This window comes from Centruroides sculpturatus, unplaced genomic scaffold (assembly GCF_000671375.1).
Source record: "Centruroides sculpturatus isolate CEXI.00-Female unplaced genomic scaffold, Cexi_2.0 scaffold484, whole genome shotgun sequence".
Lineage (NCBI taxonomy): Eukaryota > Metazoa > Arthropoda > Arachnida > Scorpiones > Buthidae > Centruroides > Centruroides sculpturatus.
This window is the reverse complement of record NW_019384726.1, coordinates 96,230-164,220: the sequence shown is the minus strand read 5'-3', so window position 1 is coordinate 164,220 and position 67,991 is coordinate 96,230. Positions and strand designations below refer to the sequence as shown.

Here is a 67,991-nt window from a genome sequence, read left to right as displayed (position 1 = left end):
GCTTCGCGTTGAATTTTCGTCGATGTTAAGCCTAACGAAGACTATTGTATCGTTAAAAATTATTTTTTTATTTTGTACAAACAAAATAAATATATTGAAAAATATAAAAACAATAAAAAATTATACTTCAGAAGTTAATTTAGTATCAAAAACGTCAAATATTTGAGTAGCCGAAGACATAGCCAAAGATTACAGCGCCACAGCACTGGCAAAAATTTAAATTTGTCCACTGGAATTCCTTCGGATAACCGACGTTTCGGATAACCGACCTTCGGATAAACGACGCTCTACTGTATTATAAATACAAAAATACTATAAAAAATAATATTCACGTTGCACAGAATAACGAAAATCTATCGCTGGTGGTAGTAGTTCGAGTAAAGCCTGGACTCCACATTACCTGAAAACAGAAACTCAGAAACAGAACTGAAACATATAGAGTTTTCGTTTCAGTTATGTTTTCGTTTTAACTTGACTCCACTAGAAATGCGCCATCTGTTGATCAGTTCTGTAATTGTTGTAGAGTCAAACATGGACGACGCTACGGATTTTGTCATGCTTTCTCTGCATTTATTAGCAATGAAATTGTTAATAATCTTTGAATTATTTACATTTTTTGTCGTACAGACATGTGTATTTTCTAACTTCTTCGATGAAGAATTCAAAATTTATTTGTTTCCTCGTTGTTTTCGCTACACTTTCCGCCATTACGACAATCAAACAGCACGTGACTAATGCACGTGACTACGCGTCACAAATCCTTGCGTTTTTATTGGTTGCAGTACGACAGAAACGCGGAACGAAAATGGAAAAGTTAAATAATTTTTAACTCTGCTTTCAGTCTTGTTTTTGTCCAACTGAACGTTACAAAACTGAAAGTTTCGTCAGTTTGGCTTTCAGTTTTACGATTACGTCGCGGATTACGGTAATATGGAGTCCAGGCTTAAGACAGTTTGCAGAATGGCTCACAGGGCGCATTTGTAACACATTAACAATGCATTTCTAGAAAAACAATACGTACAAGTATACATTTGATAAAATAATTTTTCATATTGTATATGACAGTTTTCTATGAATTTACTGTATTAGTTCATCCACGTAACAATTTTGGAATTTTGGCGCACAATTATCTCGGTGCCCCGGGCACATTTTCCTTCTGCCCCTGCCTTTCCATGGACCTGGCCATATCACTACAGATGGCTACTACTATATTATTTTTTTTTGCTTCATACATATTTTGAAATTATATAAATAAATATATAATTTGATATTTCTCTGACTTAAAAACTAGTTGTTTCTATTATTTGACAAGACTTTTCTTTAATAAACTTATACTGTAGTTTCTTTGAAGAAAGCCATACACCAATTAAATTATATACTTTTATTCTGGAAAATGTATTTTAGGCACCTTTTTTGCCTCTCTACAGTTCCTTTTTACAAATTCCTTTTTATCAGTTTTCTTTGTTTGTGTGTATTACATTCAGTATAATTTTTGTTTTAAATATTTAATTTTTCTTCTTTGTTTCTTTCTTTTCATATTACTAAAAACTGAACCGCTTCAAAGAAACTTCAGAATAAGTTTAATAACCAATACAAAAGAAAAGAAATGAGTGAGAAATACAGAATAATGCGAATTTTTCCGTTTTCTTTTATTCATATTTGATTTGAAACACACATTTTATCAAAATCGTTAACTGATTAATATCATTTAACGTTTGTAATTTTATTTTTATTGAAGTTAGGATAAATTTTAAGATTTCTTGTTGTGGATTTGAAGATAATATCGACTTTATTAGTGTTGAAAGAGATAGAGAATAAAATTTTCTTATTTGTTTTATAATGATATGCTTTGGGACTAACGCTTCTAAGAAAAATATTATTTGTAATATCTTCAGCTTTCCAACTATTTTTCTTATGTAGATTTTTGTGCTGTTATTTAACCAGAAGAATATATAGATTCAAATATTTTTGTAATATTTCTAAATGCAATTTTATTTTTCCTCGTCTGATTTAAAACAGTTATATTCTTTGCAATTTTTCAGTTTCTTACATCAATTTATGATCTTCTTCAAGAAAATCAAGTTTAATTTGTGATCTTAGTTTCATATATAGTTAAGTTTAAAATGCATAAATTTTATTCCAAATAATATAAATAAGTCAACTTTTATACAGTATTTGTTATACTGTTGACATTCGATATGATAGATTAATAAAGGAAACGATGGCCTAATAATAATGGCAGTTGTATACGAAGATGTCATACAGCAAAGTAAAGCACACAGTAAAGCAAAATCTATCTGTGATATGATAAGAGACACAGTTTATGATTTGGGAAATTCGAGAAAAACAAACACTACACTTTTAAGAAGAGACAAGCAATGAGCTTAGTAGGTGACTTCCTGTTTAGCAGACATTCCTAATATAACAGCCGTAGTGTGATATTCTCAAATATACTCGAACTTCGATTTAGCGCTACAATTTATTCGCCTGTGAACTTGATAATAATTTAAGTGTGTTATTGAAGATTCACACAAAAATTTGAATTTGAAAGTTTGAAACTAATGTAATTTGGTAAAAACACTATGGTTTGGAATTCAAAATCAAATATTTAATGATTCCCAGATACTAAAAGATTATCTATTTATTATTTTATTTGCAACTTAAATTTTGTAAGTTGTTAAGAAATGTATGCATATACTTTTGTTTAAAAATTTCGATTTTATAGGATTTAATACATATATTAATGTGATAAAGGATTGAAAATGTTGCTAATGTTTAAAGAAAAGTAAATTAATTAGTATGATATTAAATTTATCGCGAAAATATTCTCCTCAAAATAAAAATAATGAGAATAGCTTTTACTTTTTACATACCTTTTTTTATTAGCTTTATTAATATGAAACTTCTCAAATTATTTTTAAAAAACTTATTTTTAAGTAAACTTTAAGAACAGAATATTATATAAAGTTTTATGTAAATTAAAATTTAAAATATTAAATTTATAATATTAAAAAATGTCAGGCGTTTTTCTAAAACAAATAAAATGAACGTTACTTATAGTTTAAGAAATATTATAAATATTTACCAAATTTAATTTAGTTTTGTCGTTTTCTTCTACCTAATTTTACAGATAAAATTTTATATTTTTTATTTAAATCTTTAGATTTTGACGAATTGTTACATTTATATATCACAATACAAGGTGTTTTTATCATTAACTTATGTAGTTTCAATAGTTGTCAATTCTGAAATTAATATTAATTTTTTATTAAATTTACAAAATCAAAATTTATGTATTATAAATTCTATTAAAATAATTAAAAAAAAGTTTATTTGTTTAAAATTGAGAGAAGCACTCCCACTGTCAATATAATATCATTTTTGCAACTGAATTTGAGGACAGATACCATCTCCACTAGAAGTAAAAATAGAAAACATATCCTCTACTTTATCTGATCATATTTCTTTAAGAAATTCTATTGTCAAATGTAGACACAGATTTTCGGAGAATCACTATATTATTTTAATATATTTTTCCTATATCTTCTCTCTCACTTGCTTATCGTACTAAATAAAATCTTGAAATTTTGAAAAGCACACCTTTCTTTTTGTCAGAAATTGGTATCAATTTCTTGTATAAAAGCTATTTTCTGTTATTCTGCAGAGCATATCTACAAGTTAATCCATTTGTTAGATCCCACTCAAAATAAAGTTTAATTATAATTCATTCCATACATTGATATCGTTTTTAATACTTTCTAGAAAATTTCATTATTAATTTCAAATAGTCATACTCAATAGTATATTATGCAATTAGTATATAGGCGATTATGGCATGAATGGAAGTTTAGCAAATGACTGGAGTGTACTATTTCCATGAATGCCATAATCGCTAATTATAAAAGAATTGTCATACGGTATTTTGTGGTTAGACTACACATATAACACAATACTTATGAAACTCAAAATCATGTATAAACAGTGTTTATGGCACCCGTGTCATAAACATTGTTTATACATTGATTTTGAGTTCCATAAGTATAGTGTTATATGTGTAGTCAACCACAAAATAATTTTTAGAACGATATCCATTTGTTAACTCTTGAATAACTGAGGAATGTAATTCTCAAATATTTTTTTAAGTATTATCCTAAAAGGAACTTTTGTGTCTTTTCACGGCAGAATTAATAAAACTGTAGCGTATTTTTTATTTATTTTACCAAATGAAATACAATATTCATTATCTTTTCAATCGCACTTGGGTGTCAATTCTATGCTTTCCTTTCACATCTGGAAGTTTCAACCTATTTTGTTTTTCATGTTTTAAGTCAATATATTATTAGAGCGATAAATTTATTTTGAAATAGTAATTATCACTGTACTTGCCAGTTTAATATTATATTAAATATTATCTTTATTCTAAATCGTATCCAGAACTTCATTATTTTTCATAAATAATTATGAATTATGACTAAGTTTAGGGTCAGTCTCATTGAGAATTTAAGTCTCTTGTAATGAATAAACCAGAAGTATGCTATTGCTGGCACTTCTCCTTGACAAATTTTACTTTAAAACGAGTGAACAGTGAAAACATTTCAAGATGAGATTTTGATTATAATTATAATTATTCAAGATATTGAATAATAATAATTTCTGTTGCGTGCATAGTAAATATTACAAGACATGATTGTCATGACAGACTAATAAAGAATCCCGAATGATTGTCATCTCAAAAGATCATCTCTTAAAAATTTGTATAAGTAATACGTTTGTAAAACATAATTATTGTTTTTTAAATAAGCAATATAAATGAAAGGATACCATTTCAAAGTTAAGTATATTTTGTTTAATTTTGTTGAAATTTATTTCTTCAATAAAAACTTCTTCGATTATTTTTACATGAGTAAACGTGTATCACGTTTATACTTTGTTGTACCGGTACACAAATAAGTTATATAAACAATTTTAAAGCATCAGACTGTAGTATGAGTACTGAAATTATGATCTGATATTTTAGAATGGCTTTAAATAATCTACTTTGATGAATCGTTTTTATGAATTATGAAAGAATATACAAGATTATATAAAAATTATTTTATATATTTTCAGTTATTTTTTTTTAATTCTGAAGGAAAAACGTAAGTAATATCACTTTAAATGTAACTTATGTTTTTAATAATAGTTAACAATAAAAGATAAAGACTGATAGTATCTCAATATTGTTAGAATTATTGTAAGTTTTATCCGTTATGTCAGCTTTAATAATCAGATATATTAATACAAGGTAAATCAGAAAGGTGGTTGCATGTTTGATCTTATGGTGTTTGGACACTATTTGATTTATCGGAATGGAATACTGTCATTTGCAAGCCAAGTATTAAAAATGATATTGAAATCATGTTTCGCCAGTCTCACAGCCTCCTGTCCGTTTGTGTAAGCAATTGTCCATGCTACAATTGTAACTTGCTGCTACAAGCTTATTGCCATCTTAGATGCTGACGTAGGCATTATTGGCGTATTCTGGCATGTGACTTTTTGGAAAGGCGACTTTAAGATGACTTCTTCAAATGCAACTCACCGGTTCTCGGTAAATCATATAGTATCAGCATACCATGAGAGTAAGCGTGTAGCCACCCTTTTGACTCACTCTGCACACTGAATTATAAAAATATATAGGCCTATATAATTGTGAAATTAATTATTCAAAATACGTTATGCAGTTTTAACAAATTATATATTGTCACTAATTTCCATTATAAAATTTCAATGTTATATAGTATGTTGGTAAATACAATAATAATATTTTATTATTCTTGATATTGTANCAAGCCACGATCTGGCCACGTGAATAAGTTGAAGTTACATCCTTCTAACAGGAAAAGTAACTTTCGTTATCATGGAATTATAACAAAACCTGCCAATTCAATATAAATGGAAAAAAAATATTATATGGAATTGGACGAAAATGAAAATTTGCTTGATAATTCAACTACGCTTGTTGGAGAACAATAAAAACACTACTATCAACAAGCTACCAATGAAACTCAACTGCCTAACCTATAATCAAAGTTTTTTTTTAATTTGTTTTTTAAAAAAAGCGCTTGACAAACTTGCCCCGCATGCCGAAGTTGCCCCGATCTCCCCTATTGCTTGTGATTTATTCTCATTATTACTTATGTTTTGTTTATATTCATTAACTCAAAATGGAATATATGAATTTATTAAAGTTTTAAAAATACTTCTTTGAATAGCTCCAACAGAATGGAAAACTAAATATTTATGAACATAACCATCACTTTAATTATTGTTACAGCATGAACTTTTAAGAATAATTTTAAATTTCAGCATAAACATTTAAATCCTTTCTTACTGGCAACTTGAAGGGAATTTGCTTTGAAAAATTAATTTATGTGGAAGTTATAAATAGATCTTAGAATTTACAATTGTCTATCAACGAGTAATCGACATTTTATCGCTAATGTTGTAAAATGGATTAACGATAAACGGAACGTATCATCTATCGAATGAATGAATTGTATCATCTAGGTTAATGTAAACGATTGTAATGTATATAATATATAATATAATTTATTTATTAATCTTAACTGTATTACTATTAACTACTTGTCAGAGTGTCAACATAATTCGCTCTTCAAGTGAAATAGGTTTCCGAAAAACGTACAAACTGGTTATAGGTATAATTTCTTTATTTAACGCTCCTATATTAAAATCTAATAAACAGTTTTTAACGAAATTTGAAAGATATGTTTTCAGATAGTCGGTAACAAATCTTATTAAAAAAAAAAAAAATTAATTCAAACATCGGGCTGTATAGATGACTGGCATTGTCAATTCTGTTTTCAGTAATTTCTGCAGGAATAAACATTGTTTAATATATTTTAATCTAGCCAGTTACATATTAGAAGCATGATAGACATAGAGATGATTTGCTGTAGTGCATTGGCTGAGTACGTAGCATTCTCTGATGACGATCAGAAATCGCTTTGCTCTCATTCGATGCGATAATTTACATTTGGTGTATCAAGGGAACAGTAATTTCGAATCATCATGCTATCATCGTAGTTTTAATACAGCTATCTAAAACCCGGTGTTAAAAGATGATTATATATATATTAGAATTATGAATATTATTAATTCATAATTTTTAAAAGAATAAAAAAAAGACAATTTTATCTAATTTATTCTTCAACTCCATGTAGAATAATTTTTTATTTTTTTATTGTATTATATGAAATATCATTTATAACATGAAGAGCTTTACCTTATACTAAAAATTTATGTTTTATGACAAAAAGTTCATATATTTCTTTCATCCAATATAGAATGCATTTTATATTTTTATTGATCAAACAAAATAGCATTAACATTATATATAACAACAAAAAATTTATATTTTATGACGGGAAAAATATGTAAATTTATAGATATCTACTACTACAAATAGGATATTTATATTTACATTTTCATGCAAAAACAATATAAACTTTTAATCTTATAAAAATTTATTTTCTTCGAACAAGGTTAAACTTGTTTTGTAGTTTTCAAAATTTATGCTTTAATATAATTCCTGCTTATATAATTTTTTTTACATATTTATTGGATTTTTTAAATATAAATTATCATATTTATCTTTAAACTTGTATGCGATTTATCTAGCTAAATATATTAAGCTTACTTTAGTAATTTTATCTATAAACAATCATCATAAACAATTATAATTTTACTCTTAGGACCTATTCCGTTTAATCTCGACACATTTATCCTTAAGTCCAAAAAAGGAGGATCTCTCTCTTCCCTTACTTTTTAAAATTGTTTATATTCCTCTTTCCATAATATTTTTTTTATTCAAAGTCAATTTTGGTAAAAGGTTGTTTGGAAATCAATAATGGTATTCTAATGATATGATCCTTTCGCCATATATGATATAATTTCGTATTATACGCTAATGCAGTTTACTTTTATTTTTCTTCTAATATCCAAATTTTATTGCTGATTTAATTAACAAGACTTTGATTAAATTACGCTTAATTAAACAATATTATCTTACGGCTATTCAATAAGGTCTGCTTTAAAAGAGACATTCAAAAAATGAAAGTTGTTCATAACATGTAAGATTTTCGAGACCACGTCGAATTTTTCCATTCCGTAACATTTCTTGCGAGAAACAGGTGCCATTTAAAAGACTGGCTAAACAGTTTCTTTATTATTTCTGTTTATGACAAATTTTGCTGCAGAATGCTTTCTTAGAATACTCCATTTCATCTATACATGAAATCTAATACAGTGTTTTTCAATCTTTTTCTCATCCCGGACCGGTAAAATTACATATAATTTTGCCAGTAATTATATGCGACTATGGATTATGCTTATTCCTTGCGCTCATATATATTTATCTGTAGAATTACTGTACGTACTTTTCTAGATACAATAACTCTAGATTACTGTTTAAATGTCACCCGTAATCAACTGCGCCTGCACAAATACAGTTAAATATTTTTCTGCGGACCGGTGAAATTTTTTTCTGGACCGGTCCACGTACCGACGGTTGGTATACACTGATCTCATGGAATTAGAGATTTATTAACAGTACTAGTAGACGAATATAAGAAAAGAATACACTAAACATTTTGAGTTATATCATATACTAAAATATATTGTATCTATAACTTACATGAAATGCAGTTATTATAGATATACTGGTTGTGTTAATCGTCATTTTATTTTTTAAATAGGAATTAACGTTTTTTTATTTTTATTTTATTAATTCTCAAAGATTCAATTATGTGGCTCAATTCATTAATTAAAGGAATATGATTTCCTTTATGTCGGTCATATTTACTTTTAGAGTCAAACAAATCATACTCATTAATTAATAATTTGATTATTTATGTTATCTGTCAACTTACATTATTGATACAGCTTTTAATTCCGTATCATTCAATTGTTTTATTTACAGAATTATCATTACAAAATATTTGAACAGTATTTATCGTTTTTTTTTATCGTTCTGTGCCTTTTACTTATAAGTGGTATCAAAATAAGTTTATGGGCTAATTTTAAATCATTTTTGCTAAAAAGTAATAATAGAAGTTTAAAGTACAGCCTGACAACTATGATATCATTAATAACAAAGCCTTGATCAAACGAATTTCTAATTTNTTTTCTCGAATAAAACATTTATTTTTAACAAATGTTTAAAATATTAAATAAATAAAAATTATACAATGACCAAAATTTTAAATTTTTCTACTTTTTCGTTTATTACTTTTTCGGCTCTGTTCTTTATAGTGGAAAGTGTGTCGATCGGTCAAAAAATGACCCCTTCAAGGGAATCGTGAAACGTCGAGAAATTCAAAAACAAAAAAAAAATTCTGGGGTTCTTTCTGTACATATAGATATTAGTATGTGTAAGGGGGCACAATTTTGTTTAACCTCTGAAACTTATTAATTTCTGTGCTGTTTGTCGAAAATCTCTGATATGTTGCAGGAAGGTTTGTATATTAGGGGGATTGATTCTATTAAATTTTTCTGGTTAAAGGTCGAGGAAATGGAGAGATAGAGGGGAGTCATGTGTCATATTTCAAGTAGGTTCGAACTTAATGGTTTTACTCGTTATTAGCATTTATAATTTTTTTTAAAATAAAACTCATCCCTAATTTCAAAATTAAGTTTTTTACCGTTTTATAATAATTAATAATATAATAGTTCTTTTTTAATGAACTATCATAACAGATAGCGCCACGCGCAGTTTTAAATGTTGCTGCCAGGAAAGTTAAACAACTCGTTGTTGGATTTTTTTTACATTTTATATCTGATAGAAATCCCTCATGAAAATGGAGTTCGTTACTACATTAGTATGTTTTAAGGTATTGTATGATTTGTTAGTACAAAATACTAACAAAGCAGTATATTTCCTACCTCTTAATTATAAATTAATTTAATAATAAAACTTTAAAGTTAATACTTTTCCTGAATTATTTAGAAGATATTATACATTTGAAAACATTATTAATTGTAGAAATAAACGTTAATAAGAAAATATAGAAAAATAAAATGAAAAAAAAGACTTAATCTAGACTATTTTCTGCGTGATTAAAATAAAGAAACTGTTAAAAGAACTTAACATTCTTTAATAAAAAAATACTTGATTACGTAAATGTCTCGAGATAATTTCAAGTGGATTTAATTATAATGATAGTGTAAATATACTTTTTAAAATTAATTGTTTTGTCTTTAAAAAAATATTTAATGAGCATTCGCTAAAATCTAGAATAGTTTCCAGCATTTTATTCTCGAAAATCTCCTACATAAAGGTCTACAAATTTTGACAGTTTTTTCTTAAATTTCTTTCTTTCGTATTTTCTTCGCTATTAGAGAGGTTGCGGCCGACGTTTTCATCGCGAAAACACGAACGTCGGACGTTCAGCGCCGCCTTCCTGTAAGCCTAGAAGTTTGACAATGGCGTTTGGAACGTCAGTGGAATCATTTTCCACGTTCCAAACGCCATTGTCAAACTTCTAGGCTTACAGGAAGGCGGCGCTGAACGTCCGACGTTCGTGTTTTCGCGATGAAAACGTCGGCCGCAACCTCTCTAATAGCGAAGAAAATACGAAAGAAAGAAATTTAAGAAAAAACTGTCAAAATTTGTAGACCTTTATGTAGGAGATTTTCGAGAATAAAATGCTGGAAACTATTCTAGATTTTAGCGAATGCTCATTAAATATTTTTTTAAAGACAAAACAATTAATTTTAAAAAGTATATTTACACTATCATTATAATTAAATCCACTTGAAATTATCTCGAGACATTTACGTAATCAAGTATTTTTTTTATTAAAGAATGTTAAGTTCTTTTAACAGTTTCTTTATTTTAATCACGCAGAAAATAGTCTAGATTAAGTCTTTTTTTTCATTTTATTTTTCTATATTTTCTTATTAACGTTTATTTCTACAATTAATAATGTTTTCAAATGTATAATATCTTCTAAATAATTCAGGAAAAGTATTAACTTTAAAGTTTTATTATTAAATTAATTTATAATTAAGAGGTAGGAAATATACTGCTTTGTTAGTATTTTGTACTAACAAATCATACAATACCNTAGTTATTTTCCTTCATGTTATTATTTTTTATAGATGTAATCATAATAATTATTAAATTCTATTGTTAAGTAAAAAAAAAGTATGATAGAATAGAAAAAAAGATGAAAAACAAATTTAGCAATACACAATATTATAGTATACAAAAAATGCATTTAGGGTGAATGATCCTGAAATTAATTGTACAATCAAGTGGTTTAATACGACTAATTTAATTTGTATATAAAATATTTCAAATGTAGTGAGATGTAAAACACCTTGATAATTAATTGTACAGGCTGATCAAAAAAAATCGTGCGCATCAAAATATTAGTTTGTAAAAATTGTGTCGTGGTATTTTTATTATGTCTCCCGCCACAAAATGACATAGTATAGTAAGTTCTGACTATTAATACAAATTCTGACTTTTGTGCGAAAGTCATAAAATTGTTCATTGAAGAGAATAAGATGGAAATTTTTATGAATAACGGATTTTTATTGTTGAGCATTATTTCGCCAATCGTTCTTATGTATGTGTTACAGATGAGTTTCGTCAGAAATATCCGGATTCTACAGTTCTTGCGAGAATTCTTTAGCCATCCTAATATTTCTAAAGGTTTGCGACCGCCACGATAGCCAGATTTGTCACCCCGATTTTTTCCTCTGGAGTATCTTAAAAGAGTCCTGTATAAAAATAATCCATACACAATAGATGAACTAAGAAGGAATATTATACGGCAAATTACAACGGAATATTATATAACGGCGATTGACAGCATCAGTTTTCAGGTGCTTCACAAGATGACATCAAACATGGTAAAAACAGCTCGCACCTGCACTCATGAACGAGACCATTTCGAACACGTTATGATAAGATAATTTAATTTTGTTTTTCTTAAAGATCAGATTATAAACTTTGTTTTTACTTTCTTCTGTATTTTTGTACATTAACCTCAGAAAATAAAATTAATCCCTAATACACGTGTGTGTGATTTTTCGATCATCCTGTAGAAGTAAAATAAAAATAGATATTTTTTCTTCTGTACATTGAATATTTTATTGCCAGTATATAATATTAATATCTGTAAAAAGTAAAAACACATAACTTAAATTTTTGAAAGTTTTTATTGAAATTTGTTATCATATTATATTGCTAACAAATTTTCTATTTATGTCATCACGTACACTTGTACGAGAGTTCATTAATAAATAAGGTCTCCTACCGCAACATTCCGCAACATACGGGAATATAAACATGTGACCATATTCCTCTTTTTGTATAAAGCAGTGATCAATTATTGAATTTTTAGCATTGGAAGGTTAAGAAACAATTAATTCGTTGAAGTATTTTGAAATACTACGAGCACTTAACAGACGTGTTTATAAAATAAAGCCGGAAAAAGCTCTTTTTCATTTAATAAAATAGAAAACTGTTCGCGCCTCGCCCGGACTGGCTGGGCACGTGAAGTTTTTCTGGTTTTTCGGGTTTTTCCCACGTTTGCAATGCCTAAATAGGGGCTAGTTACCCTTTGAAAGACCTTCGGAAGGCATCCCCCAAGTTGCCCAGGTATCGCGTTGCTGTAAGGTTACAAACTAACAATCTAAACTTTCCTATCATATTTCTCTATAATCCTTTAAATGGAAAGCACAAGTCATTCTATAAAACCACCAACCGGAAACTCAGAAAACGTAAGTAAGCATAATTTTTTTCACCACACATACAACACAAATTTAACAGAACCACTAAAATTATAAACCGAAATGGTATAGATTAACTATATGAGCCCATTCTGGGACAAGTTTACACTCTTCTATATACAAGGTACGCTCTTGTAATAATTCTCTTAGTGCTCTTCGAGCGGAAAGAAAGTGCCCTATTAACTGCCAACCTTTCACAAAAAATAAAAAAACATAAAAAACTTCCCTGCAGTAAGATGACGACAAAGACACTTTTTTTTCAAATTCTTTCAACCTTATTGGCACTAAGAAGGCCTTTTATCAGGCTCATCGTAGGTTCGGCTTAACTCACAATGAGACAGATAGGTAATGAAAAAAGGGCCAGCATGTCCGGGATAGACCACTCCTTAAAATTTCCTCTGGTGTTTAACTTCCCGAATTCAATAACGTGTCCCCAGAGCAGCACGCTGATCTCTTAACTGTCTCGTCCATCTTGCCTAGTAATGACACTGAACCTGAATTTATTCAACTTTCTTTGCAGCCCAGATCTGTCAATATTAGACTTTCGGATGTTCTTAAAATTAAAAAAGGTATTGAAAGATCAATGCTTGTAATCGGATTCCGAAGTTCAAGCTATTTTGCGAAAGTTAATCAAAAAAAGTATTTTCATATACGGAATGCATAGAAATGGAATAAACGTTTCACTCTAAATGACAATTATGTTGAAAAAAAGAACTCTTGTGATTAAGACGAGTGAATCTATTACTAAAATTAGTCACATTAGTCTGTCTTTTTCTATACTAATTTTATAAAAATGAGGCTTCTATTTATCAACGAAGCATCGTAGTATTTCTATGGTGATTATTGCCGAATAATAGAATGAATCTTATTCTAATGAACTAAAGCAATAGTACTTTTCTGTTTAATCGAAATAGGGCAACAACGTTAAATGCAAAGTACAACAAAATAAGTGTTTGCTTTTATGCATTCCAAAATATTAAACAAAATGTTGAAATAGGCTTGCAAATCATGTTTCATGAGATGAGAAATGACATCAGAAATAATTGCAATCATTTTGAGTATGCAAATTAAAATACACGCTGTACATATATAAGTGATTATTATTATTTTAGTTTTATTTTTATTGTGTTTGCTGTCTTATTTTTCTGTTACTATATATCAATTTGTGTAAGATTATATCATATATAGAAAGCTTCTTCCGGGGCTCTGTTTGATATTTCAAACGCAGTAAAAACTAAATTCATTCATTTTATCATACTTTGCAATTGACACTGCTGCTCTATTTTTATTAAGGACTGAAATATTACCTTTTCCTTCAACATGATTATTAGGATAGTTGCATTAATATTTAGTGCATTTCTAACTTAGTCATACTAACATAAAATCCACAATATATCTACGCGATAATCGATTGGAGAAAGCTTTTTACAATCTCATAGCCTATAAGACTTTTATAAACAGCGAATTTATTGAAAAAATTGATATTTCATAAAATAGCCATTCTATTCAAATAATTTCTGTTTGAATAAAATGTATGACGAAATTGAAATATTTCTCCATATAAACACTGTATATAAGTTATTATATAAATATATTATACCAGTGAAATATTAACTGGAATAGTAATAATTCCATTTCTTAGCAACATATTTTTCATTTAGTTTCTAATAATACAATAAAAGCAAATAAAATTGACGTAACTATCTTACTCCGCTACCGTACGATAAAAATATTTAACATACTGATTTGAAATAAAACTTATCAGCATGTAAGTATAAACATGTGTAGAGGACTATAATAAAAAGTAATGTCAAAAATACATTTTTATAAATTTTGATTTTCTTATTCAGAAGATTTAACAACATAAAATCTGATTTAATAAAATAAGGATTACTGAAAATTTGGTAACTTGCAGGAAGAAATACACAAGAAAATTAAATTAACTCACATTAGTCAAATTATTGTTTATCATCTTCAAACCATTAATCAAAAGCAGTATTTGTATAATTATTTAAATCTAAAATGTTTTCCAACATGATAATAAGCAGTATATAGGTAAGTTCAGTTATAGAGCATTTTTAGGACAGATAGAAATTTATTTCTTCTTTTTAATTCAGAATATAAAAAGAAAATAAGATATATCAACAAGTGGTTGTTTGCATATTTGGTAAGTTGTGTTTAAATTAATAAAGGAAAGTTTAATATTCAAACTCAGATGTAATTATATCTATTCAATGTTCGATATTTTATGTAAATAATTAAGAATTAAATTGAAAATAAGGATTTAATATGTTAAAGATAATCAGGTACTTAAGAATAGACAGAAGATTTCTTGATTCTACATCCCTGTTTAGAGATATGTTATTAGTAAGATTCTCGATGTCCTTATTAAATGAAAATATTTTTCTTCATTATTGATTAATCAATTTTCAGAAAAATCAGTAAAATTAAGAGAAATTTTAAATTAAACTTCGAAATCAATCCTGATTTCAGTAAATAATTAAATATTCATGCCCGAGAGTTTAAAGAATAATCTCTGAAGAATTATAACTTACTGTAAGGTATTTTATAGAAATAAATAGATGTACTTTTGATCCATTTGGAAGTAAATTAATCATTTACTTCGGTATTATATAGCTATATATAAATATTTGATTTATTTATGTACTCATTGAAAAAAAAAATACACACCAAAAATGATATGCTGAAATAAAATGAAAATTTATTAGTAAAAACAAGATAGTGAAAGACAAATTTAGATTTTTGATTAATTAATGATTTAATTATATTGAGAAGTAGCAGCTGTGAACCGATTCGAAGATAATTCGATGGAAAAGTAATTAAAATCCACATAGGGTGCTATCGTCTAAAATCTGAAAACGAATTGCCAAATCGCAAGCTCTATTAAAAGTGTAACATCGTGCTTACGATTCTCAATACAAGACAAGGATATCGTTAGTTCTTATGTTCTTTTCGTCAAGTAAAAAATGACTTTGTTAAGAGCTTCTAATAACATAACAAACGGACAGTTTTCTGTGCAACAACTGCAAAAGTTAAAGAAATGTTTGATATTTAAAAACGTAAAAATAGCGAAAACTCATACAAAAATGTCTTTTGAAGTCTCCCAAACGTCTATTCACGAAATCATTCGTAATTGACACCAGACTCTCGATGGTGTGGACCAGTAGCCAAATGGATAAAACTACTGAACACTAGTAATTAGTCGCGGGTTTGCTCCTGATCCGCGTCCACGGGCTGACCACGCAAACTTTTCCCAGTTTTCTTCACTTGTGTAACACCTAAATAGGACCCAATATTTTTTTAATAGAAAGTCTTCCAAAGAAATAATCCTCTTGGAAAATAGCCCAAACGTTGCGTTGCCTTATCCTATCAATCTATCCTATCTTGATGGGGTCGTCCAGAGATAGCACCAAACAAACGGCCATTAGAGGTGATAGTTTGGGCAATCGCCGTGTATGTCTAACTCATGTATTCACTGTCCCAACACCTTTTCAACAATCCAGACGGGGAGCAATTCGGCGAAACAGCCATCCTGCTATTAGTTGAATGATGCAACCTTTCTCAAACTCGTCAATTGTACAGTACATAATATCTTTTACTGCGTTGTACAGGCTAATCTGCCGTTCGAAGACCTGTAAATAACCCGTACCCGAACTCATCGTATATGTACTGATTTTGGACATGATAAGGAACAGTCCTTTTTTCAAGTCTAGAGATGGGCTGAAAGGAACTTCAAGTTACAGATCCAAGATATACATGAATAAAAACATGACGTAATTGCAACCACGCGTTTCAGATGTAACTCACCCCTCATCGGTTTTTGTAATCTATAAGCAGCACGGATTATAATTTTTATACATTTTTAAAGTTCGCGAAAATCATCAATTGACACGAACTTTACCTACTTTTGTAAATATTGCAATTCAATGTTTACCTGCTTTTGTAAATATATTTGTTTTAAAATTCTAGATTCGTATTTTCTTACCGAGAAATTTAAAATTATGCGACATATTTTTCTCCTCTATCTCTAATTAAAATCAAATTTTAAACGTAAATTATTTAATTAAAACGGTCATACTGATAATTAAAAAATTATTTTTACCTTTAAATCATTTATTCCATTAGTATACATAGATTCAGCACCACGACCCAATCAGAATACCGAATGACATCCCATGACAATACTCTCAGGTATATTCACCTCTTTCGCAATAGATCCGCTTTACAAATCCAATTTGCAAGACATTTAAATTAATTAAAAATTTATGAAAATCACCTGGAATGCATGATTGTAATTACGTCACATTTTTACCTATGTAGGCTAAATCTTTTATCTCTAATTGGCAAATGGTGAATATAGACTGGAAAAAAAGACTGTTCTCATTGTGATCACTTTATATGCGGTGAATACTTCTCACAGTCTGAAGGCATAAGAGGTACGTACTGTACAGCAGTGGCGCGCTGTCCTTGGAAGCGGTGGAAGCGCCGCTTCCCTTGTATTTTCTAAAATATAAATACATATTGCGTGATTATTTTCATATTTTAACATACTTTGAATTAATTTAAATTAATATTTTATTATAACCGCATTATTGTATCCTATTACAAATTTCTATACTACATGTGAAAAAAACGATAAGATTGCTATTGTATATTCGAATATCAGTGGCAGAATGGAAGCGCTGTATTGTCGAAACCGGGTCAGCTTCCAAGCAGCCAGATTATACGCATTCGCTAGTGGAAGTTATACACCATAACGCTTCCAATGATTCTATCCAGGACCGGTTCTGGGCTGTTAGCAGTCCACCTGCTAAATATTTGGCTACCCTCTCTCGATTATATGAATCAGAGTAGATTTATTTCTTAACCCAACCGATAGGAATTTACTGGTATGTTTTTATGATAGTTCTGTATAGTTGACAGGAGTTAAAAAAAGTCCATTAAAATATTTGATATATTTATTCTGCTGTTCCATCTTTTATTACTTACGGATTTCAATGTTAAACTAGTGATATTACGATTTAGTATGTTTCATCTGTAAGGGAATGCAGAAAAAAATGTTAAAAAAATTAACTGTTACTTTGGCAGCATCATTTACAACTAAATTTAATGAATGAGATGCACAAGGTACAGAAAAAGAAATCCCTAGAATTCATATTCCTTAAATTTAAGATTTATGTAACGTTGATAAAAATTTGTCTTTCCACTTCTTTCCCAAGACTACAAATATTCAAATACAAAGTAACCGGTTTCAACTTATTTCTACTTAAGAAATAGTTAAATAATTAAGAGATTAGGTAATTGGAATTAGGGACATAAATAAAACCCTACTGAAAGAGCCAGAATTTTACTTAAACAAAAACTTAACCGAACCAATCTCTAGCCGAGTACAGTGGGGACTGATTTCTTCGTAATATTAGATGTAATAAAGACAGAAATTTTTCCAGTTCAAGGAGAGTGGCCGAAAAGTAGTAAATTTTGGAAATTTCCGTGGACACCTGGCCCTAAAACGAATTAGTTAGAAAACAAATGACGATCTATTAAGTTTAACATATGTAGATTTTTACAGCTATGGTGAGAAACGTTTAAAATTTACAACAACCGTGTTGCGTCCTTTGAGGTATATTATTGATCCGACTAAAAAAGGCATTTGACATTGACTGGTATCGGCACCCTCGGGATTTGGCAGCCTGCGTGCATGCACGCACTGCACATCTACCAGGACGTCTCTTATTCCATTCATTAGCTACTCGTAGGAGCTATTTCACTAAGTGGATTGTTTTAAGATTTAAAAAGTAAAGAATATTTTGTTATTTTTATGTACGTTTCTTTACAAAGTTATATTTAATTATAATTTTCTTTAAAAGTATATTCATACAAATGAAAAATATTTTGTACCAGGTATATATATCCACCACACATTTTATTTCACCAAGTAAGTTTTTATAATTTTATTTTTAATTTTAGCCCTTATATCGTGTCTAGTGATTCAAAATGTAATTGTGATATTGAACATTTATTTTAAAAAGTTTTGGCTCAAGACCATATAATGAAAAAGAAAACATTATTAAAAGAGAAAGACCAATGCCTAAATTAAATATAAATATTGTACTTCAATAAAAAAAAAACTGTTCAACATTTTCACGATAAAATTTATGAAGACATAAAATGGCTTTGTTGATGCATAGAAATGCAAAAATTGTTTTGTTGGCCTCACTTACTATTTTCAAATAAAATTAGTATGTTGAATAAGAATGGCTTTAACGATTTAAATCATTTGAGTAAAGCTGGCAAAAGACACGAAAATCTTAACGTCACATCGATTCTTTCGTAAAATTGAAGCAATTTGGAAATCAAAGCAGAATAAAATTTAATGTTAGTAGACAATATAAAATAAATATTGAAAATTATAACAAGATAATTACAGCTAACAGATATATCTAAATTAATAGATGTTATATTTTTTTCTCAAAGCAAAAATTGGCATTTAGAAGGCATAGGGAATCTATTGAATCTAATAACAGACATAATTATATTGAACTTGTTTATTTATTAAGTACGTCAGATAATCTATTAAAATACATTTAAAGAAGTGTATCGAACAAACGAATACGAATGGACCCTGACACGCAATTAACTGATTGCCCCTGGAAGTCGGCTTCTTACAGAAACACAACATCCCTATCATCAAATGTCACGGCACGCCACTGCTGTACAGTGAAAATTCTGAACACAGTAAACCTGTACCAGCCTTTTTACAGGATACTGGGGAAACGATTTTAAAGCCTCCTGGCGGCATTACTTGCCATGCAATCGGACCATAATTGTAATTATTTACAAACCTGTCTGAAGTATAAGCTTAAGCCAAATTTTTTTAATTTTTATTTTTTATTATCCAATGAAAAGCTATTTGTATTATAATCGTAATTTGAAAATATATTTTTGAAAGGTTACTTTTAAAACCAAACGTCAAGCTTTACAGGAAATGAAAATCATTTTATGTGTTAGTAGAAAATGTGAATTGCATTGCTATTGAAATTTATTTATTATAATAAATATTTAAAATTACTGTTCTTTTAGCTTTATGTAAGATTTTAGATAGTTTTTAGGTTTAATAAGAATTTTATAAATAATCTATTTAAAAAAAATAAAAAGGCAATCATCTGCTATAATGATTGTTTTGTTCTTTAATGGCTTATTATTTATAAAACTGTTATTAAATTGTTGTTCACTGATCTTCCTGCATAAATCTAAGGATTAAATGACTGGTCTTTACATATTAGTATACCTAAGGTGTTAATTTTTAAATATAAAAGTCTTGAGCTTCATTTATTGGATATTTAAAAGCAAATTTATATGCTAGGATTGCATGTATCTAGCCTCATAAAATTTAATACAATTAATATTAATGACATGATTCTAAAAGTGAATATTAAATTTATTTTAAAAATAAATTGAAACTAATATAATTTTTATGAATTATATATTGATTAATTAAAACAATTTGTATTCAAATTATAATATGTTAGGCAATATTTATTTTAGTGAATTTATCTTAAATTTTTATGCTTATTTTACTATTATTTTGTGATTTAAACCTTTTATTTGTTGATTATTCTTGAAAGATTGTCAATTTATTGAATCGAAGCAATAAGATTGTTTCTATAATACACATAATGTTATTATTTCAATTCAATAAATAAATACCGATAAATTTCAATATTATTTTTCAATTAAATTTCTTTCGAAAGATTATTTAGTTTCAAATTACTGAGTTATATATTCTTAAACGATTACTTTTAATTTTTAAATCTTGTAATTTTTAAATGCAGGATTATTCAATATTAAAATCGAATTATTTTTTATATAAATTAAAACTATTTTTAAGTTGTTCCTTGTAATTTATTATAAAATACTTAATTGCATTTATATAAAAATAATACTTTAATGTATCGAACTTTATAATTATTGTAAAACATGAGAACAAATAATAGTTTATTTTATTTTTATCGTCTAGTTATCATCATTCACGTATATCTATTATTTTTTCTAACAGAATATAAGTAAAAATATTCAGAGCATAAACTTATGTTGAATTAGAAGAAATAATTTAGTTTTTAATAAAGTCTAATTTTAAAAATAACAAATCTAGTTTTTCTATGTTAAGAATATTTTAAATTATTTCAGGTTGCAATTGTTAACACTTGAGTATAGCTACACTTTGCAGTATTTTCATCTTTAAGAGAATAAGGATAGACAGATTCTTTTAGATGAAAGTAATCTTTCACACCTCGTTTCCCTTTAACTGAAAAAAGATTTCAAAGAACTTTGTCATGTTTTTGTGAAAACATACCACACACATCTAAAATGCTTGAAAGTAGTGCCTGAGTTATTTTAGTAGTAGTTTCTGTAAAAAATATAAAATTCTGAACTTTATTGAAACAAAATTTAAATTTTTTTGAATTAACTCTACTCGAACAGTTATTAAAATGTTTATTTATATATTATATAAAGCATAAGTTCTTTTTAATGAGATTCTTGCTTGAAAATATTCTCTATTTTATTAAATTATCTTTAAGTTTACAACTATGAATTTGTCATTTAACGTTTTTCATTATTTTACTTAATATTTGCAGTCTTCTAAGCTAACATTCCAATTAAGTTTGCTTAAAATTTATTAGGTCTCTACAGTTTATATTATCAAATTAGTTAATTAAATAAGCTGTCAGCATTATTTTAACATTTTCAGATGATATGTAACAGCAATAAATTTTTATAAATAATTACTTTTTAAGAAACGAGAAAATATACTAATGTAAACTATACAAATTTCTACTTATTATGTTTGTAATAACCATAAATTTATCTAAAAGTAAAAAAAAATAAACATTTATATTAATTAAAAGAAGGTAAAATGAAAATTTCAAGGCAGAAACTTTTTAAATAGCCGACAAAATTATCTTTAAAATTTTATTAATTTGATACTAAAACGATTTAATTACTTTCTTATTAAAGGGTGTAAACACGATTATTAGGGAATTATGTTACGTTTAACAGAACTTTTGTTAAAAAAATATGTTAATAAACAAATTTTTAAAATATCGTGTGTTGTTAACTAAATATTTACGTTAGAGAACTTGTTACAAGCTTATTTAACATTGACTTGAAACGAAAACATGCCTTTAATTAATTATAGAAACTGCCAAGTACACAAACTTCTAACCAGGGAAAAGTGCAAGTAATATTCTATGCAGCATAAAAGTTGCCGACCACAACAAAGTCGATATAACCACGAATAAAATTTTAAACTTTGTTGTATATGAACAAAGTTTATCACATTAATTTCTGCCTTTGAATTCCGTAATGCCTTTATCGTACTCGTTGCTTTTATCTGCTGTTACTGTCAGCCAGTTTTTTATGGGATATAGATCTGCGAGATAACTTTAAATTTTTAAAGATTCTTATCTTCTTTTAATGTATTTTGTATGATCGTTTTGTAAATTTTTATGCTACCGATGAAGTAGAGAATAAACGATGTTTATAACCGACAGTGATTTAAAATTTTAAATGTTGTTGCTCAACTTCATTGTGTAAACTATTTACTTAAATCGTTGTTAATTTATTTTATTACTAACATTAAGTTAGGGAACACACACTCAACTATTCAACATTTTACAAATTATATTATAAATATATACAAAGAAAAATATATGATTTATATTTTAGAAAACAATAGTATCATTTATCATGTTTTATTTTGTTTTATAATATATATCAGAGTGCAGTAACCTATTTTAATAACAGAATATGCCATTTTGTAGAAGAGATATAAGGAAATAAAATAAAACCGTCAAGAACAGCAACTCTTAGAACTTTCGAGTGAAATAAATTATTATTCGAAGCAGAAAATTTGAAAATCGACTTTCCATTTTCAACTAATGCCAATATTATTTTTTACGCTTTTCGGTTCTTGTCTATATTCATATTTATACTTTTTCCTATATTTATATTATCTTTATTTTTCTCTAAAATAATCTATGTTTAAAATATTTAAAACAATTGATCGTAAATTGTGTAATGAGTGCTTAAATTATATGTATGTAACGTTTAAATTAACAAAAGTAAAATAATTTTTAGACTAAATTAATCAAATTTTAATTAATTCTGTAATAAAAGAATTATTATTTTTGTATAAAATTGTTTATAAAATATATTTATTGTTAAATATATTTTTAATTTGATAGAAAATTACATTAAAATAAAGTGAAAAGTTAAAAAATTTTAAGAAAAGCAACTAAATTATTTATTAATTAATATTTAAAAATTTTTAGCATAAAATTCTTGGATTTAATACTGATGTTCAGTCGATAACGAGTTATCGATTATTAAAATGAAAAAACTAAAATTTTTAGAACTTTTTCAAAAATGCTAAGTCATTAATGAAAAGAACGGATTGGATTTAAGAAGTTCTGCATAAAATATTTTTTACAGAAAATAAATATCTACAGTTAAAATGATATATTAAGGATTAAACATTCTATTATTATTAAATGCTTAAAGTGCTATATGTTTCTGTTCTATTTATAATAATAATTATTTCTTTCTTATAAATATCCTATAAATAATATTATTCTATTTATATGAGAATATAATTTCAGAATTGAAAAAGAAAACAATATATAAACGTGTGAAAAATTTTAGCATTTTTTTTCTAGAATTTACTGTAAAAAAAGTGTATAATTATCCCGCTATAAGAGAAACTGTGAAATATTTATGAATATTTAATATTTATGAATATTTCACAGTTTCTCTTATAGCTTCTCTAGTGCAATAAAAATACTTAAAAGTTGTAGGAAGAATTTTCTTACATTTTGTAGTAAAAAACTGCATTCTCATAAATTCTTACAATGCGCTACATTTTTTGTAGTTATATAACATTTTGTTTTATTAAAAGTAAACTGAAACTTATCAGAAATAGTATTTAATTACATTCATCTTAGTTTACTAAAACTGGAAAGTATGGCTATAATTTTTGGATAAATCATTTTCATGCACATCAATTCGAAATTAGTTTGTTATCATCGAAAATATAACTACTGTATATTAATTGTTTTGCTGAAATGCATGTAATAGTTAATTGATTAGTAATAAAGATAAGAAGAATAACGAAGTCACAAAGATCTTTTCTAAATCTTTGAATTTCATGCGTGTTCATTTTAAATATAAAGATCTTATTAACAAATTATTGTTATCATACAATGACTAAAATTAAAGTAAATACCTAGAATAGAAACTAATTCACTTTTATTGAATATTTAAGAATTTGTTTTTTTTTAAATAGATTAAATATACATAAGATTATAAATGAAGCTTAATTGTAAATTATTTTTTGGCCCATTGTTTTCTGTTTATAATAATAATTATATGGAGAAGTGAAGGATTTCACTTGTAAAATGTTTTCTCTAAATTTTCGTATAAGTTATAAGTAAAATCGTTATAAGTAAAATCAAAAGCAATCATAAATAAAATTTCCGGATGAATATTATTTAAAAAATGTAAAAATTAAAGACCAATATAAATGAAAACTATCAAGTATCTTTTTTAATCGTCCTTCGATAACAATAGGAACATCATTAAGCCCTTCATTAGAATCAAACTTTCTATCAAAGCCGCATATACCACCTTTAAAATTTCTAAAGAATAATAGAAAAGCATCTGAAAGTAGCAATCTTAAAGTAAAATCTGAAATAGTGTTTTATATAGTTAGTTCACAAAGACTTTTGTTTATTTTAAACTGGCTAATAAACTCTTATTGTAAATATGAAAATGTAATTTAAGTGCATTTGATTTAAAAAATTACGTATTATTCAAAATAAGATTTGAATCTATTTAAAGTTTCTTTTCGTACATATTTCTACAAAGACCTTCTTAAAAATATGTTTTTTTTAATGATTTTTACAATTTAAATTTAATATAGATTCTTTTTTAATAAATTATTCTGAAGATAACCTCTGAAATTTTCAATTTAATTTAGATGTCTTTGGTTATCTATTCTTTCTCTTCCTTTTTTTTTTTTTTATTTTGTAGTCTATCGAGTGAATAAAACGGAGATTTTTAAAACTTTTTAAGATAACCAACCAAACTAAACAGATAAAGTCTGTTTTATCAATAGAGAGAAAAGTATGTTTTTCATTCACATTACTAACGATATTTTTTATTTTCCAAGCTACTTCTTTAAACAAACATTTTAAAATCGATCACCTATCTGAGTTCTTGGCAAAAGTTAATTTCTTCTATCTTTTATATATTGAAGAAACAAAATGAAATAAATCAGTTGCTACTATTTCTTTTATTTTCTTTTATAAATTATTAATAATTATGATTCTATTATAATAACTTGATTTACAAGATCATTTCTTTTAACAAATTATTAATTAATATAAATCACGTATACAACTTCAACTAAAATATTTATTGTTATATGATAACTTTGAAAAATTTTCTGAAAGAAATTACGGAAATAAATTTTATTTTATTTGTTTTATTATAAACTAGTTTTGAACATTTTTTTCTTAATTGATATGAACTCATATTAGGAAATACTTTCAAATAGCTTGGAAATTAACTAAATATAGGGTTTTCTATAGCCTACTTCTACAACATTAATTATATAATAATAATTTAAATTTTAATATATCAAATGTAGTTGCATTTAAGAAATTTAATTTAAGAAATTAAACGTGAAGAATATCTGCATTAAAGAAATTGCTATAAATGACGTAGAGTCCTCTTGTTGTGAACACTCGCCTACACTGATGACAATAGTTGATAACATTAATTGGGATAAATAAATAGTAAAAATTCTAGCTTTATTGATTTTGACATTAGAATAACTTCTACATTTTAAAAATTGTTTTAATAACTTGAAGATATGTTAATCAATTATAATTATTAATTAACAGTTATTCATCTTTTGTTGTTTTCTTGTTTATTGTGTTTTTTCTGGTACCCCTTTTAATTTAATAACAGTTAGAATATAATCGAAATAAGAAATGCCAGAAGGTTAAACTATAGAATCAACAGCAAATAACAATTAAAATAATGTTTAACTGGTGAAGAGTGATAACAATCGCAAATTATCAGTCATATGAGACAAAAATAACTTTAAAAATTAAGATAATGAAAACTATAACCGAAATTCTCATTACAATAAGTGAAGTTTTTATAAATGTATGTTAATTTGTATCGGAACGTATTAATTCTGATAGTATTAAACGTCTGATAACAATATTTGCAATAAGTGGAATTTATTTTAGGTCTACTCGTAATGTATGCTCTATCAAAATAAATACATAATGTAAATTTTTATCTTCAAGAAATTTATATGAATATTTAAAATTTGTCTACTGTAAGCTGTTCACAGTGTGTTTATATCTCAATAAAACTAAACTTTCAAAATTTGTAAAATCTAATTACATGAAATTATTTTGTTATATGTATATTACGGGTTTACGTTTTATTATTCTAGTTATTATAGTGTTAATGCATTCCATTTTAAGGCATAATATATTTGTAATATGATACGAATAAATAAACATATTAAAAATTTTAAGTGACATTTATTCACATCATATGATTTGTAGTAATAGAAATGGGCGAATATCACTTTTCTCGAACTCAAATATTAATCAATTCTCGAATATTCTAATGCCCCGAATACTTATTGAACTTAATTAATTACCTTATGTAACTTATTTAGGTAATAATTTATTAAAAATTTATTATTTAACTTGTTTTATTTATTTTAATATACTGTATTAATAAATTAATAAAGTAAAAGAAAAAGTAGAAAAGATAAACAATTTAGTAAATTTTAAGAAATGAAACTTCAAACTTTTAATTTTGACTTTGAGTTTAAATTAGCTGTTTTTAGGTTCTTTTATCTTAACTACAATTAGATTAACAATTATTTGTTAATCTATTGTAAATACATTTTAATTTACTGGTATTTGTTTGAACTTAATTACGTTGTTTTTAAAAACATCTATTATACCAAATTTGGTTTATTGGAATAACTGCAATACAGTCGTTGTTCACTTGTTAATAAAAGATACTTATTAATTATTTATATATTTTTAATTTTGAGTTTGCCTCTTTAGGTACTTCTAGATCTGCCACTGTAAATGCACATTACAGTGGTACCTCAGGATACGAACGCCCCAGCATACGAAATTTTCAGGATACGACATGAAATTCCAACATATTTTTGCTCCACGATACGAACAAAAACTCACCATACGACTTACGTTAGTTTGCAGCGCCATTTTTTATTCACTTCTGTTCATTGGTCTCAGTCCACGTGTTTGCTTCGTCGTGGAAGGATCTCGCTCGATAAAGGAAATCTTGAGGTATTATCAGAAAGTGACTGATTTTATTGAAAAGAAACATCCCGAAAAGGTTCACACTGGCCGTATTGCTGCTCGGAGTAATGACATTTGCCTAAGTCATTTTAGAAACATTTTAAAAAGTAGGCAAAGCCAAACCTCTTTGGATAGATATTTTACCAAGCGACCTCTATCCAGTGAAAGTGCTGGTGGAAGTGAAGGAAAGAAAGCAAAAAGCAGTGAATAAAAAATTTAAAAAATATATATATAAAACAACACTAATTTTTTAAATCTTTTCTAAGTTATTTTTAAGTTATTGTTACATTATGTTATGTAAGTTAAGTTTTAGTATCATTTCCCTTCTCCTTCTCTTCCGCCACCAATTTACACCTCCACCGTCGTCTATCCTCAAAGGTAAAGTGCAAATAAAACTACATTTCTTTTATCAATTCTTATTCTATTACGATTATTTATACACTTACAACTACAAAACTCATTTTCAGTGTTTTCCTTACTATAGTTATTATTATTATTATTATTAATTTTTAATGTATTACTTAGCTTTAATTTGAGTATGTTTTTCGTGTTGGAACGAATTATTTGGTTTTACATGTAATCGTATGGGGAAAAATGATTCACCTTACGACATTTTCATGATACGATCTCAGTGTTGGAACGGATTAATTTCGTATCCTGAGGTACCACTGTATATTGGCGATATTTGTAACACTCGAATATCAAGTATTCGAGTATTCACGGATACTATTCTTTCATCTCTGGTAGGAAATAGAAAATATAAATTTTTTATTATGATATTTCGTATCGTAATATTTGAAAATTTTCAGCCTAATACAAGTTAATTTTTTTTTTGAAGAGACAGGTTTTTGTTTTATTTCAGGATACAGTAGAGCGTCGTTTATACGAATCAATTGGGTACTGGGGTTGTTCGGATAACTTATTTTTCGGATAACCGATTACGTACGAAAAAATATATTAACGTCTCTCGTGTTGAAATTTTTCTCCGTTGCGTGTCGCTTCACGTTGAATTTTCGTCGATGTTAAGACTAACGTAAATTTTTTACAATAATAACCGTGGCTATTGTATCGTTAAAAATTATTTCTTTATTTTGTACAAACAAAATAAACATATTGAAAAATATAAAAACCAAAAAAATATATACTTTAGAATTGATCTAGTATTAAAAACGTTCGATTCAGCACCCCACACAGTCCTCTGAAAAACACCACACAAAAGTACCAGTGCTACCAGCTAAAACACACACACCAACAAAAAAAAAATATTGGAGTAGCCCAAGATATAGCCAAAGATTGCAGCGCCACAGCTCTAGCGAAAATTTAAATTTGGCGACTGGAATTATTTCGGATAACCGACGTTTCGGATAACCGACTTTCGGATAAACGACGCTCTACTGTATATGTATTTTTTTTCAAATTAAAAGTTTTATTTTTGTAGAGAAATAGTAAGTGGAGAATCTTTTGCAAAATGTTAATTGTTTTTTTCAAATTAAGATGAATTTTTGGTAAGACAATAATCATTTTAATATGTCGCTGGGTGTCGAAAACTTTAGCATGAGCTTTCAACTCTGAGGATTCTGCTTTGGGTTTCAGTCTTTGAGTGAGCAATTTCAGGAAATTTTCATGGGCAATGTGTTCTGGTGTGTTGGTTCCTGTCTCTCCCATCCGGCCGCTACTTCTATGATCTTGCCAAACCCATAATGATCCTAACAAAGATCTACTTATTAATCACAAGGTAAAAAGTATTAAAAATCATTTCAGTACTGTTCATTATTTTAGTAAAAGAAAAAAAAAAGAAGAAGAAAAATAAGAATGAATTCGAACCCACTTCTCTACGTTTTATAATTATTTTTATTTAATTTCACAAAAATACTGATCTGCTGAATTTTGGAATGAAAAGAAACTGGTCCGCGGATAGAGTTTGAGAAGTACTGGTTTAGAGACTATTAACTTTGTTCCCTCACCATTTAAATTAACATAAAACTTTGTAAACTTATTGCTTTTCTTATCCGGACTCTAGGCAGTTATAATTTCTTAGTTTGCCTAGTCCCGACTCAAGCCCTGTTTTAGGAAAAGATTCGTACAAACTTTGAATAACTTTATAATAGTATAGAAAAATCGCCAGATTGAAAAATTCGTTGCCAAATCGCCAACTGGCTTGATATGTTGCCAAATCTGGCGAGAAATTCCCAGACCTGGCAACAATGCTCGAGCGTTCCGGTCCATTAGAGCCCTCTATGAATAGAGTATAGTCAACTGGGGAGTCAAAATATGATTGGATACTGCCGATCACGTGGTTTATGGACGCCATTATGAGGCCAGCTTCCAATCGGCTTATTACAAGTGAGTGTCAATCAGCTATTTATTACGATAAATAACAGAATTGGAAACATTATGTACTAGGTAATTTCGATCTAAAACAGATTCTAAACATCAAGTTAGTTCTTACTTTGCTATATTGAGATTGAAAATCATTATTTTAGCCTTTAGATCTGTCGATACATCTATATCTCTCTTAAAGCTACCATATAAAAATAGATCATGCCGGGTTGTTCAGCCATTAATTGCTCAAATAGAGTTCCTAAATTCAAACTGTATCGCTTTCCTAGTGATAAAGCTATAAAAAAAAATATGGGCGATTAAAGTAAACAGGCTGGATGAAAATGAGAAATTATGGATTCCTGGAAAACATGCATTACTTTGTGAGGTAAGAATCAGAATTTTTATGAGAAAGGACTTCTGCTTTGCCTACCTATTTAATTTTACATTGCACATTAATAAACTAAGGCTAAAGTGTATTAAGTCTGTTAATACACTTTAGCCTTTATAAGTATATTGGTTTAGTGAAATGTGAGTATTTACAATTTAACTCTCATAGGCTCATTTTGAGAAAGATCAGTATGAGAATCACAGGAAGGATGGAAGAAGATTGCTGAAGCGTGATGCCGTGCCTACACTTTTTTCTCACAGACCTGCACCTAAGAGAAGATGTTCTGGACCAAAAACAGGGTATAGAAACAATTGTAAGCGTATAAATCCGATATTGGACCACAGTTATGCTACAAATTTATCTTCTATGACATCTATGTAGTCTAGTACAGGTATATTTATAATATAAATTTAAAATATTCTATTTTTTTATTGCATACTTTGTTCTTTTTGAGAAAATGGTGAAGAATGTAAAAGCACGAATGAAGATGAAGATAATGAGACATCTGGTCCAGTATTTCGGGACTCCAGTATCTTATTAGCCAGCCACTGTCACCCAAATCAAAACAGATTAATGAATTCAAATCTCAATTGCATAATGCGTTACATAGAGTGCAGAAAAGTAAGAAGGATCTCTATGAAGAGATAAGAAAGTTAAAGTCTAGAGTCAACACACAGAGTATAAACATAAAATTAATTTTCAATTCTGATCAAATAACAGTCCTTGGAAACGTGTGAACACGGGGAATAAAATGGCAAAATAATACAATAAGAAAGGCTCTGCAGTTAAAATCTGCTTGTGGAAGATCAGACTATGACTAAACAATATTTAGTGATTATGGATGACTTTTGTTGCACACTTCGTTTACTTGCAGGAAACCTAAGTGTTGATTGTTTTCGTTTAATTTATATTACTAAACAAAAACTTGTTTCAAATTTTATCTAATACTCTTTGAAGAAATACTAAATATTAATCCATCTTCCATCTTCATAACCGTATATAACTAAATCAATTAATTTTAACGCTCAATTACATCTTAATAAATATTCTATCTTCATCGAAAACAGTTATATTAATTTTCGAATACTCAATGCACCTGGTGTAATTCTGAGTCTCTCGATTTTTCACCTATTACAGAACTTTTTATATTTGTTCTATAAGCGCAATGTAGCGTAATAACGATCACTTGCGCTTATAGAACATATAAAAAATACGACACGGTTTCAAAACATGGTAGATATTACAGAACTGTCGAGGTTTAGCAAGTTTCTGTGATTCACTTGATATTAAACGGATATTCCATTGCGGTTCTCTCCTTGAATTTAGAATGAACATAAATAATGTCAATAAAAAAGACATAAACTATATAACTATTTCATCAAGATTACAGAAATGTTAAAAAACTAAGTCAACAGTTTCATTGTTTATTATTATTATAAAAATGCCAAATGAAAGTAACCTTGACACAGATTCCTATAATCAGCGTATTTGTTGGGCTTTCCTGCTATCAGAGATACCAGGAAGCCCAACAAATACGCTGATTATAGGAACAAATTCTGGTACCAAAGATACGGCGAAATGCAATATCGTTTTTAACATCGAGAAATTTAGATAAAGCCATATATAAATGTTAAAATTTTCTGTATTGTCATCTTCGACGTTACTGATTGTGATTATTTGGAATGTGTGTATTTAAAATCAATTGTCAAATAAGAGTGTAAGTCAAGTAATTTGGAGACTGTTCCAACTTTTTGTAACCCTTTCATTAACAAATGTAGCACCCCCTGTAACAGGGAAATTACCCTTTTTGTTAATAAATGATTGATATTTAGTGATTATCTGCATTCCTTGCAAGGAATGCAGATAATCACTATTTGGTGCTATATTACTTGAGTTTTTCTTGTTTAACGCACACTGGTTATTGGTTGTGGATTCGCGCATCACTAACAGGCTAGTCACAGAATTTTTCGAGTTTTCTTTATGTTAGTAACACCTGAATAGGGGTCAGTTTCCCTAAAAACCTCTCAGGAAACATTCCTCTCGTCGGCAGATCGCCCATATGTCGCGTGTCCATAATCGAATAAAACCAATAAAACCCTATTAGTGTTTGCAGGGCAGGAGGCCAGAAATGGAAAAAGATGTCTAATTGTTCATTATTAATTGACATCTTACAATTTAATACTTTAATAATAGAAACTTTTTTCTGTATCTTTAGTATGATTTATAAATAAATGGTTGTAAGCATAATGTTTGTTCATGTTAAAACGAAGTTAAGGAAGACAGGAAGGGAAAAATGCGGAAAAAATCCTCGAGTCCAAATCCTCGAGTCGAGGGCTTTGTTTGTTTTAGATCTAATTGTCTTGTTCTAATCATATAACTTCCGAAACGATTTTCAAAATTAAAACTAATATGAGAGTTATATTAGGCTACGGTTACTATGGATGCGAATTCTGACGAGTTCTGACGAATTCGTCCGAACAAACCAATACCTGTTTTCCAATGACAGTGTTTATTTTGGCAGCGAAGGGCATGTCAGAACACGCAGGATGTAGTCAGAACCATTCGAACGTTCAAACGAGTTTGATTTTTTCATGCATTCTGACGTTGAATTTCGAGTGTTTTAGTTTTTTCAACATGGATATTGATAAATTGAATAGTCTTGTGTTCGAGAATAGGTGTTTGTGGGACATGAAAGACAAAAACTATCACAACAGAGATATTTCTCATTTTGGTCTCATTCTGAAATACTCGAAAAACTTTGCGGGTTGTCCCACAAATCTTGATATAACATTTGGAACTCTCCCTTATCGTCTCTTGTGGAAAATAAGTGGTTAACATGCTCTGTTTTTCCACCACCTATCAACAATAACTTAATCAACGGACTTTCAAGAAAATAAAACTCATCAAGTTCGTCCATTTTGCTGGGAGGCAGAAACGTACTGACTATCAGAAAACGCGCACAGTGTAACCATCTTGTTCTAACGAGGATTTCGGACTTACTCGTCAGAATTCGCATCAATAGTAACCGTAGCCTTAACCAAAAACAAAGGTAATTAGAATATTTAAAACTCTGTTAATGAAATGAATTTAGACATACTATAATTTGGTCCAGAAAACATTAACAATCTAAAAAGTTCTAGCTTATCGTCAGAAATATTTTTCTGACATTATATTTGAGCTTATCACAACACACCTTTCCTGTTTCCGAGATAGTTTTATTGATAAAAAACGTTTTCGGCCTAGTCAATAGGCCATCCTCAGGCTTAACGAGAGAATTGTTTCGTTAAACCTGAGAATGGCCTATCAAGTAGGCCGAAAATGTTAGTTTTTAATAAAACTATGTCGTCAACAAGAAAGGTGCGTTGTGATAAGATAATTATTTGCTGAGCACGTTCTGTTTAATATTAATTATATTTATTATAAACATGAAAAGTTTCATAAAGATGAAGAAACAAGTACTAAAATTTTCTTTTCGGATGAATCGCTATATCTATTCAGATATGTTTTATGTTATAAATATTAAATCAAGAAAAATGTGAAGCAATACACAACAACACTATGTTCTACCAATAATATTTTTTAAATTTATAAACAATTAGTAACATGCTACCATTGCTGGATATGAATATCATATTAATAACTTATCGATAAGATATCAATATGGTTTTATTTAACTAGGTATGATTATACGGTTTTTGTTTAATATTTAATTATTTGGCTTTATTTATTATTTAACTTTGAATATGAAACACATTTTTATTTCTCCGATAATGAACGATGTTTAATTTCTGCAAAAATATTTCGTTATAATGTTTAATTAACGTTCACGCAACTACTGGATGTAAAATTCGTTTATTATTCTTGTATATTTGTTGTTTATCGGCTATTCCTATTTTATGGCTCTTTCTTTAAAATTACTTACCTCATAAATTTTAAATTGTAAAGATAATAAAAGTTAAAACAAGCTGCAACAATTGCTTCATTTTCCTCTTCATCTCAGCAAGTGTACATTAATAAATACTGGTTTATTACCGAACACATATATTATTTGTTTTATCCTAATTATATTAATCTTTTCTTCAGAAAACGTTGGTTCTTATTACTAAAGCTTAAAAATAAAAAAATAAAAAAAGGTAAAATTCTTCCGGAGTGAATAAGTTGCACTATACTTGTAAGTGTATTCAGAAAAGTTGGAAAGTGAAAAGAGAAACAAAATGAAGAAAAAAATAATTATAAAAAGTCGAGAAAGAAATAAATTAAGTTTATTGAATTTTTACTACAGATGAAGAAAGCAAAAATTTCGTTACTTTATACAATTTTGTATAGCTTCGAAAGAAGACTTCGTGTTTGCAATGCAGAACATGAACAATTTCCTTTGAAGATGCAAAAATCCATTTTTTATATCAAAATTATCAACTACATGAAATCATTGTTAAGAATAATTGCGACATGCTTCAACTACTTTTATAAATAGTTTCTCGTTTCTTATAACTTTCCAATTTTAATGATAAATAAATATTTTATTTTTCTAATATTTTGTGATTTTTTTTTCAAAATATAAACATTTTAAAAATATATAAATAGATAGAAAATGTATTTCTATTATAATCCACAACAAAATAATCATTTAAATAAATGTCATTGAATTACACAACAAAAATACCATTAATTAAGAACTCAAATTTTTAATTCTGTAACAACATTTTCGGGAGGGAGGTCTTTTACTCCCATCTTCAGTGACTTATACACATTTTTTCCCTTAATTAAAAATTTGCCCTCTTGATTAATGGTTTGTTGTTGTGTCATTGAATGATAAGGAGTCGTTATTTCATTGTTTTGAGAATTAACGCTGTTGGTTTTTCTGTTACTCTCTGCATTTATAAATATGATTAATGTCTTAGAATGTGTTATTTATACGTTGCATATATTGTATGCAGCGTATAAATAACACACACACTGAATATAATACGTACAGTTATAAAAAATAAATTAAAAGTTATATTAAAAAATAATACTAAAACAGTTAACAAAGTTTTTGATCACCTTACGCTTGCTGAGGAATATATTTAAAAGTTCACAAACGTTTTCAACCTAATTTTTATAAATGAAATCAGGTGTTATAATATTTGAGCTTTTTGAATGGAATATTTCATACTGTAATATACCATTCAAATGCAAATAATTTAAACGTATAAATTTATATAAAATAGAGAATACAAAATGTAAAATGAAATAAATAAATAAAATTAAAACATAAAAATAGTAACCAAAATAAATAAATAAATAATATTATTAACATTAATTAATATAACATAAATATATAAACGATATGTATTGTATATAGAAGAGTGTATGCAAACTATGAGTAAATACATTGCAAATTTCTTTTTTAAGATGAATATCCACACCGAAGGTAACATCCCTGGCATTAATGCAACAATGAAATAATTTGCTTTTATAAATTTCAACTTTTTCTTTGCTGTTTCCAATGTGGGGAAATAGATAGACTATAGTCAAATGGAGCGAGGTCAATATCATTAAAGCATAATGATATTGACCTCGCTCCATTTGACTGTAGTCTTCTAGTTGTGCCATCTTGGGTAACATGATGTTATAATGTCCTTTTTCAATGTTGTATTTATGCTCTTTGAAGCAAATGGCTAGGTTCCTTTTCGTAACACCATTTGTATTCCTCTAGTATACTTGACAGAAACGAAGAACACAATACAATTAAGATAACAACTACATCATTAGGATATAAAACGAGCACAATACAAGGTTTAATTAAGAAGTATGAAGCAAGCAGAAAAATACCCCAAAAAGTAAAAGTAGCATTACCAAGTTTACTTATAGTAATTATAACCATATTAAGAATGTTATCAAACAAGTAGCAGACACAAAAGACTCCAAAAAACTTTTAAACGGCTCCAAACATATACACCATTTTAAGAAATGACAAATATAAACTAAGAAAAGAAGAAAAGACATGCGTATACAAAATTTCGTTTGAAAACCAACAATTTAGAATAAAAAAATACTTCATTGGTGTCACAAAAACGAACCTTAGTCTTTTGCCTGAAAGAGCATAAATACAACATTGAAAAAGGATATTATAACATCAGTTGTCTAAGATGGCACAACTAGAAGACTACTGTCAAATGGAGCGTGGTCAATATCATTAAAGCACTACATTTCCCCACATTGGAAACGGCAAAGAAAAAGTTGAAATTTATAAAAGCAAATTATTTCAATGTTGCATTAATGCCAGAGATATAGAAGGATTACCTTCGGTGTGGAAATTTAACATAAAAATGAAATTTGCAATGTATTTACTCATTGTTCGCATACAATACATATCGTTTATATATTTATTTATGTTACATTAATTCATGTTAGTACAGTAGCCTCTCGTTATATCGCGCTTGTTGGGAGAAAAAGTAAAATCGCGTTTTATCCGGCGCGCGACGGCGTGGTATAACCGAATACTAAATATTTTGGGCTTTCACTAAACAGATTAAACATGCTATGGATTCTCTATCCTGCATTCTTTCATCAGCAAGTGTTTATGATATAAAATAAGCTTAGTTTTGCAATACTAAATTTTATTCGTGGTTATATTGTATTAAATGACGTTTACGTAAACATCGATACCACAAACATCCATTTAGCATTATTGTTTTTTTAACAATGATATTTAAAGACAGATACTGTCGATTTAAAAACAAAATATCAGTTGCGATGTTGTTATACAATACTATATTTCATAATAAATTGCGTATTAAAAATTCGTGTAATTTATATTTTACAATAAAAGATTATAAATCCAGTAATTGAAAATTAAAAAAGTAAATATTGAACATGTAAACAAATTGAATGTAAGAACATTAAAACGTATAAAATAAAAGAGTAAAAATTCTCAAAAAGCAAATTAAAGTTACTACTGTATAAAAATTTTAGAACTTTCCGTTCAGAAATAAAAATCTTTTCCGTACACATTACGCAGTGAATTCGAAATTTTACACATTTATATGAATTGACAGTTTTGCGTTAATTTAATTCACACAAAAGTTGTGAAATTTCGAATTCATGGTAACTTGTAAATAGACAGGACTTAAAACCAATAAATAAACACTTTTAATATCAAAAAGAAACGAAAAAGAAAAGGATAAATGATAATTGATCTGTCCTGCTGTTTTAGTTATTTAGATGTTGACAAATTTATTGTTTCACTGCAGTGGTAGTTTCAAGGACAATGGTAAGAATAAAATACCATACTTCGTTGCAAAAAAAAAATGGTAATTGTTAATTTAAAATGTATTGACTGAAGTGTTTTTAAAATTTCAATTTGGGGGCAAAAACAAAGCACGATATATTCGAATCCGTGATATAACGAGGGGCTACTGTATTATTTATTTATTTAGTTATTTTGGTTGCTATTTTGATATTTTTTTATTTATTTCATTTTACATTTTGTACTCTTTACTTTAAATTACTTACGTTCGAACGGTATATTATGAAACGTTCATTTAAAAAAGCTCGAATACGATAACACTTGATGATGATCTATAAAAATTAGCTTGAAACGTTTGTGAAGTTTTCAATATATTCCTCAGCAAGCGTAAGGTGCTCAAAAACTTTGTCAACTGTTTCTCATTTGCCAAGTCTGATTGTGATTGTTAATTAATACTAAAACGTTTTATTTCTCCAAAATAAAGATACTTGGCTGAACAGAAAAAATATTTTCGATCTCTGTTGAAGTATATAATAAATAAGAAAAATACCTGTTTATTTAATTAAAATATAAAGTGATATTTCCTAAATTTATAATAACCAATTTCTCGCAATTTTTATTCAATTTTGTTTTTAATTTAAAAATACATAAACTGCTAAGGTAAAGTGTAATAGCGAACGAGAATAAGTTCATTTTGAGTCAATTACATCATATCAAAGATTATTCACTTAAGATTATTTCTTACTTTTATAATACGTTTTCGTTAAGTGATAAGTTTAACTTAATAACTATTGAAGTAGTCAACTTTTCTACTTGTTATAAATAATATTATTTAAAATTGTTTTTATATCTGAATAGATTGTGGGATATTTTAATTATTTTCTGTAATTATAATACTAAATAAAATTGCATAAAATAACTTTAAATTAAACAATGGATAGGCTTATTTAATATTTCAATATGATCAGAATATCGTACATTATCTTTTCTTCGAATTGTTCATTGACATTATTTTGAAATAACGAGAAATTTATCTAAAATGATTATGAAACAATCTAACAAATCATTCTGCCATTTTTATAAATTGGTTTTATGTAAAATATTTTATAAATTTTCAAAAATTCTCATTTTTTAGACAATTTCTTAAAATTCCTGGGATTCCATTATAACTTATTGTATTCGTTTTCACTTTGTTTATTTGTTTAGGCCGAGAGAAATTATCATCAATCATAACGCCCAAATATTTCATGTCGTTTGTAGAGTCGATGACATCCTCATTGATCTCATGGGAAATTTCTTTATTTACTTTAGTATTTTTGTTATAACATATAATATATCCTGATTATAGATAAGGTATTTTTAGATTTTTATTGCAAAGTGCTCAATAATATGATATTTACATTTTTGTGTATTGATTATTTATGTAAACGATTTTAAGTTTATCGTTTCTAGTTCTTCGACCAACCATTCTTAATACAGCAGTAATATTAAAGTTTTTCGTTTAATGCATCATTGAAGACGAATCTTTTGAACACATAATGGAGTTTACAAAATTTTGTTCCTTTTGCCTATTAAGATTATTTCATTTATGTACAATTCACTCTAAATAATGACAGAGCATATAAAGTAAGTGGTCATATCAAATTTTCAAGTTTCATTGAGATAAAACTTGTTTACATAGATATATTTTGAAAAATAATTCATTAAATTCGTTTTATAAATATAGAAAAAAATAGTGGAATTAGCATTTATTAATAATAAATTTTATAATAAATCTGAAGTTTTGTAAATCATAAAAATATACACTTATTAAAATAATTTAAAGACTCAGTCTTAATTGATCACGTAAATCTAAATTTTAAAAATCTTATGATTGCACATTATAAGAGCATAACTTTCATTTTTATAATAAATTGTTATTATATTAATTATTATAATTTATAATAAAATCTTCTGAAGCAATCTGAGAGACAAAATAGACCATATATATTCATTCCGCATCTACAATACGAAATGTAATAAAAATAATTTCATCGTCTAAAATCAATTAATTGAGAATAAACATAATTATGTTGCTTGCCGAGTTTGAGTTTGATGTTACAAATCCTTCTCTAAAGGTATTTAAAACTTTTCTCGGTGTGGCATTATGCTAAATCCCACTCACAACATTTACAAATCCCTTTGCGACAATAATAGAGACAACTTCCATAATCCGATAATATTTAACACAATAATAATATTTATATCAAGAATAAAATTTATATCAACATAATTCTGCAGAGGAATTAGAAAGTTTCACTATAAAAGACAAAACTTGAGTATAATCCATGATTTAAATAACCGTGTTTTATATTTAAATATCTAAAAATTTACATTTTTATGTACTATTCATGTCAATTATTCCACAAGATGTTTAGAAAATATCTCAATATCTAATATTATCTAGATATTAATTTATTTAATTTTTTTTCTATATAATGTTATTTGCTATTTATGAAATGTTTTAACTCTTCTTTTTGGAATTCTTTATATTATAAAAAGCTTCTATCCAATATATTTTTGAAAGTTTTAAAACATGATAAAGAAGATAAAAACATATAAAATTATTTATATGTTACTTATTTTAATTCTTTTTAATGAAATTTGTAACTCTTCTTTATTAATAAACTTACAGTTGTATTAATGTCATTTGTAAACTGTCATTTCTTTCAAGTAAAAAAATCATATATTTTTTATTAATATACATTTAAATGCTAATAAATTAAACTTTATTAACTATTTGGTGTCCATTTGTAAAAAATCTTGCAGAAAGTAAGCATATAAAATTAAGGAAATCAACACGAAATTGATACAACGTTAAAAATAAGCATGAATATCATTTAATAATTTTAAAAAACAAAGCTAAATTACAATTGTGAACAAAGAAAATTATGAAAATTGAGTTTTTAAAAATGCAATTTTATGTCTACTGTATTTTTTTCTTAAAAAATANTATCTTCTATGACATCTATGTAGTCTAGTACAGGTATATTTATAATATAAATTTAAAATATTCTATTTTTTTATTGCATACTTTGTTCTTTTTGAGAAAATGGTGAAGAATGTAAAAGCACGAATGAAGATGAAGATAATGAGACATCTGGTCCAGTATTTCGGGACTCCAGTATCTTATTAGCCAGCCACTGTCACCCAAATCAAAACAGATTAATGAATTCAAATCTCAATTGCATAATGCGTTACATAGAGTGCAGAAAAGTAAGAAGGATCTCTATGAAGAGATAAGAAAGTTAAAGTCTAGAGTCAACACACAGAGTATAAACATAAAATTAATTTTCAATTCTGATCAAATAACAGTCCTTGGAAACGTGTGAACACGGGGAATAAAATGGCAAAATAATACAATAAGAAAGGCTCTGCAGTTAAAATCTGCTTGTGGAAGATCAGACTATGACTAAACAATATTTAGTGATTATGGATGACTTTTGTTGCACACTTCGTTTACTTGCAGGAAACCTAAGTGTTGATTGTTTTCGTTTAATTTATATTACTAAACAAAAACTTGTTTCAAATTTTATCTAATACTCTTTGAAGAAATACTAAATATTAATCCATCTTCCATCTTCATAACCGTATATAACTAAATCAATTAATTTTAACGCTCAATTACATCTTAATAAATATTCTATCTTCATCGAAAACAGTTATATTAATTTTCGAATACTCAATGCACCTGGTGTAATTCTGAGTCTCTCGATTTTTCACCTATTACAGAACTTTTTATATTTGTTCTATAAGCGCAATGTAGCGTAATAACGATCACTTGCGCTTATAGAACATATAAAAAATACGACACGGTTTCAAAACATGGTAGATATTACAGAACTGTCAAGGTTTAGCAAGTTTCTGTGATTCACTTGATATTAAACGGATATTCCATTGCGGTTCTCTCCTTGAATTTAGAATGAACATAAATAATGTCAATAAAAAAGACATAAACTATATAACTATTTCATCAAGATTACAGAAATGTTAAAAAACTAAGTCAACAGTTTCATTGTTTATTATTATTATAAAAATGCCAAATGAAAGTAACCTTGACACAGATTCCTATAATCAGCGTATTTGTTGGGCTTTCCTGCTATCAGAGATACCAGGAAGCCCAACAAATACGCTGATTATAGGAACAAATTCTGGTACCAAAGATACGGCGAAATGCAATATCGTTTTTAACATCGAGAAATTTAGATAAAGCCATATATAAATGTTAAAATTTTCTGTATTGTCATCTTCGACGTTACTGATTGTGATTATTTGGAATGTGTGTATTTAAAATCAATTGTCAAATAAGAGTGTAAGTCAAGTAATTTGGAGACTGTTCCAACTTTTTGTAACCCTTTCATTAACAAATGTAGCACCCCCTGTAACAGGGAAATTACCCTTTTTGTTAATAAATGATTGATATTTAGTGATTATCTGCATTCCTTGCAAGGAATGCAGATAATCACTATTTGGTGCTATATTACTTGAGTTTTTCTTGTTTAACGCACACTGGTTATTGGTTGTGGATTCGCGCATCACTAACAGGCTAGTCACAGAATTTTTCGAGTTTTCTTTATGTTAGTAACACCTGAATAGGGGTCAGTTTCCCTAAAAACCTCTCAGGAAACATTCCTCTCGTCGGCAGATCGCCCATATGTCGCGTGTCCATAATCGAATAAAACCAATAAAACCCTATTAGTGTTTGCAGGGCAGGAGGCCAGAAATGGAAAAAGATGTCTAATTGTTCATTATTAATTGACATCTTACAATTTAATACTTTAATAATAGAAACTTTTTTCTGTATCTTTAGTATGATTTATAAATAAATGGTTGTAAGCATAATGTTTGTTCATGTTAAAACGAAGTTAAGGAAGACAGGAAGGGAAAAATGCGGAAAAAATCCTCGAGTCCAAATCCTCGAGTCGAGGGCTTTGTTTGTTTTAGATCTAATTGTCTTGTTCTAATCATATAACTTCCGAAACGATTTTCAAAATTAAAACTAATATGAGAGTTATATTAGGCTACGGTTACTATGGATGCGAATTCTGACGAGTTCTGACGAATTCGTCCGAACAAACCAATACCTGTTTTCCAATGACAGTGTTTATTTTGGCAGCGAAGGGCATGTCAGAACACGCAGGATGTAGTCAGAACCATTCGAACGTTCAAACGAGTTTGATTTTTTCATGCATTCTGACGTTGAATTTCGAGTGTTTTAGTTTTTTCAACATGGATATTGATAAATTGAATAGTCTTGTGTTCGAGAATAGGTGTTTGTGGGACATGAAAGACAAAAACTATCACAACAGAGATATTTCTCATTTTGGTCTCATTCTGAAATACTCGAAAAACTTTGCGGGTTGTCCCACAAATCTTGATATAACATTTGGAACTCTCCCTTATCGTCTCTTGTGGAAAATAAGTGGTTAACATGCTCTGTTTTTCCACCACCTATCAACAATAACTTAATCAACGGACTTTCAAGAAAATAAAACTCATCAAGTTCGTCCATTTTGCTGGGAGGCAGAAACGTACTGACTATCAGAAAACGCGCACAGTGTAACCATCTTGTTCTAACGAGGATTTCGGACTTACTCGTCAGAATTCGCATCAATAGTAACCGTAGCCTTAACCAAAAACAAAGGTAATTAGAATATTTAAAACTCTGTTAATGAAATGAATTTAGACATACTATAATTTGGTCCAGAAAACATTAACAATCTAAAAAGTTCTAGCTTATCGTCAGAAATATTTTTCTGACATTATATTTGAGCTTATCACAACACACCTTTCCTGTTTCCGAGATAGTTTTATTGATAAAAAACGTTTTCGGCCTAGTCAATAGGCCATCCTCAGGCTTAACGAGAGAATTGTTTCGTTAAACCTGAGAATGGCCTATCAAGTAGGCCGAAAATGTTAGTTTTTAATAAAACTATGTCGTCAACAAGAAAGGTGCGTTGTGATAAGATAATTATTTGCTGAGCACGTTCTGTTTAATATTAATTATATTTATTATAAACATGAAAAGTTTCATAAAGATGAAGAAACAAGTACTAAAATTTTCTTTTCGGATGAATCGCTATATCTATTCAGATATGTTTTATGTTATAAATATTAAATCAAGAAAAATGTGAAGCAATACACAACAACACTATGTTCTACCAATAATATTTTAAAATTTATAAACAATTAGTAACATGCTACCATTGCTGGATATGAATATCATATTAATAACTTATCGATAAGATATCAATATGGTTTTATTTAACTAGGTATGATTATACGGTTTTTGTTTAATATTTAATTATTTGGCTTTATTTATTATTTAACTTTGAATATGAAACACATTTTTATTTCTCCGATAATGAACGATGTTTAATTTCTGCAAAAATATTTCGTTATAATGTTTAATTAACGTTCACGCAACTACTGGATGTAAAATTCGTTTATTATTCTTGTATATTTGTTGTTTATCGGCTATTCCTATTTTATGGCTCTTTCTTTAAAATTACTTACCTCATAAATTTTAAATTGTAAAGATAATAAAAGTTAAAACAAGCTGCAACAATTGCTTCATTTTCCTCTTCATCTCAGCAAGTGTACATTAATAAATACTGGTTTATTACCGAACACATATATTATTTGTTTTATCCTAATTATATTAATCTTTTCTTCAGAAAACGTTGGTTCTTATTACTAAAGCTTAAAAATAAAAAAATAAAAAAAGGTAAAATTCTTCCGGAGTGAATAAGTTGCACTATACTTGTAAGTGTATTCAGAAAAGTTGGAAAGTGAAAAGAGAAACAAAATGAAGAAAAAAATAATTATAAAAAGTCGAGAAAGAAATAAATTAAGTTTATTGAATTTTTACTACAGATGAAGAAAGCAAAAATTTCGTTACTTTATACAATTTTGTATAGCTTCGAAAGAAGACTTCGTGTTTGCAATGCAGAACATGAACAATTTCCTTTGAAGATGCAAAAATCCATTTTTTATATCAAAATTATCAACTACATGAAATCATTGTTAAGAATAATTGCGACATGCTTCAACTACTTTTATAAATAGTTTCTCGTTTCTTATAACTTTCCAATTTTAATGATAAATAAATATTTTATTTTTCTAATATTTTGTGATTTTTTTTCAAAATATAAACATTTTAAAAATATATAAATAGATAGAAAATGTATTTCTATTATAATCCACAACAAAATAATCATTTAAATAAATGTCATTGAATTACACAACAAAAATACCATTAATTAAGAACTCAAATTTTTAATTCTGTAACAACATTTTCGGGAGGGAGGTCTTTTACTCCCATCTTCAGTGACTTATACACATTTTTTCCCTTAATTAAAAATTTGCCCTCTTGATTAATGGTTTGTTGTTGTGTCATTGAATGATAAGGAGTCGTTATTTCATTGTTTTGAGAATTAACGCTGTTGGTTTTTCTGTTACTCTCTGCATTTATAAATATGATTAATGTCTTAGAATGTGTTATTTATACGTTGCATATATTGTATGCAGCGTATAAATAACACACACACTGAATATAATACGTACAGTTATAAAAAATAAATTAAAAGTTATATTAAAAAATAATACTAAAACAGTTAACAAAGTTTTTGATCACCTTACGCTTGCTGAGGAATATATTTAAAAGTTCACAAACGTTTTCAACCTAATTTTTATAAATGAAATCAGGTGTTATAATATTTGAGCTTTTTGAATGGAATATTTCATACTGTAATATACCATTCAAATGCAAATAATTTAAACGTATAAATTTATATAAAATAGAGAATACAAAATGTAAAATGAAATAAATAAATAAAATTAAAACATAAAAATAGTAACCAAAATAAATAAATAAATAATATTATTAACATTAATTAATATAACATAAATATATAAACGATATGTATTGTATATAGAAGAGTGTATGCAAACTATGAGTAAATACATTGCAAATTTCTTTTTTAAGATGAATATCCACACCGAAGGTAACATCCCTGGCATTAATGCAACAATGAAATAATTTGCTTTTATAAATTTCAACTTTTTCTTTGCTGTTTCCAATGTGGGGAAATAGATAGACTATAGTCAAATGGAGCGAGGTCAATATCATTAAAGCATAATGATATTGACCTCGCTCCATTTGACTGTAGTCTTCTAGTTGTGCCATCTTGGGTAACATGATGTTATAATGTCCTTTTTCAATGTTGTATTTATGCTCTTTGAAGCAAATGGCTAGGTTCCTTTTCGTAACACCATTTGTATTCCTCTAGTATACTTGACAGAAACGAAGAACACAATACAATTAAGATAACAACTACATCATTAGGATATAAAACGAGCACAATACAAGGTTTAATTAAGAAGTATGAAGCAAGCAGAAAAATACCCCAAAAAGTAAAAGTAGCATTACCAAGTTTACTTATAGTAATTATAACCATATTAAGAATGTTATCAAACAAGTAGCAGACACAAAAGACTCCAAAAAACTTTTAAACGGCTCCAAACATATACACCATTTTAAGAAATGACAAATATAAACTAAGAAAAGAAGAAAAGACATGCGTATACAAAATTTCGTTTGAAAACCAACAATTTAGAATAAAAAAATACTTCATTGGTGTCACAAAAACGAACCTTAGTCTTTTGCCTGAAAGAGCATAAATACAACATTGAAAAAGGATATTATAACATCAGTTGTCTAAGATGGCACAACTAGAAGACTACTGTCAAATGGAGCGTGGTCAATATCATTAAAGCACTACATTTCCCCACATTGGAAACGGCAAAGAAAAAGTTGAAATTTATAAAAGCAAATTATTTCAATGTTGCATTAATGCCAGAGATATAGAAGGATTACCTTCGGTGTGGAAATTTAACATAAAAATGAAATTTGCAATGTATTTACTCATTGTTCGCATACAATACATATCGTTTATATATTTATTTATGTTACATTAATTCATGTTAGTACAGTAGCCTCTCGTTATATCGCGCTTGTTGGGAGAAAAAGTAAAATCGCGTTTTATCCGGCGCGCGACGGCGTGGTATAACCGAATACTAAATATTTTGGGCTTTCACTAAACAGATTAAACATGCTATGGATTCTCTATCCTGCATTCTTTCATCAGCAAGTGTTTATGATATAAAATAAGCTTAGTTTTGCAATACTAAATTTTATTCGTGGTTATATTGTATTAAATGACGTTTACGTAAACATCGATACCACAAACATCCATTTAGCATTATTGTTTTTTTAACAATGATATTTAAAGACAGATACTGTCGATTTAAAAACAAAATATCAGTTGCGATGTTGTTATACAATACTATATTTCATAATAAATTGCGTATTAAAAATTCGTGTAATTTATATTTTACAATAAAAGATTATAAATCCAGTAATTGAAAATTAAAAAAGTAAATATTGAACATGTAAACAAATTGAATGTAAGAACATTAAAACGTATAAAATAAAAGAGTAAAAATTCTCAAAAAGCAAATTAAAGTTACTACTGTATAAAAATTTTAGAACTTTCCGTTCAGAAATAAAAATCTTTTCCGTACACATTACGCAGTGAATTCGAAATTTTACACATTTATATGAATTGACAGTTTTGCGTTAATTTAATTCACACAAAAGTTGTGAAATTTCGAATTCATGGTAACTTGTAAATAGACAGGACTTAAAACCAATAAATAAACACTTTTAATATCAAAAAGAAACGAAAAAGAAAAGGATAAATGATAATTGATCTGTCCTGCTGTTTTAGTTATTTAGATGTTGACAAATTTATTGTTTCACTGCAGTGGTAGTTTCAAGGACAATGGTAAGAATAAAATACCATACTTCGTTGCAAAAAAAAAATGGTAATTGTTAATTTAAAATGTATTGACTGAAGTGTTTTTAAAATTTCAATTTGGGGGCAAAAACAAAGCACGATATATTCGAATCCGTGATATAACGAGGGGCTACTGTATTATTTATTTATTTAGTTATTTTGGTTGCTATTTTGATATTTTTTTATTTATTTCATTTTACATTTTGTACTCTTTACTTTAAATTACTTACGTTCGAACGGTATATTATGAAACGTTCATTTAAAAAAGCTCGAATACGATAACACTTGATGATGATCTATAAAAATTAGCTTGAAACGTTTGTGAAGTTTTCAATATATTCCTCAGCAAGCGTAAGGTGCTCAAAAACTTTGTCAACTGTTTCTCATTTGCCAAGTCTGATTGTGATTGTTAATTAATACTAAAACGTTTTATTTCTCCAAAATAAAGATACTTGGCTGAACAGAAAAAATATTTTCGATCTCTGTTGAAGTATATAATAAATAAGAAAAATACCTGTTTATTTAATTAAAATATAAAGTGATATTTCCTAAATTTATAATAACCAATTTCTCGCAATTTTTATTCAATTTTGTTTTTAATTTAAAAATACATAAACTGCTAAGGTAAAGTGTAATAGCGAACGAGAATAAGTTCATTTTGAGTCAATTACATCATATCAAAGATTATTCACTTAAGATTATTTCTTACTTTTATAATACGTTTTCGTTAAGTGATAAGTTTAACTTAATAACTATTGAAGTAGTCAACTTTTCTACTTGTTATAAATAATATTATTTAAAATTGTTTTTATATCTGAATAGATTGTGGGATATTTTAATTATTTTCTGTAATTATAATACTAAATAAAATTGCATAAAATAACTTTAAATTAAACAATGGATAGGCTTATTTAATATTTCAATATGATCAGAATATCGTACATTATCTTTTCTTCGAATTGTTCATTGACATTATTTTGAAATAACGAGAAATTTATCTAAAATGATTATGAAACAATCTAACAAATCATTCTGCCATTTTTATAAATTGGTTTTATGTAAAATATTTTATAAATTTTCAAAAATTCTCATTTTTTAGACAATTTCTTAAAATTCCTGGGATTCCATTATAACTTATTGTATTCGTTTTCACTTTGTTTATTTGTTTAGGCCGAGAGAAATTATCATCAATCATAACGCCCAAATATTTCATGTCGTTTGTAGAGTCGATGACATCCTCATTGATCTCATGGGAAATTTCTTTATTTACTTTAGTATTTTTGTTATAACATATAATATATCCTGATTATAGATAAGGTATTTTTAGATTTTTATTGCAAAGTGCTCAATAATATGATATTTACATTTTTGTGTATTGATTATTTATGTAAACGATTTTAAGTTTATCGTTTCTATTTCTTCGACCAACCATTCTTAATACAGCAGTAATATTAAAGTTTTTCGTTTAATGCATCATTGAAGACGAATCTTTTGAACACATAATGGAGTTTACAAAATTTTGTTCCTTTTGCCTATTAAGATTATTTCATTTATGTACAATTCACTCTAAATAATGACAGAGCATATAAAGTAAGTGGTCATATCACATTTTCAAGTTTCATTGAGATAAAACTTGTTTACATAGATATATTTTGAAAAATAATTCATTAAATTCGTTTTATAAATATAGAAAAAAATAGTGGAATTAGCATTTATTAATAATAAATTTTATAATAAATCTGAAGTTTTGTAAATCATAAAAATATACACTTATTAAAATAATTTAAAGACTCAGTCTTAATTGATCACGTAAATCTAAATTTTAAAAATCTTATGATTGCACATTATAAGAGCATAACTTTCATTTTTATAATAAATTGTTATTATATTAATTATTATAATTTATAATAAAATCTTCTGAAGCAATCTGAGAGACAAAATAGACCATATATATTCATTCCGCATCTACAATACGAAATGTAATAAAAATAATTTCATCGTCTAAAATCAATTAATTGAGAATAAACATAATTATGTTGCTTGCCGAGTTTGAGTTTGATGTTACAAATCCTTCTCTAAAGGTATTTAAAACTTTTCTCGGTGTGGCATTATGCTAAATCCCACTCACAACATTTACAAATCCCTTTGCGACAATAATAGAGACAACTTCCATAATCCGATAATATTTAACACAATAATAATATTTATATCAAGAATAAAATTTATATCAACATAATTCTGCAGAGGAATTAGAAAGTTTCACTATAAAAGACAAAACTTGAGTATAATCCATGATTTAAATAACCGTGTTTTATATTTAAATATCTAAAAATTTACATTTTTATGTACTATTTATGTCAATTATTCCACAAGATGTTTAGAAAATATCTCAATATCTAATATTATCTAGATATAAATTTATTTAATTTTTTTTCTATATAATGTTATTTGCTATTTATGAAATGTTTTAACTCTTCTTCTTGGAATTCTTTATATTATAAAAAGCTTCTATCCAATATATTTTTGAAAGTTTTAAAACATGATAAAGAAGATAAAAACATATAAAATTATTTATATGTTACTTATTTTAATTCTTTTTAATGAAATTTGTAACTCTTCTTTATTAATAAACTTACAGTTGTATTAATGTCATTTGTAAACTGTCATTTCTTTCAAGTAAAAAAATCATATATTTTTTATTAATATACATTTAAATGCTAATAAATTAAACTTTATTAACTATTTGGTGTCCATTTGTAAAAAATCTTGCAGAAAGTAAGCATATAAAATTAAGGAAATCAACACGAAATTGATACAACGTTAAAAATAAGCATGAATATCATTTAATAATTTTAAAAAACAAAGCTAAATTACAATTGTGAACAAAGAAAATTATGAAAATTGAGTTTTTAAAAATGCAATTTTATGTCTACTGTATTTTTTTCTTAAAAAATAAAGAAATAAGACTGCAGTCATATGAGAAAAAATTTAAATTAGTTTATTTAAATTTCATATTTAAATAAAGACTATATTTATTATTATATATTTAAATAATGCATTTGTAATGTTTGAAAATTTAAAATTTTTGTTTTTATTAATATTAAATATATATTTTTTGCTATTGTACTTATTGATGGCTTGAAATAAATTAAAAACTGTGGTCTTAATTTCATGTTTCTGATTATAAATAAATGTAATTATTTTTCAAAAAATTAAGCCTTTTAAAAATTGTTTTAGTATATAAAGTAGAAATATTCATAGATTGTCCTTAAAATAATTTAAAACGTTATAACTTTATTCATTTACAAAAGAGGTTTATGATTATTAAAATTGTATTTTATAACAATTAATTAAATGATGTAAAAAAAATTTGGTAAAATTACATAATAAACAAAATTAGATAATTATGAGGTAAATTTTTACAAACTTCGCGATATTTCTTTTCTTTAAAAATTTTCCATTGTCTTCAAATTATCATTAACTCACGAATATCCTGATGACAATATTTACTAAATTAATTTCCTTGAACCATCGTAATTTGTTTGATGTTGTATTCATATAATTAATGTCATAGCCTCAAATAATGTAACTAAACTTTTCTGAAAAGTAATTTTATCCTATATTTCATCAAATAAACTTTTTAAAACCAACTTAGTAATTACAAAAGTTGATCAGAAATTAGAATATTAATCGAATAAACTTTAAGGCATCTACATCTAAAAAATTAGGGGAGAACAGAGATATTCTGAGTTAAAATTAATTAAAATTCTGCACTTTTTTTCCTCTAAAGGTTTTATATTAAAAAATTGTAATATTTTAGCTTTAGAATTATTTATTTATTTATTTCATTGTTTCATTCTGAATTTATTTCTGTTTTTAAATTGGATAAAACATCTTTTCTATGGTATTGCAAATTTTAAAAAGCAACTGTTCTCACGAGTATAATTTTTAATGATTCCCTGTTGATTTATTGGATAACTGCTGAAAATAACCAATTATTTTTCTTTGGTAAGATGATAATGATAATAAAATTATCACACGATAATTTCGTATTTCTAATTATATCGTTTTATATAAATATGTAATAAATAACAAATTATTACTTAAAAAATCTAGAATTTTATATTATAAACGTATACTGCATATACCTGTCTATAATATAATTTGTTTGAAAAATTCATATTTGTTTACGTCCATCAAAAAATCACTTCCAAATTGTCAATATTTATCAAAATGTTTATTTTTTGGAATGCTCAATAAAATTTTCTTTTCAAATCAATCTCCCTTCCTTCCCGAAAGTGATTATTGTATTTCTTATATTCTTTTTTACAGCATTCAATTTTCGACACATTGATATCTGAGGTTTAAAATAACCTCCTTTGGATTTAAAAGATACGTTAAATATTATTAAAATTCTTTTTTAATTGACACAGTGACATTGATACGCCATTATTAATCAATTTCTATAGCTTTGACGTATTTCGTTTGGAAAATCGTAATTTGTTGATACAGATGTTGCATCGGAATCACTCCACACTATATGTTTATCCATATACTTCCATCTTATAGGTCGAGTTGTTCCCTGATTTGTTATCAGTTGTCTTATTTCTTGCACCATTTCATATGGTAAAAATTTCTGAAAATATTTAAAACTGCCGTTAAAAATATCATTTTTATAAATAAAATTAAGTATATCGCTTTTATTTTTTAAAGTTTTCCTTTGACTAATTAAGATACATTTGTAAGTAATTATGGATATTTTAATACTAGAAACATTGAATTAGAAAGTTAATGAGGAAGATTGTATTTTATTTGTTACTTATTAATTATCCTCACCTATCTCACCTGTTTTCCTCAATGAGGCACGTTCTTGCGTGCAAGAAATAGAAACACAATATCAACCTATCATTTCACTTTTATCACTAACTTCACTCACTAATTGTTTACTTTTTCTTATACTTACTCTTTCTTCACGCGGTTTTTTTCTAGTGTGAGCAATAAATTCTATAACAACGATGACACACGCCATTCCTAATCCTGCTAATAACACCACAAATACACCTCCGACATTGGCGAGTCCTAGCTCATTAGTTAGAATACTAGTCTTTTTTTCATCGGCAACACATAGATCACCTCCTTTTTTCTTCCACCATTTCTCTTTTAATTCGTGTAATACACCAGTTTCTTGCAACCTTAAAATTCCGCTGGAAATTAATGACCTGTATGGGGAACCTAACGACAAATTAAAATTCAAGATGAAATTCATTGAAGTTAGTTTGAATTTATTACTTAAATTATAGATTAAAACGTTATGCTAATTATATGGAAATGTTATTACTCTTAAAGCTGATAGAAAATAAACAGATTTATATTATTAATTAAAGTATTGTGATATTTAAAAAAGTGTACCTGCAGGCAATGCAATTCCGTAACCTTTAGAATCCAACAATCCGCCAATTCGAGTCAATTCACAATTTCTTTCTACTAAATATTCAATGGTAACAGATTCCATTAAAAAGGCGTAATCACCTTCTAAAACTCTTTCCATTCCTTTTTCTGATGAAGATGTATACACGCTAGGATTTGCTTCCATAAACGTATACATTTTTTTATACGCAGAAACTTTGGACTCCTAATTATTATAATTAAATATTTTACACGTTATAATTACCGGAATTCGATATTTAACAGAAGATATAAGATGATAAGCTTACTTTAAAAAAGGAACGTGTAGATCCAGATTCTACACAGCCATACTTAATTTTTCCCTGATTTGCTAAATCTTCTGCACTTTCAATAGGAGATTTCATACGTTCTGCAGTTAAAAATGCTGCCAAATTAGCAGTATAAGACGATATCATGATTAATGTAAAAAACCACCAGATACCAGCAATTACACGAGTAGAAAGTGCCCTACGAAATAAAAAATATCCTTAGATCTTGGTTGCTTGCTGTTCTCTTTACTATATGTATTTTCTTAGCATAAGATTGTCTTTGGCCTATGGAGCTAAAAGAATTTTAGCTCCATTTTCCTCTTTTTTTTCACCTATGTCTTCTCACGAGTCGTGTTGTCCTAACTGTCACTATAATCTCAGGTAATTATGTTTTATTGTACAAACCTTTGTACGCGTATCCTATATATTTCAATACAATCGGTAAATCTGTAACTCTGTAATAATTTTGCTGGTAAATCTGTTATAATAGAACTGAAGAGGGGCATTAAGCCCGAAATGCATATCTTTTCCTATCAATAAACCGACCTTTATCAACTAAAAGTGTTCCAGTGTGATTTGTTCTCAATGGCAACCTTATGCTAAGAAAAGACATAAAAATATCCTCTTTTAAAATGTTTAATTTTATACAAGATATAATTTTAAATTAAATGTTCNAGCAAGTGTTTATGATATAAAATAAGCTTAGTTTTGCAATACTAAATTTTATTCGTGGTTATATTGTATTAAATGACGTTTACGTAAACATCGATACCACAAACATCCATTTAGCATTATTGTTTTTTTAACAATGATATTTAAAGACAGATACTGTCGATTTAAAAACAAAATATCAGTTGCGATGTTGTTATACAATACTATATTTCATAATAAATTGCGTATTAAAAATTCGTGTAATTTATATTTTACAATAAAAGATTATAAATCCAGTAATTGAAAATTAAAAAAGTAAATATTGAACATGTAAACAAATTGAATGTAAGAACATTAAAACGTATAAAATAAAAGAGTAAAAATTCTCAAAAAGCAAATTAAAGTTACTACTGTATAAAAATTTTAGAACTTTCCGTTCAGAAATAAAAATCTTTTCCGTACACGCAGTGAATTCGAAATTTTACACATTTATGTGAATTGACAGTTTTGCGTTAATTTAATTCACACAAAAGTTGTGAAATTTCGAATTCATGGTAACTTGTAAATAGACAGGACTTAAAACCAATAAATAAACACTTTTAATATCAAAAAGAAACGAAAAAGAAAAGAATAAATGATAATTGATCTGTCCTGCTGTTTTAGTTATTTAGATGTTGACAAATTTATTGTTTCACTGCAGTGGTAGTTTCAAGGACAATGGTAAGAATAAAATACCATACTTCGTTGCAAAAAAAAAAAATGGTAATTGTTAATTTAAAATGTATTGACTGAAGTGTTTTTAAAATTTCAATTTGGGGGCAAAAACAAAGCACGATATATTCGAATCCGTGATATAACGAGGGGCTACTGTATTATTTATTTATTTAGTTATTTTGGTTGCTATTTTGATATTTTTTTATTTATTTCATTTTACATTTTGTACTCTTTACTTTAAATTACTTACGTTCGAACGGTATATTATGAAACGTTCATTTAAAAAAGCTCGAATACGATAACACTTGATGATGATCTATAAAAATTAGCTTGAAACGTTTGTGAAGTTTTCAATATATTCCTCAGCAAGCGTAAGGTGCTCAAAAACTTTGTCAACTGTTTCTCATTTGCCAAGTCTGATTGTGATTGTTAATTAATACTAAAACGTTTTATTTCTCCAAAATAAAGATACTTGGCTGAACAGAAAAAATATTTTCGATCTCTGTTGAAGTATATAATAAATAAGAAAAATACCTGTTTATTTAATTAAAATATAAAGTGATATTTCCTAAATTTATAATAACCTATTCATTNGATTATTCACTTAAGATTATTTCTTACTTTTATAATACGTTTTCGTTAAGTGATAAGTTTAACTTAATAACTATTGAAGTAGTCAACTTTTCTACTTGTTATAAATAATATTATTTAAAATTGTTTTTATATCTGAATAGATTGTGGGATATTTTAATTATTTTCTGTAATTATAATACTAAATAAAATTGCATAAAATAACTTTAAATTAAACAATGGATAGGCTTATTTAATATTTCAATATGATCAGAATATCGTACATTATCTTTTCTTCGAATTGTTCATTGACATTATTTTGAAATAACGAGAAATTTATCTAAAATGATTATGAAACAATCTAACAAATCATTCTGCCATTTTTATAAATTGGTTTTATGTAAAATATTTTATAAATTTTCAAAAATTCTCATTTTTTAGACAATTTCTTAAAATTCCTGGGATTCCATTATAACTTATTGTATTCGTTTTCACTTTGTTTATTTGTTTAGGCCGAGAGAAATTATCATCAATCATAACGCCCAAATATTTCATGTCGTTTGTAGAGTCGATGACATCCTCATTGATCTCATGGGAAATTTCTTTATTTACTTTAGTATTTTTGTTATAACATATAATATATCCTGATTATAGATAAGGTATTTTTAGATTTTTATTGCAAAGTGCTCAATAATATGATATTTACATTTTTGTGTATTGATTATTTATGTAAACGATTTTAAGTTTATCGTTTCTATTTCTTCGACCAACCATTCTTAATACAGCAGTAATATTAAAGTTTTTCGTTTAATGCATCATTGAAGACGAATCTTTTGAACACATAATGGAGTTTACAAAATTTTGTTCCTTTTGCCTATTAAGATTATTTCATTTATGTACAATTCACTCTAAATAATGACAGAGCATATAAAGTAAGTGGTCATATCACATTTTCAAGTTTCATTGAGATAAAACTTGTTTACATAGATATATTTTGAAAAATAATTCATTAAATTCGTTTTATAAATATAGAAAAAAATAGTGGAATTAGCATTTATTAATAATAAATTTTATAATAAATCTGAAGTTTTGTAAATCATAAAAATATACACTTATTAAAATAATTTAAAGACTCAGTCTTAATTGATCACGTAAATCTAAATTTTAAAAATCTTATGATTGCACATTATAAGAGCATAACTTTCATTTTTATAATAAATTGTTATTATATTAATTATTATAATTTATAATAAAATCTTCTGAAGCAATCTGAGAGACAAAATAGACCATATATATTCATTCCGCATCTACAATACGAAATGTAATAAAAATAATTTCATCGTCTAAAATCAATTAATTGAGAATAAACATAATTATGTTGCTTGCCGAGTTTGAGTTTGATGTTACAAATCCTTCTCTAAAGGTATTTAAAACTTTTCTCGGTGTGGCATTATGCTAAATCCCACTCACAACATTTACAAATCCCTTTGCGACAATAATAGAGACAACTTCCATAATCCGATAATATTTAACACAATAATAATATTTATATCAAGAATAAAATTTATATCAACATAATTCTGCAGAGGAATTAGAAAGTTTCACTATAAAAGACAAAACTTGAGTATAATCCATGATTTAAATAACCGTGTTTTATATTTAAATATCTAAAAATTTACATTTTTATGTACTATTTATGTCAATTATTCCACAAGATGTTTAGAAAATATCTCAATATCTAATATTATCTAGATATAAATTTATTTAATTTTTTTTCTATATAATGTTATTTGCTATTTATGAAATGTTTTAACTCTTCTTCTTGGAATTCTTTATATTATAAAAAGCTTCTATCCAATATATTTTTGAAAGTTTTAAAACATGATAAAGAAGATAAAAACATATAAAATTATTTATATGTTACTTATTTTAATTCTTTTTAATGAAATTTGTAACTCTTCTTTATTAATAAACTTACAGTTGTATTAATGTCATTTGTAAACTGTCATTTCTTTCAAGTAAAAAAATCATATATTTTTTATTAATATACATTTAAATGCTAATAAATTAAACTTTATTAACTATTTGGTGTCCATTTGTAAAAAATCTTGCAGAAAGTAAGCATATAAAATTAAGGAAATCAACACGAAATTGATACAACGTTAAAAATAAGCATGAATATCATTTAATAATTTTAAAAAACAAAGCTAAATTACAATTGTGAACAAAGAAAATTATGAAAATTGAGTTTTTAAAAATGCAATTTTATGTCTACTGTATTTTTTTCTTAAAAAATAAAGAAATAAGACTGCAGTCATATGAGAAAAAATTTAAATTAGTTTATTTAAATTTCATATTTAAATAAAGACTATATTTATTATTATATATTTAAATAATGCATTTGTAATGTTTGAAAATTTAAAATTTTTGTTTTTATTAATATTAAATATATATTTTTTGCTATTGTACTTATTGATGGCTTGAAATAAATTAAAAACTGTGGTCTTAATTTCATGTTTCTGATTATAAATAAATGTAATTATTTTTCAAAAAATTAAGCCTTTTAAAAATTGTTTTAGTATATAAAGTAGAAATATTCATAGATTGTCCTTAAAATAATTCAAAACGTTATAACTTTATTCATTTACAAAAGAGGTTTATGATTATTAAAATTGTATTTTATAACAATTAATTAAATGATGTAAAAAAAATTTGGTAAAATTACATAATAAACAAAATTAGATAATTATGAGGTAAATTTTTACAAACTTCGCGATATTTCTTTTCTTTAAAAATTTTCCATTGTCTTCAAATTATCATTAACTCACGAATATCCTGATGACAATATTTACTAAATTAATTTCCTTGAACCATCGTAATTTGTTTGATGTTGTATTCATATAATTAATGTCATAGCCTCAAATAATGTAACTAAACTTTTCTGAAAAGTAATTTTATCCTATATTTCATCAAATAAACTTTTTAAAACCAACTTAGTAATTACAAAAGTTGATCAGAAATTAGAATATTAATCGAATAAACTTTAAGGCATCTACATCTAAAAAATTAGGGGAGAACAGAGATATTCTGAGTTAAAATTAATTAAAATTCTGCACTTTTTTTCCTCTAAAGGTTTTATATTAAAAAAATCTTAACTTTGAATTAATTATAAGATTAATTTAAAAATTTTTAACGCAAACACATAAAGTAAGAACTGTTTCTCTTAACGTATTTTAATTCTAAAAACCCTGAAAATTATTTTTCAAACATTTTATTATTTCAATATTTAATATTTTCAAATTAATTTTTTAACTTAAAATATTCGAATTTATAGGCCTACATTAAAGTGTCAATTTTAAATATTAACATTTTAAAAATTAAGAGTTAAAATTATATATATACATGTGTGTGAATTCAATAAAATTAATGAGTGTGATTATTATAATATAATACATAATTTTTAATAAATTTATATTAAGTTTATTCGATTCTAAAATGGATTCAATTAATTGAAATTAATTTGAATTATTTATTTAATAAATGATAATAAAACTTCATTTTACAAATTTTACACATTGAGCTTATTGTAAAACAATTTATACATACAACTCGAAACACATTGTTTATTTACATGGTTTTTTCCCTTCTTATTTTTATAACACTTTATTTTTTAGAATTATTTATTTATTTATTTCATTGTTTCATTCTGAATTTATTTCTGTTTTTAAATTGGATAAAACATCTTTTCTATGGTATTGCAAATTTTAAAAAGCAACTGTTCTCACGAGTATAATTTTTAATGATTCCCTGTTGATTTATTGGATAACTGCTGAAAATAACCAATTATTTTTCTTTGGTAAGATGATAATGATAATAAAATTATCACACGATAATTTCGTATTTCTAATTATATCGTTTTATATAAATATGTAATAAATAACAAATTATTACTTAAAAAATCTAGAATTTTATATTATAAACGTATACTGCATATACCTGTCTATAATATAATTTGTTTGAAAAATTCATATTTGTTTACGTCCATCAAAAAATCACTTCCAAATTGTCAATATTTATCAAAATGTTTATTTTTTGGAATGCTCAATAAAATTTTCTTTTCAAATCAATCTCCCTTCCTTCCCGAAAGTGATTATTGTATTTCTTATATTCTTTTTTACAGCATTCAATTTTCGACACATTGATATCTGAGGTTTAAAATAACCTCCTTTGGATTTAAAAGATACGTTAAATATTATTAAAATTCTTTTTTAATTGACACAGTGACATTGATACGCCATTATTAATCAATTTCTATAGCTTTGACGTATTTCGTTTGGAAAATCGTAATTTGTTGATACAGATGTTGCATCGGAATCACTCCACACTATATGTTTATCCATATACTTCCATCTTATAGGTCGAGTTGTTCCCTGATTTGTTATCAGTTGTCTTATTTCTTGCACCATTTCATATGGTAAAAATTTCTGAAAATATTTAAAACTGCCGTTAAAAATATCATTTTTATAAATAAAATTAAGTATATCGCTTTTATTTTTTAAAGTTTTCCTTTGACTAATTAAGATACATTTGTAAGTAATTATGGATATTTTAATACTAGAAACATTGAATTAGAAAGTTAATGAGGAAGATTGTATTTTATTTGTTACTTATTAATTATCCTCACCTATCTCACCTGTTTTCCTCAATGAGGCACGTTCTTGCGTGCAAGAAATAGAAACACAATATCAACCTATCATTTCACTTTTATCACTAACTTCACTCACTAATTGTTTACTTTTTCTTATACTTACTCTTTCTTCACGCGGTTTTTTTCTAGTGTGAGCAATAAATTCTATAACAACGATGACACACGCCATTCCTAATCCTGCTAATAACACCACAAATACACCTCCGACATTGGCGAGTCCTAGCTCATTAGTTAGAATACTAGTCTTTTTTTCATCGGCAACACATAGATCACCTCCTTTTTTCTTCCACCATTTCTCTTTTAATTCGTGTAATACACCAGTTTCTTGCAACCTTAAAATTCCGCTGGAAATTAATGACCTGTATGGGGAACCTAACGACAAATTAAAATTCAAGATGAAATTCATTGAAGTTAGTTTGAATTTATTACTTAAATTATAGATTAAAACGTTATGCTAATTATATGGAAATGTTATTACTCTTAAAGCTGATAGAAAATAAACAGATTTATATTATTAATTAAAGTATTGTGATATTTAAAAAAGTGTACCTGCAGGCAATGCAATTCCGTAACCTTTAGAATCCAACAATCCGCCAATTCGAGTCAATTCACAATTTCTTTCTACTAAATATTCAATGGTAACAGATTCCATTAAAAAGGCGTAATCACCTTCTAAAACTCTTTCCATTCCTTTTTCTGATGAAGATGTATACACGCTAGGATTTGCTTCCATAAACGTATACATTTTTTTATACGCAGAAACTTTGGACTCCTAATTATTATAATTAAATATTTTACACGTTATAATTACCGGAATTCGATATTTAACAGAAGATATAAGATGATAAGCTTACTTTAAAAAAGGAACGTGTAGATCCAGATTCTACACAGCCATACTTAATTTTTCCCTGATTTGCTAAATCTTCTGCACTTTCAATAGGAGATTTCATACGTTCTGCAGTTAAAAATGCTGCCAAATTAGCAGTATAAGACGATATCATGATTAATGTAAAAAACCACCAGATACCAGCAATTACACGAGTAGAAAGTGCCCTACGAAATAAAAAATATCCTTAGATCTTGGTTGCTTGCTGTTCTCTTTACTATATGTATTTTCTTAGCATAAGATTGTCTTTGGCCTATGGAGCTAAAAGAATTTTAGCTCCATTTTCCTCTTTTTTTTCACCTATGTCTTCTCACGAGTCGTGTTGTCCTAACTGTCACTATAATCTCAGGTAATTATGTTTTATTGTACAAACCTTTGTACGCGTATCCTATATATTTCAATACAATCGGTAAATCTGTAACTCTGTAATAATTTTGCTGGTAAATCTGTTATAATAGAACTGAAGAGGGGCATTAAGCCCGAAATGCATATCTTTTCCTATCAATAAACCGACCTTTATCAACTAAAAGTGTTCCAGTGTGATTTGTTCTCAATGGCAACCTTATGCTAAGAAAAGACATAAAAATATCCTCTTTTAAAATGTTTAATTTTATACAAGATATAATTTTAAATTAAATGTTCTTCTTTGTCATAAATCTAACAGATAAAACGAATAATTTTATAAATTCGTGAACTAAGTTTTATATTAAGCAGTAAAATTAATTTAATGAAACTTTTTTAAAAATAAAATAAGAATTTTTTTTAAACATACAAAATTATAACAACGATAGTTTAGAATTTTTTAAATTTCAATTTACTAATGCATATCACAAACTGTAAAAACACCTCTCTTAGTAATTTGTATAATGATATTGGCAACTGTAATGTAATGGATCATATACACCATTTAATATTAATTATACGACAAAATGAATTATTAAAAATAAATTAAATATTGAATAATTATAAATAATACATATAACAGCAGAAAATTATCTAAAAGCAATATTTAATCTCTTATTATAATTGTTGTAATTGATTTAATAATTAATATAAAAATCAATTTTTATCATTTCATTTAGGTGTCTGTTGATTTTTACAGCAAAGTTAGAATCTATTTTAATATAATTAACATTTTAATTGACGTTAAATCATTAAGTCTGAAGGGAGATAAAATATTTGTCTTGGAGCAAATTTCGCTATTAATGAAGTAAAGAAAGTATTGTTGAAACAAACTTAATTGAAATTACTTTAGACAGATAATTTAATTTTTATAATACTTTTCAATTATATTTTCATGATTTGTGCGATGGCTGTAAATAAAATTACATTTTAAAAAAGTCATTTATGTTGTTTAATATTTTATGTTCATTTCTAATACGTTTCAAGTTAAGTTTTAGTAAAATTAAAATTTAGAGTAACTATTTAATTAATTAATGTTGGATTATAAAGTTTTACAAAGACGAGTGTCCTATTTTCGAATAATAAAAATTTACTTATATAAGTTTTAGAAAAAATTAGGGATTCGATGGAGTATGAGATATTTTTACTTTCTCCTATTCAATATCGATAAAGTTATAAAATAAAATATTGTTATCGTCTGAAAATAATAGCAAAAAGTTGCGCTCTTCATAAAACAAAGTACTGAGTTGATTTGCTTACTGAAATTCAAATAGAAACGCCTTCTCGAAATAACGCCCGCGGTTTAGAAAGGTAAAATGAAAAGCCCGAAGCTGATCCAGATGAAAATACCAATACGTTATTTTAATGAGATTTAGATTTTCATATATTCAGAAAATCTTCGATGTTCGGGATATCTGTAAGCCTATAGTTTTTTTTTTCAATATTATTCTTGATATTGTCATTGTCAGATTTCTAAGTACATCTGCCCTACGAATCTGGTAATGACGATTTCTATTTGAAGAGCTATTTAGCCTTGTTTTCAAGCTATATGGATGCAATTTCTATCTTAAATCAATATTTTAAAATCTTTTGCTAAGAATCATATTACATCTAAAAAGAAAAAATGAAGAATATCAATTCTGGAGTGATAAACTTCACATCATGAAAGTTTTCCGTCAGATTAAAAAAATTTAATGCATGATTTCTTAGATATGTTTGTATGCAAGCATATCTAACTAGAAGAAAATGTAAAAATTATCTAGAAATCTAAATAATAATTAATACATCATATAATTATTCTAAATTTTATTTATTTATAATTATATTCGCTTATGTTTATAAATNTTTTAACAAGGTATTTATATGATAAAAAAATAACAATAAATAAAATAAAAAATGAAGTGAAGCATACCTGGGATTTAGATCGGATCCTTGCTGCATCAGAGAACCAATAGTGAACCACAGGCTATTGAGCAAATTAAACTGATTCTCCAAAATTTCCGAATCAGGATCGCAAGGATGTGGACTGACCCATTCGTAAGGGCTAAATCTAGCTATAATAAACAGCAACAAGCTGACTCCTATGTAGGCTGTAGCCATATATATCCATATTTCTATAGATAAAGGCTGAAGAAAAGAAAAGAGTTTTGGAAATTTTTTCGTTGGTTTCCTAAACAAAATGCTAACACCCAAATTCATAAAAGGCATCGTAAAATCGACCACTTGTTCTCTTTCATACGTTATTGTAAGATCCCCGACGGCAAGATCGGCTTCCTGTCAAAAGGTAAGCTTATAATTAAATATATGTAATCAAGATTTCATGATTTTAATTATCTTGAAAAGTTCAAATGATGTTGCATTAGAATTTATTTCTATTTAACTAAATTTGATGTATAATTATACTTATTTGTACATAAAAGCTTTTGTATTCACGTATTGAATTTTAAAGTGTTTTGTTACAAGATATAATTAATTTTTAAATTTGAATTTGACGTCTTCTTTGTTTTAATTAATACTGTCATCAATTATAACAGTATCTCGGAAATTGTTAACACTGCGAAAACAATAATATTGATAACTCTATCGTATATGCATAAATAGAATACAAATAAAATTTTCAAAATTAATTATAAAATAATTTGTGTAAATTTACTCATTTTTGCTTAAAATTAAGTAATTAATATAATAACTTTAGCAAAAATTTTAATTCTAAAGGAATATGCAATATACTATTTATTATATTGAGCATTTTTAAGTATATATAATTATAGAATTTGTAATTCTTATAGAAACTTTGAATTGAATCATTTATAGAATCATCTCAAAATCCTTTTTTAAAGTAGTAGAGGTATAATGTCTAATTGAATTTACTTTATTAAGCTCCACTTTATCAACACAAATCTATAATAATAAAATGCTTAGTTAAAAGTTTATTCTATAGCTTATTCTATTTCTAGCTTTCATATCATATTAGCAAAAACACAATATATATGTCAAGTAGCTAACTCTACAAAATTATCGTTCATGTTATTTAAAATTTCTGTTGCAATAATCTTTTTCCTTCGTTTCCTAGAGTTATTTTAATTGAACTTTTCAACAGCTGAACGAATACTTGTTTAGTACAGTATCATGTATTTTTTTGCATTTTTATTTACATATTTCAATATATTTTAAAATAAATATGCTATATAATCGGATATATTTTCAAAAATTCATATCTTTTCTATATAATTTTCATCTGCATCGTTAATCTTAAGCGAATGAGAAACAATAGAACAATATCTTGCATTCTTTATAGATCGTTATAAAAGAGATATATAACTGCGAATATTATAAAGTTGCCGTTATATTCAAATTAGTGCTGAAGGTCATATTGATATTTAGGCTTTTTTACATGATTTTAATTTTATAACATGTAAAGTATTGAAGATGTAAGGAAATAATTTTGAAAAATAAAGCATTGTAGTATATATATAATGCAGCCTTAATAATGTAGATATTAGTGTAAAAAAATTATTAGAGAAAAGTTGAAAGTTGAAATTCTACGGAAATAAATTGTTGGGTTTTTTTTAATTTAAATTAATTTATAAGAGTACGTTTAATAAAATGAAGTGATTTCTCCATATTATCGTTAATGCAGTTTCGTAGGCTTAAATCGTTTTTATTTCTGAGCTATCAGACAACTGGATAATAAACAGGCATTTAGATAGACAAAGTTAATAGAAAATTTCAATTGTACTGTAACTCTTTTAGTTTTCGAACAACCTTGCTGACAGTCAACGAGCGAATGAACAAAGTACTAAACTTTTTTGTTTTTTTAATCGCTAAAATGAGTAAAGAGTAAGGGTTACAGAAAATTTATAGTAAAAACGAATCGTTAGGAAATGCGAAAATCGAAACCAAATTACGTAAATGATGATGTAATATTAGTTGCTTCGCCAATCACATTTAATTATCGCCTTCAATGACAATATTATTGGCACAATTTTCGTTTCACATTTCTCATTTGATATACATTTTCATTCAGTTTTTATACATATTAATAATTATTAGGATATTTTAAAGCTTTTACGTTTAAAAGAAAATAAATTGAACATAGGTAAGTAGAAAAGTTAAACTTAATATAGAAACTTTTTAAGATTAAGAACGTTTTAATAATATATTACGAAACTTCAGTTTTTAAGTTTTTAAAATACTGTAATTTCTTTGAAGAATATCTGTCTGAACCTATAGAAAAACCTCATTTTACCCCTGGCTTAAAGACGAAACCTTTTCACGTACATTATAGAAAACCGCATTTGCTATTGGCTTAAACAAGAAACTTTTTAGGTTTATAACTCATTCTTTTTCCGGTGGATTAAAGTTAATGCCAACGATTCTTTTCTAATGCATTTTCAACAAATTCTACATTATATCATTTGAAGACAGAAAATTAGATATAGAAGTAAGCTGTAACTTAAATTCTATCAAGAACCATCCGTTTGCAACCTAAACTGAGAATTGTGAATTTATCGAAAACATGTTTTCAATTTTCACTCAGTACCAGGTCTTATAATCCGCTCAATACAGATTTTTTTGTTAAGATCTAAATGCGAATTTCAAAAGCTTTCCTAAAATAACTAAAATCTATAATTTCTAACCTGAAAAAATGTTCTCTCTATTGTGTATGCATTTATCTTATGGCTTTTATTAGATCAGTAAATTTACGTATTTTATTATTTTTATGAATTGAATTCTTTTAAAAATTTAGAGAGACAAAAGAAAACTTTTACTTTCCTNATATTTTCTACTTTAAATAAAATTATTTTTTATTTATTCTCATTTGTTCTAAAGAAGTATTTTCTTGAATTCATTATGATGTTAAGCTAAATGGAGAAGCTAGCCATAAATACTTCATTGATTTCGTGTCTCTTAATACTTTTATTAGTTATTTATGTTATCGTATGTCTGCGGACTATTTGCTCATCATAACTAATATCCTACATGGCAGTACATAAGAGTTCTAGGATTGTTACAGACTACCATATACTGTACATTTATATTAAGAGTTTCTGCTTTATGGCAGATGTCTATAAAACTTATTATTGTAGCTTGAGTTCCTCCTACATCTTCTGCTAATACGTTCATTTGTTATATTGTTATTCAATGAAATAGTAATAAATCATAAATTCTATAACGCTTAAATCATTGACTTAAAATTTATTTCTAGTTCCTGTTCTGTATATTTAAAAGCGTTTGATATATAAGCATTTACTAGCAATTCGTTTTCATTATCTACAACTGTATAACTTTTCTACGTTAAGCTACTATGAATTATAAATATATAGTAATGTTTCGTCAACTGATATATTGATATTGAAATAAAGCTTTCACGTAATTATCAAGTAGCATATTCATATTTTATGTTTAATTAATTAGTTTATTATTATATTAAGTTGAATAATATCAATCGATTTGTTTTATATTTACACGCAATTTAAGTAATTTACGCTATTTTATTGTAATACAGATCACATATATAGTGCAGAAAAATAAAGTATAATAAATAAAACACATAAATAATTCGATAATATCAGTTGACTTCACGAACAAGTTTAATCGTAGTATTAATTAAATTATAATATATATTATTAACGGTCAGCTTTCTAATTTTAATTTATTTGCATGTTTTGAAATACATCTTATGACGACCCTGTCCTTTGTTTTTTTTTACTTTTATCTTCACGTTTAATTAATAATTAAGATTTTTCACTTGACGAATTTTATGATTTGAAAATATTTTGCAAGAATTCATCGCAAGGAAATTGTTTGAAATCTATCAATATATATTAATAGTGCTTCTCTTAATAAATAAAACGTATGGTCCCAATGCCGTATAGAAGAAAAATAATTGGCGTTTGTTTGTCTGTTTTCCGATTTTGCAATACGTTTTTAATCTTTTTAATCGGATATGTATCTATCTTACGGTTTAAGGAAATATTTTAAAATATTTGTGTAAACAACCAAGTAACCTAAAACGAAGGATTAGAGTAGTCATAAAATGTATTCTAAAACATGAAACTGAATTAAGAATGCGACTGTTTTCACGGACTTCGTCTTCGATACAATTAATATGAAAATTATCATTCTGCTGATTTTATAATATATATTATTCTTGACAATGGCTTTCAAAAGCATAGCCTACATTTTATATCATATCTTAAAGTTATATCATTTAAAAATTTTCGTAATTTGTTTTCATGCTTATCTCAAAAATTACCAATATTTTTCTTAATTCTTTCTATAACGATTTGAATTTTTATAATGACCGTTGTTGGATTTACTGACAACTATAACTATAATCATTATTAGCGCTATTATCATCAAAATTTTCATAATTTACATTAAATATCTACTAATAAATAGTTATAATTATTTATATCCAAAGCACGTTATTTTTCATATTATTTCCATTCTTATCTCTTCACTAGAAACCTTCTTGAAATAATAAATACTTAAACCGGAACAGTAAACACACAAATTATTGATTTGATAATAACTTATGCCGTTTCTATCGAGTTATTTTCAAATCCAATTTTGATGGAATTTGTTCCTCTTAACTGCACAAAATGATTATCTTTCCTAACAACTTCATTGTTATTTATTATTTTTCACTTAATTTCTAATCTTTTCTTTATTCTGTATCTATTGCAGCTGCGAAACGAATTTAAAATCTAGCTTAAAAATTTTTGAAAATTTTAAATGCTTATAATTTTTATTTAAATACTGTATTATTTTATTTTTATGCACTGTCAATTTTATATAACAACTACCAGATAAAGAAGGATCGATCAGTGCAGAAGACTGACATTTAATATAAAATTTAAAACTTCATTATTGTTATAGAGTAGCAATAATATATCATGCTCGAAAAAAATTATTTTTCTTTCTGACACTGATTTGTTTTCTGCACACAATTTATTCAGATTCATGCTTGTATTTGCTTATTTTCTCTCAACATTCTTTAAAAAATTTCTAAATTTCTCCTTTAATCTGATTTACATATATCCTTTCCTTTAATTTTAAAAATGAAAATATTAAATAAGTAAACTGTAAATATTTAAATATTAGGGGAGACCGGGGCAAGATCGGCATGTTAAGCTTTACTTAAATTTTGTGTAATAAATACTGCTGTAAACTGAAAAAAAAGCTTTGCATATTGTCTATTGGAATGTTACCTTACTATAGAACTGGTTAAAATCAGTTTGGAAATAAAAATAATTAAAAT

General features: G+C 26.7%; 2 protein-coding genes and 1 pseudogene across 4 annotated transcripts in view; 1 reads left to right on the top strand and 2 right to left on the bottom strand.

The window, feature by feature from the left end:
* Positions 1–29,780: 29,780 nt before the first annotated feature.
* LOC111628122 lies at positions 29,781–30,330 on the top strand (annotated as a pseudogene).
* A 20,606-nt stretch (positions 30,331–50,936) lies between these two features.
* On the bottom strand, positions 50,937–53,040 carry LOC111628127 (glutamate receptor ionotropic, kainate 2-like). 3 transcript variants are annotated; one of them, XM_023371852.1, is made up of 5 exons: positions 52,794–53,040; positions 52,489–52,711; positions 52,043–52,311; positions 51,925–51,948; positions 51,577–51,715 (listed from the first exon to the last, which is right to left on the bottom strand). In XM_023371852.1, the coding sequence occupies exons 1-4, from the start codon at positions 52,938–52,940 to the stop codon at positions 51,934–51,936; spliced, it is 654 nt and encodes a 217-aa protein (XP_023227620.1). In that variant the 5' UTR covers positions 52,941–53,040; the 3' UTR covers positions 51,577–51,715; positions 51,925–51,933. The 3 variants fall into 3 exon arrangements, with proteins under 3 accessions (XP_023227617.1, XP_023227620.1, XP_023227618.1); XM_023371850.1 differs by having other exon boundaries at positions 51,599–51,715; positions 51,916–51,948; XM_023371849.1 differs by lacking the exon at positions 51,925–51,948 and having other exon boundaries at positions 50,937–51,715.
* A 5,381-nt stretch (positions 53,041–58,421) lies between these two features.
* LOC111628126 (glutamate receptor ionotropic, kainate 2-like) overlaps positions 58,422–67,991 on the bottom strand; it is a 22,728-nt gene continuing 13,158 nt past the window's right edge. Inside the window, exons 7-11 of the mRNA XM_023371848.1 lie at positions 62,637–62,998; positions 60,291–60,489; positions 59,986–60,208; positions 59,540–59,808; positions 58,422–59,212 (exon numbers count right to left, since the gene is read on the bottom strand). Coding sequence (XP_023227616.1) covers positions 59,033–59,212; positions 59,540–59,808; positions 59,986–60,208; positions 60,291–60,489; positions 62,637–62,998 — 1,233 coding nt within the window. The 3' untranslated portion in view covers positions 58,422–59,032. The remainder of the gene's footprint in view (positions 59,213–59,539; positions 59,809–59,985; positions 60,209–60,290; positions 60,490–62,636; positions 62,999–67,991) is intronic.

What these genes read in the sequence shown, in the direction of transcription:
- LOC111628127 (XM_023371849.1), bottom strand. Translation starts at nt 52,940, where the DNA reads ATGATATCGTCTTATACTGCTAATTTGGCAGCATTTTTAACTGCAGAA. An exon ending in CTACACGTTCCTTTTTTAAA is followed by an intron (nt 52,712 to 52,793) that starts GTAAGCTTATCA and finishes TATAATAATTAG; the next exon opens with GAGTCCAAAGTTTCTGCGTA. An exon ending in CGGAATTGCATTGCCTGCAG is followed by an intron (nt 52,312 to 52,488) that starts GTACACTTTTTT and finishes ATTTGTCGTTAG; the next exon opens with GTTCCCCATACAGGTCATTA.